At 38.3% G+C, this 52244-nt stretch overlaps 2 protein-coding genes across 4 annotated transcripts; both read left to right on the top strand.

Annotated features, from left to right (window-relative positions):
• Positions 1–1372: 1372 nt before the first annotated feature.
• parvb (parvin, beta) lies at positions 1373–20942 on the top strand. 2 transcript variants are annotated; one of them, XM_061721092.1, is made up of 13 exons: positions 1373–1611; positions 7076–7165; positions 7647–7717; positions 7833–7935; positions 9342–9482; positions 11250–11365; positions 11663–11721; positions 12053–12072; positions 12638–12699; positions 12811–12879; positions 13333–13434; positions 13539–13611; positions 20431–20942. In XM_061721092.1, the coding sequence occupies exons 1-13, from the start codon at positions 1512–1514 to the stop codon at positions 20505–20507; spliced, it is 1083 nt and encodes a 360-aa protein (XP_061577076.1). In that variant the 5' UTR covers positions 1373–1511; the 3' UTR covers positions 20508–20942. The 2 variants fall into 2 exon arrangements, with proteins under 2 accessions (XP_061577076.1, XP_061577077.1); XM_061721093.1 differs by lacking the exon at positions 1373–1611 and adding an exon at positions 5378–5528.
• Positions 20943–22478: 1536 nt separating this feature from the next.
• Positions 22479–40766, top strand: parvg (parvin, gamma). 2 transcript variants are annotated; one of them, XM_061722491.1, is made up of 14 exons: positions 22479–22585; positions 22905–23017; positions 23747–23878; positions 25657–25721; positions 27632–27734; positions 27910–28053; positions 28930–29045; positions 29150–29205; positions 29282–29316; positions 29419–29477; positions 35484–35552; positions 35663–35764; positions 37229–37301; positions 39611–40765. In XM_061722491.1, exons 3-14 carry the CDS (start codon positions 23815–23817, stop codon positions 39682–39684), a joined length of 960 nt encoding a protein of 319 aa, XP_061578475.1. In that variant the 5' UTR covers positions 22479–22585; positions 22905–23017; positions 23747–23814; the 3' UTR covers positions 39685–40765. The 2 variants fall into 2 exon arrangements, with proteins under 2 accessions (XP_061578475.1, XP_061578476.1); XM_061722492.1 differs by lacking the exon at positions 22479–22585 and having other exon boundaries at positions 22889–23017; positions 39611–40766.
• Positions 40767–52244: the final 11478 nt, after the last annotated feature.

The following is a 52244-nucleotide window of genomic DNA, read 5'->3' as shown; positions in this document are numbered from 1 at the left end:
AGACACCTTAGCTAATTAAAGACCAATTTCCAACCTTCCATTTGTATCTAAAATTTTAGAAAAGGTAGTTTCAAGCCAGTTATGTGACTATTTGTATAGAAATGATCTGTTTGAAGTCTTTCAGTCAGGGTTCAGAATGCATCATAGCACAGAGACAGCACTGGTTCGAGTCACTAATGACCTTCTTATGACAGATAAGGGATTAGTTTCCATATTGGTTTTACTGGACCTCGGTGCTGCTTTTGACACTGTAGATCAGCCTTTTACTGCACAGGTTAGAGCATGTTGTTGGGATTAAAGGGACAGCTCTACGTTGGTTTAAATCATATCTATCTGACAGGTTCCAGTTTGTTCATGTACATGAGGTCAAGGGTCTGTTATGGTGTTCCACAGGGTTCAGTGCTAGGGCCAATCTTGTTCAGTTTATACATGCAGCCATTGGGAAGTATAATCCAGAATCACGGCATACACTTTCATTGCTATGCTGATGATACGCAGCTATTTGTCTATGAAGCCGGACGAAACAGAACCGTTAGTTAAACTTCAGGCATGTCTTAGGGACATCAAGGACTGGATGTCCAGAAATGTATTGCATCTTTAACCCATCCTGATGTGAAGTAGTGGTAAGCTTCTGTACTTTTAAATGCTTTGAGAGCTTCGCCGGTGTATGGAGAAGGATTGTGGACCAGGTAGATATATATGTCCGCAAACGACATATTTGGCAGGTTTTTGGCAGACTGGAGTGGAGTCAGTAATTTATTAGACTAGATACGGATGGAAACCTAAAGTGTCAATTTTCTGTAGATACCGTTGCTGTTCTTCGGCAGTTAGGTGAGTTATCAGGTGAGACATCGCGACGCGAATGTCCCCGGTCGGTCCTCAAGATGGCGCTCACAACAAAAAACTGACTGATACCCATGAATAGACTATATTTATATGGATATTGTGTAGATATAATAATAACAATTTAAATTCATAGAGTTATAAAGGGGTAGGAACCAGGAAAAAGTGTATACTTCTTCCTACTCCTTTTTTTTGAACATATGTGAATATGAAGTTGTTACTGTTTATTTTTATTTATTTATTTTCTTAATTTTTATACATGTTCGAAATAAAAAATCATTCATTCATTCATTCATTCATTCATTCATTCATTCATTCATTCATTCATTCATTTCTTGTACTTTTCTGGGGGCGGATGCTTTGAGAGTTATTAAGGCTGATTTATGGTTCCGCGTTACACCAACGCAGTCCTTACGGCGTAGGCTCTGCGTCGATTTAACGCAGAACCATAATTCAGGCTTTAGGGCGCCTGTGGGTGTCGCTGTGGGTGATCCCGCACCAGAATCAGATGAAGCCCTCACTCACATGTTCATCACTCTTGCATGCAGACATCCAGCCTCTCTCCCGCTGGAAGGCTGTCTTATGTGTGTGTGTGTGTGTTTTGGCTGTGATTGGATCCTCCGGTGACTGACAGGGAGAAGCGAGCAGGTCCGAGCACAGACCGACACATGTCATCTGCGACCATGCAGTCCGCAAAAATGAAGAAGGACGAGTCCTTTCTCGGGAAACTAGGAGGAACCCTTTACCGGAAGAAAAGATCTAAAGAAGGTGAGACAGTTGCATGAATAATGTCATTGTTTGGGTGTGTGAAAGGCCGGTTGTTGTTCCTGCACAGGCTGTGTTTCTGTCCATGGTGCTGCAATCACAGCAGCTTCTCAAATGTTCCCTTTGTGACACCACTGTCTCATCCAGAGGCTCTTCTCGAGGTTTTTAACACTAAATATAGCTATAACTTCATACTTTTTTCCATCCCTGGTTATTGGCATGAGGATAGGGTTTTAAAATCACATTTTCCCACCATAAATAAGCAGATGTGAAGCTGTATTGTAGTTTTTTGTACAGTTAAACACCCAGAAATGCAAAGAAAGGCTTCTGATTTAATGAAGGGCGAGACAAAGACTTAATAGCAACTCCCCTGGTATTCAACATGAGGTAAGTAAATATAAATAGATCATACACTCCTCTGTGTGGCTTGTGGCAGGAATGCAAGTTTATATAATGATGAAGTTGTGAGAGGATTACTTTTAGTTTTGGAGATCCAAGCAACTTCACTTTTTCTTCTTGCTTGAACTATTTTGTCCCCTCCCACAGGTCTCTGAGCGTCTGGTCAGAGGGACAGCTGCAAGGTTCAAAGTCTTGAAGTGTGTGTGTGTGTGTGTGTGTGTGTTTTCTCTCACAGACATGTGTTTGCAATTTCCATTATTGGAGGGCCACCAGCAGGAGGTCAGAGACATTTTAATTGTTTGGGAGCTTTCTGGAATTCAATCCTTTACCTCCAAATGTTGATGGTTTCCCCTCATTTTAACAGGAATTTGAATTAAACCTGTGAAAGGACAAAAATAAGTGGTCCAAACTCTTGATGATACCTGTTGAAGATGTAAGATTGTGCATCAGACATTTGGGAAAGAAAAAATTGGATGCCTGTAAGTCTTTTGAGCTTATTTTTGTATTTATAAATCACTAACTTTTCCCACAGAGACCACAAAGCTTAGTTCCTCATGCAAGCTTTTTTCCAGTTTGCACAGACTGGAAACCCACCAGGCCTCAGAACCAGAGTTTCCACAGCCTCTGAACGTGCAGTGCCCCTGTGTGGTCAAAGGGTGCTAAAGCTTCATATTCTTAAATGAGAGTCAATTACAATAATAATAGAATTAGAATAATAAATCAGGGTAATAAAAGTGTGTATAAATATAAAGGTAATGTTGCTTAAGGACGCCAGTGAGCCGCTGCAGTTTCAGTCGTTTTGGGTGTGGTTCTTCTCTAAAAGGAACACCCAAGTATATGAGTTACCGTCGGAAACTTTGCTTCACTTTTGCTGAATATTCAGCATTAATCACAGGGAATTGTGGTTTGACTCTTGAACGGTCCTCTTCCTCTTGTTGAGTAAAAAAAAGAAAAACATGGAGGCACACAGTGCTCTTTGGTGTGACATACTCACCCTGCAGGCCCCTGCAGTTCAGTAGCTGTGCTGGTAGATGGTGTTCAGAGTTTGACTTCTTCTTCCATCCTGGTAAACTCAGAGGAAGTCTGCATTTCTCTGACAAGGCTGCAGTCCCTTCGTCAGGAACAGACAGTGTAGAAATGATAACTTGTTGGAAAAGCAATGAGAGGATAGCGGGTTGTCACATCCTGACTGTTTTAACAACTGGTAACACTCAAAATACAGCATGTAGTTGAAATACAGACTGCTGTCAGATGGATGCTGTTAATAGTAAGTAATCTGTTTTTGTAAGGGAGGCAAATAGTTTCTCCTGTTGGGTTTTTACTAATTTCATATATGTAACTATTTACATATGGCAATTGTCGGTGTGTGTTGTTTCGCTGTTCCTTTGCATCTTTTTCTCATCATTATTCTTCTGACTATAACGTATTTTTCGTGGAATTTCAGTAAATTTACTAATTTCTTCTTTGGATTTTGCTCAATAATGTGGCAGTATGTCGGCTTCAGCTATGCACAAATTTTTAAAAGAACAAATTAATGAAAATTGTATCAATTTCTTTTGCAAGAAATGACTCAGTATATAAACTTTTTTTTTTTTTTTTAAATATATTATTCTTTGATTTCTAATCATATCACTGAACTAGATTTGGGTGTGGTGGATTTTGATTTGCTGTCTCCTGGCAGGTCAACATTAATCCCGTGAAGTCTGACTTATGAAATAATGGATACAAAACTTTAACATAGATTTGAATTTTGAGTGTCTAAAAAAGTCAAAAATATGTATTTTATGTAATTTCTGCATTTTATTTTTTCCTTTATCAGGTTTTTATAGAAATTCACTCATCACAACAAAATGTTGTTTTATTTTTTTATATAAGTTCTGAACTGATTCTGACGTTTACTTTCCGATAATTGATAATGATTCTGATATGAAATGTTTGTTGATTTCAAACTGAATATTTCCAAAGCCTGTAGAAAAAAAATGAACATCCACACCATTAATACGTTAAATACAGCAATGTTTTCTCCTGAGCAGCATAACTTAAGAAGGGGTTATGCAAGATAATACACTTTGTGTTGAATTTGAACTGAATACATTTTTTTGATCTGTGCTGTAATTCTGATATCCCATCATATCCGTGCAGATGTCGGATGAGATCGGTCCCATCTTTACTATGTTTTAGTAAATGCTTTGCTTATATTAGTAGTTCAGAGATCTCTGAAATTCATACCTCAAATATGATTTATATGGCTGTAAAATACACAGTATGACATAATATCATAAAGTAAACAACACATGACCAAACAAGTAACACTGATGAAACACACAAACACTTTGTCATCTTGACAATATAATTAATGTTCAAATTGAAAACAAGGATTTTATTAAAATCAAGCGAGGGTCAAGCAAAGCTTGCAAAAAGCCAGCGGTAACAAAGATAAAGAGCAGATTCTTTTCCGTCATGTATTATAATATTGGTAAGTGTTATATTTTGGTTAAATATGTATTTCCAGATACTGTATGAGCTGAGAGCCCTGTGTGGAACACACACGCCGTCATCTCCTGGCTGCTGTTACTCAGCGAGGCCTGCGTCTGTGTAAATACCCAAAACTATATTTAAGTTCTAGTCTGTCTTCTCCATACTGCCGCATTATTTATATCCTCACCCTGTGCCACAGTAAGCCCCACCCCCCTCTTGGAAACAGCAGGACCTGCCAGGAGGAGGTCGATTTCAATCTGCTTAATGCTATATTTTATGATGTGGACTGATTATACTTCCCACATTTCCAAAGCAAATGAGTTCTCTGCATATGCCACTGCGCTCCTGAATAAACTGTGTTTTTTTTTTTTTTTAGATAATGGCTTGCAGTGCAACAGAGCAGCTTCTTGCATGAATTTTGCGCAATGGTGCAGGCAGAAGACCTCGACTGGAAGCTTTGCTCATATTGAGTTAGTGTAATTCCTTTAAAAGGAACCCGGTCACTGCCTGATTGATTATCTGCTGCAACAAAGCATATTAAGAAAGCACCAGTAACATGCTTGCTGAAACAGAGTTACTGTGAGAGTTGAATAAAAAAAAAAAAAGCAGCAACAAAAAACATGCTGATTGTAAAAAGTGACGTCAGTGGTGATTTCATTACCTGTGATCAGTCAGTGAGGTCTGCATCCAACAGATACCCGTTGTGTAGTGACGGTTTGACACATTTGCATCCAATGCAGCCCCCCCCATCTCCCCATGCACACGCGCACACACACCTCCCTCAGATTCTCTGGTAACTGGACCACAGAGGTGGAGTGGAGGGTTGTGACAGAAATAAACACGTGATGACGCCCCTACCACTGCCCCTCCAAGCTCCACGCACACACACACGCACGCACACACACACGCACAGAAACACACTCTGAACCTACATAGACTGCTGCCTTTCCTACCTTCGCTCATTGCCATCAGGGAGAATAATCCGGTGGTTCGTTGTGGGGACATGGCGGGGCTGCTATGTGGGACTAAGAGGAAGAAACAAGGTAATTTGACTTTAATTCAGAACTCTGAGCAACTTGGAAGTGGAAAAGGGGAAGCGAGACCTGTTACCTTGGTGCAACCTCGGTTAATATTCAGCAGTTTGTTTTTGCCAGTTGCGAAGATGTTATTCTGTTTACAAATCTCATTTGTCACAACCCTGCTGAGTTATATTTGATAAAGTGACCGCTGAGGCGCCAAAGTGGCGTCCAGCAGAGTCCAAAGCAGCAGCAGCAATGCAGTAAGATGACACAGGCAGGAAGCGGCACAGCTGTGATGAGATACAGCCAGCCTGCTCTCTAATTACAAAGCTAAACGGTGATTTGTAGTGTGATTAAGGGCTCAATGAGATGACTCAATCTGATAGAAAGTCTTCAGGGACCCCCTCTTCCTGGGGAATTTCTGCTTATCATTTCATGGCCTACACTTTGAAGTTAAACGTTTTTTTATGGTTGTCCCATAAACATGCTCTTCTTGTACTCTTCTTCATTTTATATTCAGTTAGACCATTAAAAACAAGTGAAAAATCTACAGGAGCTTTTCTTTTTTTTTCAATTCGAGCTTCACCTTTCCGAGACTTTATAAATAGCCAAGTAAGTGAATGAAATGACAAATTTAACGGTATTGATTGTGAACCAGCCTGTTGCAAGTTGCAAACACTGGAATGCAGGAAGATAAAAGCAATATGGCCATTAGGGGTAGAAACCCTGTAAATCCCTGGAGTTTTTCTGCTGTCAGGGGTAAAAGCATTCAGCAGAAATGCATCTGTTCAGAGATTGACTCACACTGCTCATTAGAGCTGTTTACTGAGAGTCCCTTCACCCTTAAAGCAATTTATATTGCCTAAACTTACGGTAACTATCACGGTAGCTGTGATTTTTCTGTAGAAGAAGGGGCAGTAATATTGAAGTTAGATGTGTAATTTGCTTATACAATTTTCAGTTTTATCTCCTATGTTGATGGATATTGGGGTTTAGAGAGTAATCTTTAGGGGAAAGGAAGTGGGTGAGGATAAGTGAAGAAGTGACAAACATGTGAGACCTGTAGCCACAGCTCAAGGTTAAAAAGGAAAAAAAAAGATCATTATTTTCAGGTGTACACATTTTGCAGAATGTCATGCAAAAGAGAAGAGGACACAAAATATAAATGTCACAAAGGGCAGCAAACTCTGGAAGCACAGTCTTTTTTAGATTGTGTGAATTCTAATCTAATCTTTGAATGCAACAAATGCTACTTTGCTCACTATTACAGGATTTCAGTATTGATGAAAAGTGAATGACTGAAGCAGTGTGAAAAACCATACTTTTCCTCAGGGGTTTTTGGAGTATTTGTCTTGTCACAGTACTACCAGTGACAATGACTCACTCTTTACTTTCTCACACTCTCCCATTCCCTTCTGTTACTCTCTTGTCATTCTGTGTCTTATTTTTTCATGAATGTGTTGTGAAACATTTTCAACATAAATGCCTCATATGTGGTAATGCTTTGCTCATATTAATGGTTCATAGCTCTCAGAAATTCATCCCTTTAAATCCCCTGGTTGTCTCCCTAGTGAGTGATCTACACGAAGAGGGGAAGAATGCCATCAATGCACCTCTGCTTCATCCAGGCACAGACATCTACCCAGAGGACACCCTGCTGGGTATGTAAATATTCTGCATTTTAAAGCTGAATGACACCTTCATATATTCATAAGGATGTTTTACCCAAATAGTACAAAATATACATGTTTATTTCAGACTGGAAATTACACACGTTTACCTTCTTGGAGGCTTCCTATGTATTTAATCTCTGAACGCAGTGTGCTAGATGTTGCTCAACCCACATGAGATGTGCATCATGAATTTGTTGACAGATGTCGACATGGGGAGTTTGACAGAGGAGCAGCAGGAAATGAAAGAGGGTGGAGTGGGCCACTGTGTTCAGATATCATGTGACTCTCTGTGGTCAGGGGTTTCTGTGATTCTGTGTTCCCCTCTGTGACAGGAACATTGAACATTGTTGGTAATTTGTTTGTAAAATGAGAAGTTCAAAACTAGTAACTAAACAGTTAAGTTTCACCTTCCACTCACAAGTGCGTTCTGTGCACGTGTTCCAGTCATGTTTGAAATTATTTTCCACAGAGGAAAATGCCGAAAGGATCATTTTGGACCCTACATCGAGGGAAAATCTTAAATTTAAAGATTTATTAAAGGTATTCTGTCATAATTTTTTGCATATTTTGTGCACGCTGAAGGAGATTTCTCTTCAGAAAAATACAGAAAGTTAAGGGACACCAGGGGAGTGCTTAATATCAGGTTTCATTGTAGGTTCTTATTGATTGGATCAACTCTGAATTGGAGGAGGAGAGGATCATAGTCAAAAACCTGGAGGAGGACTGCTATGATGGACAAGTGCTCCAGAAGTTATTTGGTGAGAAACGTTCACATTTTGTCATACAGTGTATCGCCTTTAATGTAGATTTTTGTTCAAAGAGACTTTGATTCTGCACTAAGCTTGTAACAGCTCAACTGTCTAATATTTGGTTCATTTGTCAAGATGAACTTAAACAAATGAACTATTAACACATCATTTTAGCATGGCTTACAAGGATGATCAGGCATGATGTTATTGATGGATTATTTCAGCCCCATTTCTTTTTTAAGGTTCCTTTTTTATTTTTGCATTACAAATAACAGAAATGCTGCATATCCAGCCAAATTAACATTGACATAAGCTGAAACCTTTCATTTTGGACGATTTTCAACTTTTTTTTTTTTTTTTTTCCTTCTAGAGTTTTCTTTCTCCTCTGCTCACCCAGTGCATATTAGACTTGTACTGGAGAACTTCAACTCTACAAGTACATGATCATAAGTTGTAGTTTAAATGACATGCATGGACATTACCTTTGAATGCACCTTTGAGATAAACTTGTGTGGGGAAACTTTAAAAGCAAGTGTACAGTAAGTGCTATGTCGAAATACTGCATTAGCAACACCGGTTTGTAGTTTTTTTATATATATATATATATATATATATATATATATATATATATATAATTTTTTTTTTTTCAGTATATTTGGCCTGTAAGGGGCTCCCCTTAGTGACTGATATTTGTAACAGCAATTCTAACACTAGAATGAAAAGATGGAAATAAAAAGAAACAAAATGTTTTGTTTTTTTTAAAAGGGATGTTTCTAGCAGTTAAATTAAATCCCCTGTACTTCTGGATATTTCATACTTAAGAGTCTTTTGACAAATAAGAACAAAATATTACAAATATATGTAATCATTTGTTCAGATGTAACACTATTTGTTCTAAGGTGAAGAACCAAAGTTAAAAACACAGGAAATACCTTTCTCTCATTATATGCATTTTGTGGCTTTCTTTTTTCTTTTAGTTCTTTTTAGTTTTAATACTCCTTCAAATATTATTTCACCTCTTACAAGTGTCGTCGCTGCGGGTTACTTTTTACTTTTTTTTCTCTGAACACACACGCTTGAACCAAGACTCTAATCCTCTTTCTTCTTAAATGCTTAAAGCAGAAATCTTGTTTGAATAAGTCATCATCTTTAATACCCATGTTTAGTCATTCTAATACAAACAGGAAAAAACGCTTTGATGTTTACTCCTTTTGCTTCGAGGCCCTTTTGTAGCTCTTATCTTTTATGCTTGGATTGTTTCTCCTTTTTTTCCCATCAAGAACCAAGCCTCCCTAACTCTAAAGAGGATGTGTTTCCTGTTTGCTTCCGTGCAATTTTCATCATACTCTTCAGTGTTGTATTTTCTCATGAATTTGACCTAAAAATAAATAACTATACCACTTCTGTCCTTCCAGAAAAGTTGTCTGGCAGGAAGCTGAACGTAGCAGAGGTGACCCAGTCAGAGATTGGCCAGAAGCAGAAACTTCACACTGTTTTGGAGTCTGTGAATGAGATGCTGAGACCTCATGGCTGGACCATTGAGTGGAATGTAGAATGTGAGTTTTACCCACACATCAGCTTTTTGCTGCTCAAAGTCGAGCTCCTTCAAACGTTTAATTGATGTTGGGGAACTCTCAGGTAACAAGAGGGGTCAACAGGGAATCAAAACGTGAGAAATAGCTTTGCTTTTTGAGAACATCAGAGAAGCAAGAATGCTGAAAGCTGCGTATACGACAAAGCAACTTTCTTTTACTGATTCTTCCTGCCTTCTACATTCCAGTTTATCCGCAGTTAAATGGGAGGCACTGAGTTAACGCAACTGAATATGTTGAAAACATTTTTGGAGATAGGTTGTGTTATGTATTTGTGAGTAGTTCCCATCTTACCTGCTGTAGACAGCAGTCACACCTCTCTGTCTGAAGAATCAGAGAAATTCTGCAGAAGACCTGAGTCAGCATTTAATTACAATGAGGATCATGGAGGAACCAGTTTTCACCATCTAAAAACACTCAAACCTCAGCAGGTTCATAACTAGGTTCATAGCAATTTTACTAGCTTGTTTGAGCTAGCGCTTTATTGTGGATTCTTTAGTATGAGGCTCTTTCAGATTTTAAGACAGATTTGCCATAAAGATCACCATCATGCTGGTGGTAAATCAAAAAGCAGTCAGCGTTTGGGAATCGAGACTAGATCATTACATGTGAACAACTCAAATGCCAAAGCATTGCTGTTGGTCAATGAATATTACACAAGCTCCCATAGTCAGGCTACAGGCAGTGGGTGAGCAAGGCATCAAATCTCTGTGAGGAAGGGAATCCCAAAGGGAAAATCTTTAAAGCAAGAAGAAACGCATAATATGTTAATACCACAGTAGGAGCAGGCAGTCATGAATCAATAATTATTTCTTACCTTCAACTCTCTCCGTTGCACAGACGTTCCAAGGAACATTTGTTTCTTTGCTCTTTGCCATGTGTGTTTTGTTGATAAGATGCAGCTTTAGAAACCAGTCAGGTGATGCATTCACTGTTAGACGATGTGGAGGGTGATGCTCCGATGCTGATCCTCTCACATAACGTGAACTTTGAAATGACCTTAAGACATCCAGCAAGTTATGTGCTCTGAGTAGACCAGCGATCAACCGACTCTGAAAAGCAAATAGTCTAAAAGAAGTCTGAAGACACAATGCTCCAAAATAAAATATCTTATATGGATTGTGTTCAAATATGGATGTTTTGCAGGCAAGAAGGTTTTGTGCAAATTACTGTGAAATGTATGGCTTTGACTTGTTTTACATGGTGAAAATTAGCATCAATTAGGTCATTTACTTTGTCAAAACATGTTATTCACAGCAGAATGGCCTTTTTGCAGTAAAAAAAAATCCCCCCAAAACAGTGTTACTTGGATCCAGTAGCTGTCTGATAAAAAGTGTTAGCTCCAACTGCTTATGAAGTGTAAGATTTCAGACAGTTATTTTTATATTTTCATTTTGACCATGTTATGAAAAAGTGTTGCGATATAAAAATTTACATTATAACATACGCTCAAAGTGCTGTGAAATCTATAAGATTTTAATTGTTTCAGATGGTGAAAACCAACTAAACTGTTAACTCTTAGCATTTAATGACTAAAATATTCATCCCTGATTCTTTGCCCTCCTTCAGCTGCAGTCTAGACACTAATTAGTCATAACTACTTCACATGATGAAACCTAAAAAAACAACAAAAAAACCCACAAAATAATAATAATAATATTCAACAATATTAACAATAACCCCGAACAGCATGAATTAACTGACCATCCTGTCTCAACAATGTCTTCACAGTGATTCATTCAAAGAACGTGGTGGCCATCGTTCACCTGCTGGTGGCTCTCGCGATGCACTTCCAGGCCCCCATCAGACTTCCCGAGCACGTCTCTGTGCAGGTGGTGGTGGTCAAGGTAAAGTGTCCTAACATGTGAAATAATGTGAGGCTGCTACTGCACAGCCATACATGGCTTCTAGCTTTAGATGTAGCTGTATATTACAAACACACAACAAAAATCAAATAGCACAAAAATGCCTCATAGTTAGACAAATCCAAATTGGTAATGCAGTGTGATTGCAGTAGTAAATGGAGTGGATAGATGTAGCATCATGTGTCATCTTTCAGTTTCTCAACTGTGCACATGTTTTTTTTTGTTTCTAATGTGCTTCAATGATATAGATTCACTAATATTTTTTTTTTGTCTGTGCAGAAACGAGAGGGCATCCTGCAGACTGCTGTCGTGACGAAAGAGCTGACGAGCACCACAGAGTAAGAGCTGTCACATTTTCTTCAAGATACATATCAAGGGTCTTCAACGCTGGTCCTCCAGAACCACTGTCCTGCAGGTTTAAGATGTTTCCTTGTATCAAAACCCCTGATTTGAACTAATGGTCATTACCAACTTATCATAAAGGGCTACACAACTGTGTCAGTGACACAGCCGTCTATCAGGGTTGTGTGGAAGCAGGGACCCATTTCAAACATGCAGGACAGCGGCTCCCGAGGACCAGAGCTGGAGACCCTTGAAATATAGTTTATGTCCAGGAAGCCAAAGATAATTTTGTTTCTCTTGTCTTCTGTTGTTGTTGTCATTTTTCAGAATGATGATGGGAAGATTTGGTGAGTATAAGCCCCATATTTGTTTCATGTCATGGATGTTCTGAAATGATTTTGCTTTGTTGCTCCTTTTTAAGGAAATAGCTTTGTGTCTTGGGATTATGTTTAACTATTGTCTGTAATATAAAACATGGTACAACACAATTTCAGCAAAGAGGTGGAAACTCCTCCTGCCAATATTGGTAACTTCATGTTTAATTTGTTAAATAGATTTTATATTTTAAAAAAGTATAAAACAAACTCACATTTCTGGCCATTGCAAAATACCAAGTAGCCCAAGTTGGGACTTGTCTCTCTGTCCAAACTACTTGGTAAGTCCGACTCAGGAGAACTTAGTTTTGGAGGACAGGAAGACATGGTTTGCTCTTTATGCTATTGGATATCAGCTAACTGGATGATGTCACGGCTCAGCTGGCAGACATCTCCAAAACATGAGGACATTTTAAAATAAGCTCCATCTTGTCAAAAAAGCCTTGTTTCAAGAAAACTACTTTAGACACTACCTATTCTGCATCTACATATACTGTGCTAAACCATCATGACCTTCACAATGTTTCTTCTACCACAGAGAGGGATGCCTTTGACACTTTGCTGGATCACGCACCTGACAAACTCAATGTGGTGAAAACGGTAAAACAGGAACCTTCTTCTCTGCACATTAATGAATAGTATGTTTTAAAATTCTGCATTTTCTGGGATTACGCTGTAAAAAATAACTTAGGTTTTTGTTCGTCTTACCAGTCACTCATCACCTTTGTGAACAAACACCTGAACAAGTTGAACTTGGAAGTTACTGAACTTGAATCGCAGGTAAGTAATGTGAATGTATATATTATGACTGTTTTAGTCATATCAAGTTACCAATGCTGGTATTTAACTATTATTTAATTAGCTTCCTTTTTTCATCAGGCTCATGTTTTAATTTTCATATAAGATCTTTTCATTAAATCAGTGTTTCTCAATTCCAGTCCTCAGGCCACCCTGGCCTGCATGTTTTAGATGTTTTCCTACATCATCACACCTGATTCTAATTAATGGTCCACATTAGCTTGTCACCAAGGTCTGCACAGCTCTGTTAATGACACCAATACGTGTATCGTGGTGTGCCGAAGCAGGGTAGCATCTAAAAAGTGCAGGACAGTGTGCACTGAGGACTAGGGTTGGGGAAACACTGCACTAGAGGATCTGCTAAATTCATGCATGCTGCCAACTTTATGCATGTTTGTATATTAGATATATTCGTGGTTGTGTTTTTGTCTCCAGTTTGCTGATGGTGTCTACTTGATTTTATTGATGGGGCTGCTGGAGGACTACTTTGTTCCCCTCTATAACTTCTTCCTCACCCCCGAGAGCTTCGAACAGAAGGTTATTTCAGCTTAACTATATACAAAGTTAGACTATGAAATCAAATTAGAAGAAACAAAAAGTAGTTTGGGAGGATATTAACGCTCCGTTTTGTTCGCCCTCAGGTTCACAACGTGGCATTTGCATTTGAACTGATGCAGGATGGAGGCCTGAAGAAACCCAAAGCCAGACCAGAGGGTATTTAACTATTTCATCACATCATTACAAAATCAAACAGATGATAAAACATGAATTTAGATTTAATGAGATTGAATGGAGGATGAAAAGAGCACGTAATATATTTTGAATTGCTCGTCTCTAGTAGTAGTCATACTAATGGTTGAACAGTAGGGGGAAACCTTGTTTTAAATTCCAACAACACATGGCCATTATAGGATTAATGCTGCTTTAAGCAGTATTTTATTGTCCAGAGACTTTGCATTTAGTTTTTTCTTTGAGGCATTTTTGAGACCTCTGTCCCATGACCATAATTTTCCACAATAACAAAAACATTTCTAAAAAAAAAATAAAAATAAAAAGACAATGAATAAAATTAGCCAATGTATTCACAGTGATACAAAAACATATTAGTTATAAAACTGTTGAAGGGCAAGTAAAAAAACACTTTTAATATGTTAATTGAATGTTTTCATTTCATGTATCAGTTATTAAGGGGGTTAAAGGCTTGGTTATGAGCCATAGCTGCATGTCAGTTTACAAAAAAGAATAAGTGTGTGTGTGTATGTATGTATGTATGTATGTATGTATGTATGTATGTATGTATGTATGTATGTATGTATGTATGTATGTATGTATGTATGTATGTATATGTATATGTATATGTATATATATATATATATATATATGTATATGTGTAAGGGATAATGCCCGATGAGAACTGGTGTGAACTGGTGGTTTGCCTTCGCGAAGTCCATATATTTCTGATAATGTACACCTCGAAGGGTATTATCCCGCTTATACCACGGTCACTTACCAAAAAACATAAATATTAATTTAATTAATTTAATCTCTCGTCTGCAGCCAGTTGTTCGTCGATCCTCGCCACTGTGTGTGTGTGTGTGTGTGTGTGTGTGTGTGTGTGTGTGTGTGTGTGTGTGTGTGTGTGTGTGTGTGTGTGTGTGTGTGTGTGTGTGTGTGTGTGTGTGTGTGTGTGTGTGTGTGTGTGTGTGTGTGTGTGTGTGTGTGTGTGTGTGTGTGTGTGTGTGTGTGTGTGTGTGTGTGTGTCCTTGTATTGATTGACCTCCTGAGTCATACATATAATTTACTGTCAGTTCAACTGTCTAATGTCACATGCTCCAAATCTCGGTATCGGTACAAATGAAAACGTAGTCAGCTGACTGAAGCCCAGTGGAGATGTGTGACATAAACCCCTTTACCACCAAACTGGTTCCAGAGCTGGTTCGGAGCCGGTTCTGGTTCACAACTCCTTCAACTTCCGAACCAGCTGAGAACCTTTTCCATAGCTCAGCGTGCTAAGGGAGCCACGTCATCACGTCGCTGCAAACGTCAGTTACATTTGCATTGGCGAGAAAGTTGAAGCAAGAGCAACGTGTTTGCTCTAATACGGACTTGGTCCGCATAGCACCCTCCGTGGAACATACCGCTAAAAGATACTGTAGGTTGTTTCCTCCACAGACCACTGCTGCTTTGCTGTATCCATATTAATTCGTAGCTTATTTGAAAATAACGCACTCTCTTGCAGTCTTTCTATTTCCCTGGGTCTTAACAACTCTGCCCCCCTCCGCTTACGTAAGCGGTTCTTTCTTCTAGCCCAGCAAAGAGTTGGTGCTACCTTGGAACTGGTTTTTCTGGCCGTGAGCCAGTTCTTTGTCCGTGGAAACAGAAAGTCCGGTTCCAAACTCTCTGTTCCAGGGCCCAGAACCAGCCCTGGAACCGGTTTGGTGGAAAAGGGGTATGAAGGAGGCCATGATGGGAAGTTGGGGCTGGTGTGAAAAGCCTTGTGTTTTCCAGCAGGGTGGACTGCTGAAAAGATGTAGACCCAGAAATAGTTGTGGTGTGGAAAAAATTACCACGAACCTGCAGCGGCTGGCCATTAACTATCTCCCCAGGTCTTCTTTTCCTTTCGTCGCTCCACTGGCTTCCAGTCTGTTTTAGAATTGATTTTAAACTTTTGATGTTTGTTTTTAAGGCCTATAACAGCCTGGCACCCACCTATCTGTCTGAGATTTTAACCAACCGGAACCACAGCAGGGCCCTAGGCCCAGACCAAATTGGGGCCCTAAGCGAAATTTTATTTGAGTTTTGAAAAGCTTCGTTCGGCAGATGCAACTGTAACAGGGCAGAGGGCAATCCAGAGATTTGGAGATTGGAGATTTGCTATGTTTTATTAGGGCCCGAGCACTGACCCTATTATTAAGTCCCTATTGTATCTGCACGAAAAATCGGTACACACCTGTATCATGTCGCAACTTAATGAAAAGTCTTTTGGGCCATGGCCGAAACCGAACAGGAAGTCAGCCATTTTGAATTAATCGTGTAATTTTGTCGCAATTTATGACATTTCTTCGGCCGTTTCTTCGCCCGAACCGTAACGGGCACCGAGGTGTGTTATACATCAAAATGTGCATCTCAATCCTGCGACGATGCGCATTACTTTTCTCAGTCAAAAGTGTTACTGTGGCGACGATAGACGCCAAAAAGCGCGCCCCCCCCTTCATCTGATGTTGAGTCCTGTCAATCATTGCGCAATCAGATTACAGGTCTCTTCTCTCTCGTCCGCTTCGCTGTGGCCCTCCTTCGAAAATGAGGCCCAGCACACAGCACGTGTTCTGCGTTTAGGTAGGGGCGGCACTGCCTACGCCTCTCAGGCCAGCTTTTACTGCATGTCCCCGGATCCAAATTTCAACAGTGGGAGACCGTTCCTTCACCGTTACGGCCCCTAGATTATGGAATAAACTGCCCCCGACATTCACACTGCCACACACTTGGAAAGCTAAAAGTCTTAGCAAATGAGTTTTGAGTGCGCCATATACATCCAGCGAACTCACGACGGGGTCAAAAAAGAAAAACATCTCACCACTAGAGGTCTCTACGGAGCCCTTGAGGTGACATGGAAATTATTATTTTTATCTCGTGCGCACGACTTTTTATGTCGTGCGCACCACTTTTTATCTCGTGCGCACCACTTTTTATGTCGTGCGCACCACTTTTTATGTCGTGCGCACCACTTTTTATGTCGTGCGCACGACTTACTGAAAAGTCGTGCGCACGAGATAAAAAGTCGTGCGCACGACTTTTTATCTCGTGCGCACCACTTTTTAGTCAGTGAGAACAGAACACTGAATTGAATAGGAAGGAAGGCCAAAAGGAAACCCCCAAAAGTGACATATCCGCTCACTTCAACATATACAGCTATTGATGCCAAGCATTTATCTAGTCGTCGAAGTCCGATCTCGGGAAACTGGCTTCACAAACGACGTTTTAAAAGTGGAACTATTTTCAGAGGCGGAGTTGTCACAAAGTGCTTCGACATTGTCACGTGAGCGTGCTGGACCAATCAGAGTGGCCGCTGGTCCAAGATCGCTGCCTACAGTGCTGATTTTATTTGTAGAAATAAGCTTTAAATTGCACTAAAATGACTACAAACAATGTTATATGTAAACGAAAATTAATCTGAATTATAAACCTAAGAGACCTGCTGAAACAGTGATAATTCTGTCATTAGACAGAACATTAGACAGTGATGATTCTGTCATTAGAAATAGGGGGTTCTCCCAAATGATGGGAATATAATACCCATGCTCAAAACCTATGTTAAACCTGCAATAATAACATGTTTTCTATTTTCTATTAAAATAGAAAATAGAAAACATGTTAATAATAACATGTTTTCTATTTTCTATTAAAATAGAAAATAGAAAACATGTTATTATTTTCTATTTTATTATTATTTTATTATATTATGATTATATATCTATTATATTATTTTATTATTTTCTATTTTAATAAAAAATAATAACATGTTTTCTATTTTCTATTTTAATAGAAAATAGAAAACATGTTATTAATAACATTTTTTCTATTTTCTATTTTATTATTATTTTATTATATTATTATTATATATCTATTATATTATTTTATTATTTTCTATTTTAATAAAAAATAATAACATGTTTTCTATTTTCTATTAAAAATAATAGATAGTAATAATAGACAGAAAATAATAAAATAATATAATAGATATATAATAATAATATAATAAAATAATAATAAAATAATAATAAAATAGAAAATAGAAAACATGTTATTAATAACATGTTTTCTATTTTCTATTAAAATAGAAAATAGAAAACATGTTATTATTGCAGGTTTAACATAGGTTTTGAGCATATGGGTATTATATTCCCATCATTAGGGAGAACCCCCTATTTCTAATGACAGAATCATCACTGTCTAATGTTCTGTCTAATGACAGAATTATCACTGTTTCGGCAGGTCTCTTAGGTTTATAATTCAGATTAATTTTCGTTTACATATAACATTGTTTGTAGTCATTTTAGTGCAATTTAAAGCTTATTTCTACAAATAAAATCAGCACTGTAGGCAGCGATCTTGGACCAGCGGCCACTCTGATTGGTCCAGCACGCTCACGTGACAATGTCGAAGCACTTTGTGACAACTCCGCCTCTGGAAATAGTTCCACTTTTAAAACGTCGTTTGTGAAGCCAGTTTCCCGAGATCGGACTTCGACGACTAGATAAATGCTTGGCATCAATAGCTGTATATGTTGAAGTGAGCGGATATGTCACTTTTGGGGGTTTCCTTTTGGCCTTCCTTCCTATTCAATCCAGTGTTCTGTTCTCACTGACTAAAAAGTGGTGCGCACGAGATAAAAAGTCGTGCGCACGACTTTTTATCTCGTGCGCACGACTTTTCAGTAAGTCGTGCGCACGACATAAAAAGTGGTGCGCACGAGATAAAAAGTGGTGCGCACGACATAAAAAGTGGTGCGCACGACATAAAAAGTCGTGCGCACGAGATAAAAATAATAATTTCCATGTCACCTCCAGGGCTCCGTAGGTCTCTTTTTCTGTGTGTTTGCTTAAACCTGATGCAGGTCCACCCATCCATCCATTTTTTTATACCCATTGTCACGATGCAGGTACATCTAAACATCTTTGATACAAGGAGATATGTGTCTTTCACTACTTTTATGGCACCCCGTTTAACCACAGCTAAGTTAGCCACATGCTAACTAACTGTGTTATAAATTCAGTAGTTACTATAGTACTAGTATACTACTCCAGGTTTGTGCACATCTGCACGTTAATCATAGTAGATATTTAGCATATATCTATTTACAGACTGACCAAAAACTCACTTTTCTGATTTTTTTAAAATGTTTTTTTTTTACATATTTCTAAAAAGTAGTACATCATATATTAATCATTTGTTTATTCTCAGGAGCTAATCTAAAAATGTCCCACCACTAGAGGTCTCTTTTTAGTGTTTGCTAAAACCTTGTGCAAGTCATTTATAATAAATCTAAAAGTCTTTGATATAAGGAGACATGTATATTGCACTATTGCCTTCATTAAGGTTCATCCAAGATGCTGCTTCTAAATTATAGAACAACAGAAAATACATGTTTATAGTGCTCTATTTATTCAGCAGGATCACTGCACAGTTTGGTCTTATGTAGAGATGACCCTCACTGTTCTAAATGTCTTCTGTTGTGATCAGAAGATTCAGAAAGAACAAGCCATTCAGTGCATCGATTCACTGAATGGTTTTTGTGAATCCATGATTATTCCCTTATGAGGCCTTTAAATTCACAGCACTACTGCATCTGTGCTTGAGGAACCTGCTGATAAAGTGTTCCATTAAGATACACCATACAGCCTTGTTTCTGAGCCTGGCTGTGGTGTTTTTTCATGTGCAAAAGTTGATAAATAACAAACATTAGGGCCATCTCCAGCAGTAATTCTCAAAGTTTGCTTCATCTGCTCCTACACAATGGCTTTTGTAAAATACAGACTAAAATGCAGAATTATATCGGTTGTTATTTTGTCTGATGTCCGTGTGACTGATTTTATGGGCATGGCAATGGCATCATGTGTTGCTTTTGAGCCTTTTTTTAAGTTATTTCTAGGCTAATTATATTGTGGGGTTTCATCTTATGACTGTTGGTCCTTTTTGTCAAACTGCAACATGCTGCTGGACTAATAGGATGTCAGTGCATGTCAATAAGGATGATTCCAGCACCATCCGGGCTGTAAATGCTTGGTTAGACGGTTGTGATGAGATCTTCAAAGTGGCTTCTTTCAAATAACAGATGTTTTTTATTTAGTGGAGTAAATAAATGCTATATTTTGATGGCTATGACATCAGTTTTGTAAATAGAAAAGAGCTGTGTAAGCTTAAGCTGTCCATGCAGAGTTAGTTTGTGTCATGACAATGAAATCGCATCCAACTTCAAGCTCAGCCGTAGGACAATTGCTAGTAGATGGTCAAGTTTAACCACAGCTGAGTTAGCCACATGCTAACAGAATGTGTCATGGGTCCAGTAGTTACTATTGTACTAGTAGTGTGGGTTTGTGCACATCTGCACGTTAATCATAAACACTTGTACTAACCCCAAGCAAAGAAAAGCAGATGTTAAGAATTGTCATGGTAAATCCGAGCGAGCAAACAAGACCTCATGTAGGACTTTCAGACTGGACAAAAATTCACTTTTCTGATTTTTAACGTATTTGTGAAAGGTAGTACATCATATGCTATCATTATAAGCTAAAATTATGTTTCAAAATAACAAATAACCACTTGAAAGACTCCAACAGAATTGTAAATATGACTTTTTTTTTCAAGAGCAGCCCATTTGTTTAATGAATTCAGTTCTTTTTAGGGATGCAATTTTCAGTTTCAGTTTATGTCCACATTACAAGATGTATTTTCTCCTTCAAAGCCATACAAATCTGGTAAACTAATCATTACTTCTGTCCTTGAGTTTGTTTTTTTGTATTTTTTTCCTTCCAGATGTTGTCAACCTCAACCTCAAGTCCACCCTCAGAGTCCTCTACAATCTGTTCACCAACTACAAAAACACTGAGTGAACCTTTCCCGGTTTTATTCCGGATATTACCCCAAACATTGTGCCTGTGCCGACATTGCTGCAGTTCGGACACTGGAGGAAACCACCTGGGACTGAAAATGCATCATGTACAACTTTAAAAAGATCCAGGCGGGTTTCGCCAGAATAAGGCTTTGAATGTTAGCATTTAAATGTCAGTATTTATTCCATTCGCTGAAGTTATCTGCATCGCTAAACGCACTTCAACCTTTAGCTCTGTATCTAAACCCTGCTGTCGCGGGAAAATGGTAAAGTTGTAAAACGCTTGTGTGTAAATTTGGCTAATTACTTTTTACCACTTAATATTTTGATTTGACAGTGTTGTTAAAATGATATAGTATTTCCACAAACTTTCTATTAATAATAAAGTAATAGCTGGAGATTTTGTGACAAATGCTTCTTTCTTGAAAAAAAAAATGAAACAGGGAAGCAGGGACAAAAGTTAAAGCTAGGGAGAAAATTCGGGTTAAAATAAACTGTAAAGCAGGTTTGTAGTTTAGATCTGTACTTAAAAGAGCCAGTTTAATTGTGTTATTGCAAAATGTTAAGTGGTTTTCCCCAAAAACTCCATGTGGATCAGACAATATTCTGCACTAAACAGCGTGGCTTTTTAATGAAAGCTCCAAGGTGCCTGCCTATAGTCCAATCCTAAACACATTTATGAAAGAACTGATACTAATGAGGACTACAGAGACCGCTGACTGTCAAGCATATGGGATTGAGCAAAAGTCTGGAAAATATTTCATTTTAAGTGCCACAGCATTGGGTTCTATTGAGTTCCCAAACAGTGTTATTAAAAGAAGAAATGATGCAACACAGTGGTAAACATGAAGGTTTCCAGGCAACTTGAAGTCAAATTCAGAAATGAAAAATGTCTTTCAAAATACAAGTTAATTTATCAGCTTCAGTTGCAGCCTTATGCCATCCGTCGTCAGCTGAGACGTGTAGACAGGTCATCATCGCAGAGACAAATCACATAAACAACCGTCCATTTGATGTTGTCTTTGAACTGTTTGCAGTTGTATACTGTTATTAACCAAACCATTGCCTTTGTAACCATATGCAGCTTATGTGTTCAATATTTTTGGAAAAAGAAGAAAACTTGTTATTTTTTTTAGTCAATATGAATTATTGAAAGTGTCTGCAGACACATTGCATTTTAGGAGACATGCCTTATTTATTCAATTTATGTAGATTGAGTACATCCTAATTTGATTGCTATAAATCAGCTTAAACTTCAAATTTGTTACATGACATAAATATATTTATTTATTCTTTTCCTTGTTATAATCCCTTCCTAACAGCTTTGAATGACTCTGGACATACATTGCATTCAAAGCTATGAAATCAGATGTTGCCCTCTAGGTAATGTGTTCTCTCTGCCCAGGAGTCTCAGACAGAGTATCCTCATATTGACCAACCTGAATCCACCTGGGGACCTGCTAAGATGTAACAGTGCACACATCTCTCTGCATTTTAAAGTTATTTAATAATTGAGTGTATGGATGAGTCGGTTTACCCTGAGATAGCCCTGAATGGTTCAGTCATGTCCATTTCTTTGTATTTGTATCGTGCCTATAAAGAAATAAATGCCTTGGATCAAACTGAATCAGAATGTCATTTGATCCCTTACGCTTGTGATTGGTTAGATTTGGTTTGGCTTTTGAGCGAGATTAGGTTTAGAACAGTCAATTTCTGCAATTTGGGATTAGCTAAAGGAATTACGGGTTCATTTTGGCCCTTTATTTTCTTCTTTCATTCCTTTGTTGCCATAGTAACCTTCCACACACCCCCCCCCCACCCAAAACCGCCCATTTGTCTGGCTGATGGGTGGCTTTTTTTCTTTTTCTCAACAAGGCAGGTGCACACATGAAGGCTGCGGCTCTGCCTTCATTTCTGCCTTTCATTCTTTTTATTTGTTCAGGTTTTTTTCCCATCTCGAATGCAGGAGCCTGGAGAGCAAATGTCAATAAAGTTGATCCAGCCAATTGTTGGAGATGTCTGAGTTGAGCCTGAGAGCCCGGGGTCTGTGAGTGTCACGTTTCTCAGAGCCCTCCTGAGGTACAATTTTTCAAACAACGCATTTCAAACATCCCCGTCGTCGTCCATGTTCTCTTCCCTTCAGCCTGCCTATTTATATGTTCAAAATCTCAAATGCATTTCGTGACACTGAACATGAAGGCCCTCATCAGAAACCTCATTTACAGCCTGGATTGTGCTGTTTCAGAAAGAGGAAGTGCTGCGTTCTTCTCCGCCACATCCTCTCTTTTGTGCTTTTCTTCCCTTTTGACTCAGAGACACTGTTTTCTTTTACAACGGTGTAAAACTGAGTGCAATTAAGCCCACTGTGGTGATAGATCTCACAAAACCCTCATTTCAGATTTGAGAGAACCCATCAACACCTCAAAACGCTGTTTCGGCAGTTTGTGGAGTCGACTTCAAGGAATTCTGTTCAGCTGAGGTCCCCCAGTTTTTACTCTCAGGGTGCTGAAGGTAAGCTTGTTCTAAAACTCTGAATTGTTTAAAGGTTACTGTCAACCTCAGGAAAGGGAAGCCACATACACATAAAACACGCAGAGATAGAAACGTTGCTCACCGAAGCGTTTGTCTTCTCCAGACCCAGGAAACAAAGCTTGACACAATCCAGATCACATCTGTTTTTGCCGGGACGTTTAACTTTATGCCTCCGCTGTGCTTTGTGCCAAACTATTAACTTGGTAATGCTCAGAGGGAAAAAGGTACAGCCCTGCAATACTGCAGGGATCTCCTATATCTGATCGGCCGCATCTGCAGCTGAAAAACGAGAAAAAGGAAGTAAGAAAACTCAATCTTTCTTTCTCAGTCTGACAAAGTTTTGACCGGATCAGTTGATTTTTTTGTGCTCCTGTGTTAAATATGATAACATCTAAGTCAGAAAAAAAGTCATTTCAAAACCTTATTCTTCTAGAAGTGTTGTGTACTTGGACTAAGAACAAAACAGTTTTTTTCCACACATGAAGAAATACAACATTTCTTTCTTCAATAAAATACCTTTCAGTGCAATCTGACCTTCCACTGATGGTGACCCTGTCAATCCCCAACAGCTGCAGAAAGTGATGGGATAAAGTCACAAACACTTTTAAAGCCACTGCTGAGAGAGGGACTCAGTGAACACACTAATGGAGAGTGTTTCTTCACCCCGCTGCAGTTTGTATTGAGTCACTTCCTCTAAATATCTTTTAGCATCAGCCTATTCTGCATGTTTTGGCGACTGTCCAGCTGAAGTGAATAAATCACCCCGCGGAGGAGAGATGGAGGCTGACATCTTTGACTATCAGAAGGAGGAAGAAACTGTGGATGCTGAACCTTTTATGGGTATGTGTTGATTTGAACAAGTGCAAGATGTCCTACTTTATCAAAGTTTCTCAGTCACATAAATTAATTAATTTCCCTTTGGGGGTTAATATAGTACTTTCAACTGAATGGAATTGAATAAATCCCATCACAGAAAAGCATTAACCCGTGCAGCCACAAGAAATGTCAAATATTTAGCCAGAAACCATTGATAATCTGGTAGTTGGATATGATATGTCTAAAATATTAGATACATTTCCTAATTTATTAAACTTTTATCTCTGCTCAGAATGCACGGAGGTACAAAGCTCACATTAACCATAAAGCAGATAATAAAATATGAAGGGAGATGAAGAGGAAACTTCATGAGAAATCATGTTTAAAAGCATTATAAATTTTATATGTATTTGACAATACTGCAGTCTTAAAGTCCATGAAGATGAATCATTTCCTCTAAAACAATTTTAGCAAAACTGGAACATGACATTCCATTTCATAAGAACCGCTTTGGGATTTTCATTATGTTGTTGCATCAAAATCTTCAAATAAAATATATATTTGTTGGGCTTGTGTCAGACCAAAGTCTATCAGATGATTCATTTATTTTATGATTACAGTTTTCTGTCTATTCGTAAACTTGGGGTGTGTATCATATTGTGACCCGATGGAAAGACCATCTATTCATAGTTTGGCTTTAGCGATCAGGGGTTTGTGCTGTTTGGATTTGGCTATATGTGGTAGATGAACTGTACATGATAGCCAACCATCTTTACTTTGGTCCCATATTTTTCTTTATTGAGTTATACATATCTCATTTTTAAGAGAGATCAGACCAAGGGCTGTTATTCTTCGTGTCTTGTTCAGTGTTAATATGCAACTTTGCAGCCCCAAAGCCATGCTTCTGTATTCTTTTTGTTCGTTTGTTTTTGTGTACCAAATGAGCCACACGTGAGCTGTCTTCTACTCTAAATAGGCTATACTGTCATGAATTTTAATATTGAACATACTAACAGCGGCCTGCAGAGTCTGAGCTGTAGCACTTGAGTTTTTTTATTTTTTGCATTTTCTCTGAGGAATTTAATGGGATGACCTTGGGATGATCTGTACGAGCCATCCATTCATGAGAAGATTGATGACTGTCAAATCTAACCTACAAAAAGTGCAAATTATGATGTTTAAAAAGTAATTTAAAAAGATTTACAAGAAGTAATAAAAGTTATTTACAGATGACTGTATTGTGTAATAACATTAATAAAACTAATATACATATTAGTATTCATAATACACTTTTTGAGTTATGGAGTGCAATAGTTTTTCCACCTATGACACAGAAGTGAACTGTTGTGCAGTGAAATGATGAAAAGTAAGAAGGATTTCCTACAACGCTTTTATTTTTAATGACAGCAGAGCTGAGTGAGTCTGAAAACGGACGCCGCTGTCTCTGCAGTGAGTCATGGAGCGGGTGGGATGGATGGATGGAGAGTAGTTTGTCAAATAATCAAGTGCATTTTATTATCAGCACTTGTCATGCATTCCCCACTTAAATCATATTGAAATCTTGAACTTGTACCTGGTTTTTCATACAGTGCTACTGCAGTTTGGTAAAGCACCAGATTCTTTTCCTGTATTTACAGGAAAGTAATGTCCTTTCTTATTCATAAATAAATAAGAAACTAACCCCAATTAATTTAGATATTCAAAGAGTAAAAAACAAGGACAGAATTGTTCTATTCTAATGAATGATGAATAGTTTATATATTATAAATAAATGATATCTCTTTGTTTTTATTTACACTCAGGAGAGAAGAGGAAACTCATTCAGCCTACATCTTTAAAGGACCCCAAACTTGAAAAGCTAAAGAAGGTAAGACATTTATTAATGATAGTTCTGTCTTACAAGTTATGTCTACTTTTCAACATTTATTTTGTGTCTTAGCAGGAAGGATCTCTATAATGTTTTTACTCACTTTATGACACTGTTTGTTCAGGAAAAAACATGAATAATACTATTGTATATCTTCTTTTAGAAAACTTGTAAAAAGAGAAAAAAGGAATAATACTGTGCCTCTCGCCTGAAAATGAGTTGGGATAGGCTCCAGCAGACCCTGCAACCGATAAAGCGGGTATAGATAATGGATGGATGGAATAATACTGTATCTTGTTTAAAAAAAAGTAGAACAAAGAAAAAAGAGAAAACGAGCCATCATACTTTATCTAATATCTGAAAAAAGGAAGGACATTATAGTTAACTTACTCCATAAGAGGTGATGAAACTATGATCAGTGTGTCACAGTGAGAATTATGCTGGATTTCATTTTTAACAGGTTAAGGTGGCGTCTCGAATGTTTGGGCAAATGGAAATCCTTAATTGTGTCAATAGGTAACTTTACATTGGAATCAACAAAAATTATAAGTGGAGTTCTCCAAGGTTCTATCCTAGGACCCTTCCTAATTAATAACTACATACTTCCACTATAGCTCAGATAATAATAAAAAAAGACAAGTTACCATAACTATGCAGATGACACGCAACTTCACATTACAATATCACCAGGTGACATGAGCCAATACGAGCGTTGAGTAGATACATAGAACAAATCAATGGGTGGATGTGCCATAATTTTCTTCAGTTGGACAAAAACAAAACTGAAGTAGTTGTCTTATAGGACCAAAAGAAGAGTGCTTAAGAGTTAGCACACAGCTTCAGGTACAGCTACAAATAACTGAAAAGGCCTTGGTGTAGTCATGGACTCAGACCTGAACCTTCAGGGACATATTAAAACAATTACAAAGTCGGCCTTTTGTCACTTGAAGAAGATCTCCAGGATCAAAGGACTAATGTCTCAGCAGCATTTTGAAAAACTCATCCATGTGTTTATCTTCAGTTGACTTGATTACTGCAACAGCGTCTTCACAGGTCTGCCAAGAAAGTAAATCAAACAGCTTCAGCTGATCCAGAATGCTGCTACCTGAGTTCTCACTAGAACTAAGAAAGTAGACCACATCACTGTAGTTCTAAGATCTTTAAACTGGCTCCCTGTATCTCAGATAATAGACGTTAAAATACTTATGTTAGTTTATAAATTACTAAATGGTAAAGGACCAAAATACATCAGAGACTTGCCATATCAACCATCCAGACCTCTCAGATCTTCTAGTTCAGGTCTGTTCTGTGTCCCAAGAATCAAAACCAAACATGGAGAAGCAGCTTTCAGCTTTTATGCTCCACAGACAAATGTAGGATGGCTGAAACCCTCAGTTCCTTTAAATCAAGGTTAAAAACCCATTTGTTTACAGCGGCCTTTGAATTATTTAGACCATTCTGAATTTAGATTTAAACAATATTAATTTCAGTACTTCACAACTCTATAGTTTCAGTCTAACTTTTTTCATTATGCCTTTAAACTGTAACTCAATAATTTTTTTCTCTTTACTTTTCATGTTTTTATTATGTAAAGCTCCTTGAACTGCCTTGTTGCTTAAATGTGCTATACAAATGAACTTGCCTTGGCTTGCCTTGCCTGAATGAAAACTGACATTTCATCTCAGACAATTCAAGCAGAAGCAGGTTAAATATGACGTATTTGTCGGGTAGTACTTTGTCACCTTTTCCATCAGATTTCCCATTACCTCGTTCCTGAGATCTAAGAAAGTGCATTTAAAAAAAAAAGGTTTCATGCTGCTTTTTTCATTTGCCACATTGACAAAGAAAAGCAGTCACAGAAAGATGAAAGTGTTTGATGTCTCTGACTGTGATTAATTATGTCCTTAAAGGTACTGCTTGATTGGATCAATAAGACTTTAAAACCAGAGCACATAGTTGTGCAGAGTCTGGAGGAGGATCTGTACGATGGATTGGTACTTCATCACCTGCTGTGTGAGAAATGCGTTTTTTTTTTAAATTCCATTGATCATAATGATGGTTCCGCTCTACCGTAATTTGAATTGGTAATTAACAACAAAAAAAATCAATTAAAAAAAAAAAACTAACCTTTCTAAGTTCTTCCAAATCTGACTCTAATCATACAAACAATAATTTTCTGGTGCTGCAGCTAGGTTGGCCGGTGTGCACTTGGCCGTGGACGAGATAGCGCTGACCGGCTCTGCTCAGATCCACAAGCTGGACGTGATCCTGGAGGAGCTGGACAAGAGGCTCGGTCTGCAGGACAGCAGTCTGATCAAATGGGACGTCAAACGTGAGTCATGCAACAACAACAAGGCAACAAGTGAACAAATGTTCCCTCTGGCACCGGTTTGAAATTACAACAGGCTTTGGTGCTAATTCGAGGAGGCCATGTAAGCCCACACCAGCTGTGAGGATTTCAGTGGAGATAAAATGTGCTCATACTATGGGACTCTGTTGTAATCACCTGAAAGAACATGTTACTGGAGTTTTATGTGCAGAAGATTTAAAAAAAAAAATCTGACTAGCAACAAGCTGTCACACATACAGCTTCTTTTTTTTCATGAATCATGTGACCAACAGTCTGTGGTATACTGAAATGTCAGATTTCAGAGTCAGTTGTTTTTTAACAGGCACATCAAAATGTTAGATGTTTCTAGAGAAATTAAATAAAATATTACTGCAAACAATATTTCATCTAAATGACTGAACATGATTTGAATCAATAGTTATCATAGAACAGTAATAAACAATACAGTTGGTTGCTGTGGATTTGTAAATGTACAAACTGTTGCCTACTTGATCCTTTTAAAAGCCATATAGTACCAGAAGTCTTATTTTTGTCATAACCACATTACCCATAATGTCCTCTTAAAGAATACTCAGCTGAAAGAGTATTACAACATTTGTGTTGATAATTTTTTCATTTAAAAATCTTTATATAACAAATTACATTTTTAACAAATTGACTAAGGGAACATTTTTCAGATATATTGTGATTAATAAAACTGAACTTAACTGTCATAAAATTAATTAATTAGCAGTCTTGATCAGTTCTCAGTAATAATAAATTCATCCAAGATGTTTCGAGGCTGAGTGGATTTCATGACGAATGCCACATCGGGGCAAGCTAATTTCTTTTCTCTCACTCCATGTTTTTGTCTGCCAGTCATCCATAACAAAGACCTTCTGGCCACTATTCATCTGCTGGTTGCCATGGTGAAATTTTTCCAGGTTGATGTGGAATTGCCATCGAATGTGAAGGTGGAAGTTATAGTTTTGGAAGTGAGTCATTGACCAGGCTGAAGAAACCCCCTCCTTCCCTAATCTTGCATAAACACATCTTGTGGGACCGCTGGCAGTTGTGGCTAACTTTAATTTCCATCTAGGTCAACCAGAATGGAATCAAATCAGATATGCAGACAGAAGTTCTGACAGAGGACAGGTGAGCAGACCTTTCTCCTGTTTGATCCTGTGAACGTGACAAAGTCTCGCTTCACATCTTTTGTCATTTACTGCAGCTGTGCAGCCTCAGACTCCTCCGGAAATCCTGAAAGTGAGTGAAAATGGTCAGAGGTTGAGCTGATGTGACCTTTTTAAGGTTTTAATGACACCATTCAAACCTGCTAACACATTTTCTGACTATTTCACCACACAGAAGACCCCATTGAGCAACTGCTGAAGCTCGAGACTCACAAGGTCGACACAGTGAAGAAGGTAACATCGTTCAAGGTGTCGCTCAGTTGAAGAGATGAAGAGTTAGTGCAGGAAATAAACCTCATTGTTACTTGTTATCTCAACCAAAACCTACAGTGCACTATAAAACATAAGTGAGTGCTTCCAGCTCAATATCAAATAAACGTATTATTAAAAACTGTAAAACCTCTCATTAATAATATTATTTCTCAGATGAACAGTTTGGTACTTGCCCTTAAAAAGATTGCACTTCAAAGTGTTAAAGTGGCCATTTTATGCACATTTTCAGGCATCTAAATCTAATCTTTTGTACCTCTGGAGAAAATTTGCACTCATTATAACTCCAAAAGATTGTAATTATTTCCAAACACCAGAGACAGAAATTTAAAATGGAGAGACTCTTCCTGAAAATGAAGAAATCTGTTCTAATCGCTTTCTGATTGGGCAAACTCCCGGAGGGTTTACGAAGGTTAAATGAGCTAATGGCTCATGAACATTAACACCACCGGCTGCCAGTCAGACACATATCAAATACTATCCACATAAGTCCATCTTTGTATCACCATCAGTGAATTCTTCTTTTTTTTTGCTTGGGATGCATTGAAGTGAATGTACTTACCACTTTTGCTGATAAATGAGCTCCTAGCATCAGCACAGCACAGCCTTCAGGTTTAGTCTTTCTACGGATCCAGCACCGTACTGAGCCTTGTTCAAACAATGGTCCTCCATGAAGTGTCAGAACAAAAAAAAAACAAACAAACAGAAATAACACATACATTTGCTTTGTTCACAGCACTGGGTAACCAAACTGATTCCTCCTCAGCCGTGGTCAAGCATCTTTCATTCACAACTGAAAAACTAATTTCTTTGGAGACATGTTACAATCAAAAGTGCTATGTCAAAAGTACTAACAGATCCAATGCTATGGAATTTTTTTTTATCCATGCAGCTGTAAATATGTGATCATGAAATGACTGCTGAAGCTCTTGTTCTTGTGGATACCCAATGTCGGGAGAAATACAGTGCAATGATTTTCTGCCATCTATGACATCACAGAGAACTGAAACTTTCCAGAAGGTAATATTCGTAGCAACCTGAAAACACAGTATTTCATTTCCAGGAATACTACACTCAGAGGAATATTTTGGACCATTTTGATGGTTTCAAGAATTAAAAAAAAACAAGAAAAAATACATTTCTTACAGCATGGATACCATATTTTTTTGACTAGATTTATGGAATATTATGCTTATTTCTAGAGGGGCTGTTTTTGCAGTTTTACAACTTGCATTTACCTGGTTCTCTTGGGTATCATAATACTGGTCATCATAATAATAACAATAATGATATATTTTATTTATAAGGCATAAAACTCAAGGTCACTGTACAACATAATCTGTTGGCTCAGGATAAAATACAAAAACATACATGGAGGAATATTTAAAAAAAAAATCAGATAAAAGAGCAGTGTCAGTGGTAAGAGGTGGGCTTTAAGTGATTTTTTTGAATTGTGGAAGAGAGTCCAGGTTCAGTATTTCAGGGGGAAGAGCATTCTAGAGCTTGGGAGCAGAGCGACTGAAAGTCCTGCTCCCCGTGGTCGTCCGACGGGCAGGAGGAACTGTCAGGTGAAGCAACGGGAACCGGGTGGGATGGTAATGAGATCAGACCAGTCTGGAGGAGCAAAGTTATGAATGGCCTTGAAGGAGTACGGCAGGATTTTGAAGTTGTTGATTCTTTTTCTTGTGTGGCCATGGGTCAGTGGAATGTCCTTCCCACAGAACTTATTCTATGTACAAATCCTCACACATTCTCATGCTTGTCAAAGCGCTGGTTACTAAGTAAGCAAGTTTGCACACATTGTTGAGTATTATGTGAGTGTGTGTATGTGTCTGGTTATGAGTGTGGTTGAGGATGAGGATGATTGTTATCTGTGTATTGTATGTGTATGTGTTTGAATGTGTGATGAGAGTGAGAGAGAGTGTATGTGCTGTTGGTCTCTATTGTGCACTTTATGATTTGGCGCTCTTGTTTCCGTGCTTTTATTTATTAGTGCATTCTGTCAAATTTTTAAATATTATGGTTATTATGTCTTATTTCAATTAATCTTAATATTGTATCTGCTTAGCACTTTTCCTGCCCAGGGACTACAGGCGGAAATTAGCAATTGTTGCTATAACCTGGCTCAAAGCATCTCTTCTTGTTTTACAAGATTAATGTTTTTTTTGTGCATTGTCCCTGTTTTAAATAAATACATTCAAATGTGGAGGTGGACCGAAAGCCAGTGGAGCTGTTGAAGAAGAGTAGTGATGTGGTTGATGGAGGGAGTTCTGGTGATGATCCAGGCAGCAGAGTTATGGACCAGTTGTAACTTATGTTACAGTTGCCGTAGATGACGAGGCTGTGAACTAAGATGGCAGTGGCGATTTATGTTAGGAAGTGAAAGTAAGCAGGCCCAGTGATGTTATTGATGTGTGATGTTATTGAAGAGGACAATTCATCATAATAACCAAGGATATAAGTCAAAACACAGAGAAGCATAAAAAACACTGTTCACAGTTTCTACCGGTTGGTAAAAGCTCAGTGCTGCTACATCAGTATGCCTTACTATTGAGACTGGTCCTCTATTTTTCAATACCTTTATTATTTTTTTCTTTTTAAAATAAAAACATGGAGGATGCCCATGCTGTGCAATTTTTTAAACACATATTTTGACATCCTTCAGATATTTGCATGCCATCTTCTCTGAACTAAAGTTGTTTTTTTTTTACATTTCTTCTTATAACATCCAAAAGGTGTTTTGCTAGATTCATGTAAGGTGACATACTTGGATAAATTTTACACTTTTTTTTCTTAAATCGTTCCTGTGAAGCTTTGGCAGTGCTCTTTAGGTTGTTGCAGGAATATCTCTCTTCTGCCAAGTTTCTTGAGGCTGGGATTCTATCTTGTTGGCAGGTGTTTAAAAACCCACCGGCATTGGCTGTGCAATCATTCAGAGCCATCTCCCTAACACCTTTTACTCTCATGCAACCTCAGCTCAACACGCTCCCTGCTTTATTGGTGGTCCTGGACCGGTACATGCTATGCCTGCTGGATCCCATCTGAGTTGTAGAAATTGCTATTATTTTATAAGAAAACCACTTCTGGCAATTATTTTCCCTGTTGGAACCATGATGCAGTTATTCAGATGGACGTAGCCAGAAGGTCTAAAACAGAAAATGTTTTGGTGTTCACAGATTATTTTATAACCATGTTCATGCAGTAGGGCACATTGGAATCAAATTAAGTGTTTTGGACATTTTCTGGTCAAAGAACAACAGAAGTAGTACAAAATCTTCCCCTTCGGTCATCTCTATGTGGCTCCTCTGTTTTCATTGCACGAACACACTTCCACACATTTCTCAGTCGTTTCTTGTTTAATGTGTGTAGGAAGAACTTTTTTATCGCTGAAAAGCAGCTTACTTTGACCGGGGAGAATAGAGCAGGCGTGTCGCCTCAAACCCGAGGTGCCGGATTTGTGTCCACTGTAAACTAGAATCTTTGCACATTTGTCACAACTAACAAAGTCCAGTTCTTCTCCATCTTTGTCACACACAATTGAGAACTTTTTCCAAATGTCCGACTTTCCTTGCTTTGTCTTTGTTTGGAAAATACCTTGTTTGAGGTTCTTTATCACGTCATTTATGTCCATCTTCTCGCCAGGCTAAGCCCGCCCCGATCCCGCAGTTTTTTTTTTAGCTGCCCGCTCCTGCCCGCAGGAAACTTCATCCCGCCCGCTCCCGCGAGATTTGCGTTTGGTCCCGCGGGACCCAATCCCAATGCAGCCCTCTACCTCATACCCCTCAATGTTAACCCCTTGACTCCATCCCCATCTTCCCATGGGTGTTCAGTTTTTAGTTACCAGACAAATGTAAATCTGGACACTTAAAGGAACCGGAGCTCATACCAGCACTCTGCTCTCTGGCGCAGTCTCGTTGTTGTAGCTCGGATAAACTACCACAAGACTCTGTAGAACCGTTATAACACATTTAGTGAATGTTGAAAAAGAAATTTTTACATGTCAGCTAGAAAAAGAGTGACAGTTGCAGCAGGTACAAAATAATCTCAAGTTATTCCCTCCTCACTGCTGAGTAATCAAATTAGATTGACGGTATATTTAATCCTGTTTTGCTTAGCTGTCATATAAATCAAGTCATCCATTAATCTAAAAAGGTAAAGCACAAGTTTAATCAAATAAGTCACTCTCACATAGTGAGAGATACCATGAATCGGCCCAGCTGATATGAATGCCGAAGCAACCTAACAGCTTGTCCTCTGCTTAAAATGTTTATAATTCCTCCATCACACATCAGCTCTGTAAATCCTTAGTGTTACTGTCACTCATCTCCTCTGTGTTTTATTTTTAGAGGCTGATGTCAAAATCTGTTCCTCATGTGGGCAACGTTTCATCAGTGATTGCGTAATGGAGTGTGGAAACTTGGATTGGATTTTCTAACTTCTAACTTTTAACAGAAAAAAAGTCAGGATGTAGAACTTGTAGCAGAGTACATTTAGAGCATAATTAGATCATTTATTCACAAGTTAAATGAACTGAATGCTGCTGATGAGAATTTCCTTTACATAGTAAAGTAAAAGGAAGAAAAACACCACTAGGGTTTCAGCGTCTGAGGTGCAGTAAAGGCAGCAGTATTTGTGGTTAAGGCTGCAGAGTGAATAATTCTGACCAGAAAACCCCCCTGAATCAAATGTTTTCAGGCCTACAATGGCCCAAACAAAGTGGCAAGGCTGTACTTTTTAAAATAGATTTTAAAGGAACATTTCAGTCTATTTACTGCCCTGCAATGGACTGGTGAACTGCTGCATATCCCAGTCCATCCTGACAGCTGGGATAGGCTCCAGCAGATCCGTGTGACCCTAAACAGGGATAAGTGATATAGATAATGGAGGGATGGAGCATGAACTAAAGAGATTTTGAGTTAGAATAAAACATGAGTTTGCCGCAAAATTGCAGTGCATGTTAGTACAGGGGACAGTTGACCGAAATAAGACCAAATAATTGCTGTCAGGCACAGAATATTGTGTTTTCACATAGAATAAACAAAGCACTGCACTCTTCTTTTACAGTCATGAGGTTGATGACTGCATTTTTGTTTATGAATACAGATTTAAAGGTAATATTATCTTAGCCATACTCCAACAAATTAAGCCTTTCCTACGGTAACAATGATTTGCATCTTCCAAAAATGTTAGATTCAGATTTTTTTTCCACCTGTCACTGCTCTTGGAGCACACAAGGATATTTAGTTTATAAAAAGGGGACCATACGATTTCTTGTTTTGTTTAAATGTTAACATTTGAAAGTATGTAGCTCTGATTTCTATCTGGCTTCTTATCTTGACTTCATGGCTTGATTGGCAGGTTGGGTGCTAGATATAATTTTTGCATGACCCAGGAGGTGAAAACTCTTTGTTGTATTCTTAGTTTTGACTAATAGGTCTTGAAAATTATTGCATACACTGCCATGAAACAAGGTATGCTTATTTGTTCATGAACTATAAAAGTATGAACTTACTTGATCCTCTGGATGTTTTTATAGTTATCAGCTAACTTTCATTTGCTTAATCTGTTGTTTTTTTATAAAGCTTTTGTGACACTTGTGGCCTTTTATTGAAAGTAGGTGGGCAGAAAATGGGTATAGAGAGAGGGGAGCCACGCAGCAAAGAATGACAGGCTGGGACTCAAACCTGCATTGCAGGCAAGAGGGTAATAGCCTCTGTAAGTGGCACCTACTCAACCACTGAGCTATCAAGGGCCCACTAATCTGTTATTTGACTAATCCCTTTTAGCACATTTTACAATGCAGTCTCACAGAGTGATGGATCAAAAGATGTAAATCCGTTAGAAGACGAGTATAATCCTCCACTCTGGCTATCTTTTCAGGTTTTCACAAAGATAACTTCAAATTGTCAACTACAGCTCAGCCAAACATGCATTTCCAACTTTCTAACCACATAATTGCTCAATTTTCAGGCCATCTTGCATTTTGTCAACCAGAATATGGCATCCATCGGTCTGCAGGTGGCTGATATGGACCAACAGGTACAAACCAATGCTGGTTTATTACCTGCCGCACAATAAAAATAGACCCACTAGGATTTTATTGCCTTCTGTAAACCCTTTCCATTGTCCTGTGTGTGTTCTGTTTGCAGTTTGCTGATGGAGTGATTCTCCTGCTGCTGATTGGTCAGTTGGAAGGCTTCTTCATCCCACTCTCTGAATTCAATCTGACCCCCACCAGTAACTCTGAGATGGTATGTTATGATTCACAGATGTGGGTTTAATTTGATGTTTCATTTATAAAAAAAATGAAAAGAGAAACTGACAACTTTTATTTTATATCGTCTTTTATTTTACTAATACTTTGATCGCTGACATACACAGAGAGTACTTTTTTCTAATTTAACACACAGATCTGTCTTCCTCTAATTCACATTAATTATCACTTCATAAATCTTTTATTTCTAATCTAATGCTACATGAGCTAAAAACAGTTCTTTTTGCAATATATGATTTAACAAGGTTAATATTTTATACAAATACCCTCATAAAAGTACATGGATAATTATCATGGCTAAGACTGCTATCTTTGATCACACTTTACTTCAGGCACTAGGATGACTTACACTCTTTTGTGTCAAAGATGTGATGAAGAGTTCATGAATAATCTGATGAGTTCAGATTTTGCGACAATTAATATCTTTTTTAATTTTCATGTCATATGAATTATGTAAATAATATCGGTCACATAGTAGGTTACTGGGACACAGACTTTGCAGCATCACCAGAAATGTGACTTTCAAAAAGAAAACGATATGAAAGCGTTTCCTTACTGCGTGTCATTCCTAAACATTATTCAGTCTCTATTATAACTCAGGCATAGCAGATATTCCACAGGTTATTTTCCCAAGGTTGAATGGCTGTGATTGTTTACTTCATCATGTGTGGGTCTGTGCTGAACCCGCTTATCAGTCTTTGCCTCCGAGTTGGTGTAGAACTTATTTGGCTTCTTTCTTATGTGGGCATATTGGGGAAAACTGAGATATAACACCACAAAAACTATCCACATTGTTTCTCTACAAACAATCTGTTAGGGAACAGTTGTTGTTGCCCACTGCATTGATAGATTATCCTCTGACTTCCAAAACCTCACAGGGCCTGACACACACCAAGTTTCCAGACTCTCATTATTGAAATGAAGACTTTGCATAATATCGTTGTTGGCCAGCTCCAAGCAGCTCATGGTGATATTTCACATATAATTGGAGATACCAGTTACACTTACATTGCAATGTTGCTGACAATGTGTGACTCATTTAGTCTCCAATTTAAAAGAAACAATTTTATCTTCAGAAGAACTGCAACACCCCTTAAGAGCACAGTCAAGTGTTTTCCAGTTTTTTACCAGATAATTACCAAACATATGACAAAAGAAATGATGAAAATGATGAAAATTATGACTTGAATAAATAAATAAACTGATTATTTTGTTATTTGCACTTTGAACATCTTTTTTCAACTGTTGTTTTTTAAATATCGCGATTTGATTGATGTGTCTCGCATATTTGTAGCCTTATATCTTGTACAAAGTTCGCCATAAAATTATCAGCTATGTGTGTGATTCTAAATGTATAAGTCCTTTTTATGTGTATAGTTTAAAACTGTATTCAAGGTGTGGCTCACTGACTTTTTTTTCTGTCTTAATGTTCAAATTTTAGCTTCAAAATGTGACTTTGGCATTTAACCTTCTGAATGACACAGACCTCCAGCTGCCCAGTATTGACCCACAAGGTAAGGGGAAAAAAACGGACCTGTGTGACTTGTTTCCCAGCAAATTAAACTACATTACATTGCAAAACAGAAAAGAAAAAAAAAGAAAAGAAAAAGTGACCCACAAACCAAAAACACAGAGACAAAAGTATCAAACTAATTTAAATGTCCTCTGTTGACAGAGGGCATTTGTCAACAGAATGAATGTGAGATGAGGAAAAGGGATCGAATCTGCTGCACTGTTGAGTCAAGGCTTTTACAGTCTTTTGAGGGGAAAGACCGAATTGCTTGTTGAATTATATATGAATGTGACTCTTGTCCTGATAAGTATCAGTGCGGATGATAGCTTCAGTCATTTAGTTGGGGAGACGTCTCAAGGGTACGATGTCACCCTGGAGTCTGCTGATAGACACAGGCAAATAACCTCTGCCGTCAGGGTGTTTCTATGAAAAATAATAAAATTATCTGTATAAATGGCCACTGCTACTCTATTTAAGTATATGTGATTGTGTTAAAAGCGCTGTATCAGTGTAATTTAAAACTAAATATTAATCAATCAATGAACAAATCCAAACTTTATTTATGAAGCGCTTTAACATACCATAAGGAAACCAACGTGCTGTACAGACGTGTAGGTCAATTCCTATATAGAACTGTTAGTTATCAGACTTCAATCAATGAAATAGCAAGTTATTTATTTGTGACAAAAACTTCTGCCTGTGAACATTAATCTAAAAGTCACGCTGTAGGACAGGTTAGAATATTTTGGATATTTGTCATCATATACACATTTGAAAATTCCTGTTTTATTTTGTTGTTGGTATGTTTAAGCAAAGGTTTACACTTCTATAATGAAAACTTTGTTTGGTCCAAAACCTCTTCACTTATTGCCACATAATTTGACATGGCTGAATTAAGAGCAGCAAAAGAAACAAACATAGCAAGAGTAATCAGAAAAACGATATGGGAAATGGTCAGCAGACTTTGCTCATGTTAATCGGGATTCAGAGAACTATCACATTAAAGGCACTGTAAGGGATTTTTGGATGGCATTGTGTTGATATTTGACCAAATCTTTCCTCCCCCTTCCTCCATTACTCCCTGAGAAACACAGCCACATTCTTAACTCTCAATGTTTGTTATAGTTTGGAAGAGGTACTGTACCACCCTTTTATCCACTTTCACACAGGGATCATGTGACATAAGATGCAATGGCGCTACTTCCACTCTCCAGCTGTACATTCACAATAATCTCAGGAAGGCACAATATTTCCTTCCCAATGTATTTTTTCCCTTTCCTCTACTTTGTGGTCCAGTCAGTGACAAGTCTCGCATGTCCCGAGTCACTGACACCAAGTGCACCAAGTTGAGTCTCTAAAGGCGTTAACTGCTATAATCGCTGGATGATGAGCACGTGTTTAACGTGCAGTGGGTAATATAAACATAAGGCGTGTTATTTGCCACCCATGCCTGAAGACGAGTGTAGGGGAGGGAAGGCAAGTTGGAAAGCGTTATCCACGTAACATAACGTAACCTATTTGGGCGTGTAGAACGACAAATTATCACTGCATCAGCAAAATGTATACGCTGTCAGACAGGTGTAATTTCAAAACGCCAACAGGAGCTCGATGGGACAACGTGGAACAAGAACGATCCCCCAACCATATCGAGATGGCACTGAAATGTAATGGAAAACGACCGAGGCGAGGCGAGTCAAACACTATATAATGGAAAAGGGGCATTAGTGTGTGAGTCAATCAATATCTAATGGCTCAACTACTCTTCCCTGCAGATCCATTACTGACAAGATGCTCTCTCATCTTTTCAGTCTTGAAATCTTCAAGACTTTCCCACAATTCTACTCACCAGCCCTGCAGAGTAGTCTGTAATATTGAAATAAATCTTCAGCAAGATAACTATCAATGTGAGGGGTACCATTTAATTGAAGCCAGGAGCAAGTGGTTAATTTAATTCCTTTTTTTGTGTCTTTTAATCAACGTTATAATTGCTGTGATGGAAGGAGGAATCCCAGAACTCAGGACCTCAAATAGAAACATGCTGCGTGCATTAATTAGGTTAGGCGGTGGTGCTGTAGATCGTTATGTCACTTTCATTCACTTAGGGCATCTCACAGCAGCGAGCAGTTTTGTTGGGATCTCGCCTCACCAAAGGCATATTGATTAACTTTCTATCTAATTTTTTTTCCCCGTCCGATCTTTTGACCTTGTAAAAGTAGCTATTAGCTAATGTTGGTGATAGCGCTGTCACATCTTTACTGCCTTGGCTTGGATGCTGACTTTGCATTATGTCTCCTCTGGAAATTGTGACAGATATCGTCTCTCAGGACGTTGCTGCCACCTTGAAGGTCCTTTACGCCATATTCAAAAAGCACAAAGGGAAATGAGAGAAGACACCATGTGAAGAGGAAGTGAACAACAGGAAACACAAACATGGATGGGTGGAGTGATTGCGGACCTAACCAAGGAATGGTGTTTGCTGTTTTTCATTAGAATCTGATTGTTTGGCTGTTATTTCCATATGGATTTATATATTTCTTTTCTTTTCACAGTTTTAGTCATTATTCATACTCATTGAACCAATTCTCAGTTGAAGATGCCCTTGCCTTTGTGAGACTAAGGTCAATCATCCTCTAGGGTTGGGTATACAATGAATGATGCATGGTTGTTGTAGACAAAGGTGAATCTTTTGACGTAACTCCAAATCAGCAGTTCAATGTCGTACAGCGTGAATGATTCCATCTCAAAGGTCGACCAAAGACTGCTTGAGAAAATGTTTTCAGACAGTGTCAAAAATGGTACTTCATCTACTGATAAGTCAATTGAATGCAACATGAAATGATGCCACATAACCTACAAAATATACATATATTTGCACATGTTAAAGTTACGATTAAAGTATGGTTTATTATATTGATTTGTATATTGTTGTTGATTGTTTACCACCAGTGTCCGCTGATTCTACATCCATTCTAGCCAATGATTCAGGAAAGTCTCATCATGACTCGCATTTCCATTGCAAAACTCTGAATTTGATAGTCTTTATGAGCATACCTCTCCTAGTTCCCTCTCAATATCCCCAAAACTCTCTGTGTCTCATGCTGCAAAACATCACTTCAGAACAATGGGAAAAGAAGATCTTGACTTTGAAGAAGATGGACAAAAACGTCTTTAGTCTTTGACAAATGATTGTGATTGCCACTTTCACTATCGCAAAAATATTCAACAGAGGATGAAGGCAGCAGATGATCATTCAATAAAACGCTTAGTGGCAAAGCTCTTATGTAATGCAGTTATGCCTAATGATTTTAAATAATGTTATAGCACAACCATATCTTATTTATGAGGCCATAAACAGCTGCAAACTAGATTCTGATGGCTTCAGATTGACCGTCTATGTCACATAGTGGGGAAGGTGGCTCAGTTGGTAGAACGTTCGCCCATGAACCTGAAGGTCAGTGGTCCGAACCCTAGTTGTGTCCACCAAAGTGTCCTTGGGCAAGACACTGAATCCCCCGGTTGCTCCTGGTTGTCAGGCCACCACCGTTGTATGGCAGCTCCGTCGACAACTGGTGTGTGAATGTGTGCGTGTGTGCGTGTGTGGGTGAATGTCTACAGTGTAAAGCACTTTGGGGCTGTAGGAGTACAGCTGGAAATATATATATATATATATATATATATATATATATATATATATATATATATATATATATATATATATATATATATAAAAGCCATTTACCATCCAGTGCTGCCGGAGACGTGAAAATGCGCAAAAAGTGTTTCCGTTCCACTTTTGTGTGAAGCTGGATTATTAACATGTCTTTAAAACTGACTTTGTAAGATTAAGCAGATGATAGTTGTACAGTGTGAGATCTTGTATGACTGTAGAACTATGTCAAACCTGTTAGACAGGGTCACACTATTCCATCGTCCTGCTGCCACCTCCATAGGTCCTGCAAAATGGTATATGAGCCAGTTTCACTTTCCTGCACAGTCCCTTGTGAAAGTACCTCTGTGAGTACCTGCATGTCATCCTGCCATTGGAGGATTCTTGGAAATAAAGTGTTTTTCTGTTGGCTTACCAAGTAACAAGTAAGAAAGAATTCATATTTTCAGAAACCAGAAGCTAAATTTGTTCAAAAAAATGTTGCATCAATCCTGTCTTCTCAGCCCTGGATCTTGTGTGGGTGGCTTTGAAATGGTTGCAATCTACAACTTAACTAATAGGTGTCAGTAATTGTAACGCACCATTCTTTAAATGCAAATACAGCTCCACTGAAATGTTGTACTGACATAGCTGCTACAATCTGAAAAAAAGAAAAAAATGCCATCAGTGAAAAACAAAAACCCCAACTACCAATCAGAAAGTAAATGTATCCTACTGTGTATTTATCAGTTTTCCTGTGCCAAAGTTTTTTATGACAGTGTCCAAAATTCAAATAATGTAGATTTACCCTTGTGGTTCAACCATTTGCTGCTTCACAGTGTCTCTGGGTAGCTAAACAATTGTATGTAACAGAAATGATTTCTAAAACTCTGAAATAAAAGCCAGTGTTAATCCCCCTTAGTTAATAACCTTTAAAATGATGCAAGAAAAGAAGCTTTGACAACTGCACCTCCATGACCAATAATACCTGTACAGTCTATCATATTTGCAATAATTGTATTATTTTTTCTCTCAGATCTCAAAGCTGTTACAGTACTAAAACGTTACGTACTAAAACATGACATTTTCTATTCCTGCCACTCATACCACTCTAATATCTTTGTCACTTCTCAATAAACCGTATATATTTTTCCTAGCTTCCTTCTTTGCTCCTTGATTAGATTTGTCCTCCTCTTTCCAATTACTTTTTCACTGTCACTCAATTATAGCGAAGGTGCAGTTTGCAGAGACAAGAAGACAACATATATACAGTTTTAACATAGCACATTTGAGACTTGATTTTCAATTTTTTTGCACTTTTTTTGTGGAAGTTGGATGCATTTAGTGCTTATTTAGTTTTAAATAATAATCTACTGCCCTTTTCATTTAGTTTAGTTCATGTAGTGTGAAGTTGCAAAGAGTGTGAGGTTAAAATAGGAAATTTTGGAGCTTAAACAGTACAAAACAATTGCTTTCACCCTGCTTAGCTTTAGTTGACATTCAAAAAGCCGATTTATTTGCGTCCACCAAGGGGATGGATAATAATAGACCACTCCTGATTCACATTTGATTTCCCCTGACAATTCAAAAGGTTTGCATAAAATTTGCTTGGCAGCCAGATATAAACATGGCTGCTTTATAGCAAAAGACATGATAGATGGAGACACTGTGGAGAGTTGTTTCCCCATTTTAGAGGACAGTTTATAAATTATAAGATCAAAATTACTCAGATGCTCTTTTTAGATTTACAGCCCTGAACCTCCTCATCTACTGTGAGTGGAGATTTGCTCATTGAAAATAAAATTGCATTTCACGAAAGATTGAAAAATAAAGAAAAACAATAAATCCTTTTTTATAAACAAAAGAACCCAGTTTCAATAAAATGCTATTCAGGTCTATACAAAAAAAAACCTTTTAATTGTTTGACAAGGTGTGGAGGTGTGAGGCACTGCTACAGACGCAGTACATCATAAATACTGTATGAATTTTGTCTTTTTTTGTAGCTTATACTGCTGAGCTTTTGACCTTTCTTCTTTAGCTCTGCCAGCTCTGAGCAGCTGAATTTCCTTCTCAACCCCGACTGGTATTTCTGTTAATTGTGTATCCGAAATATGTATAGAATATCTTCTTCTTTTGACTTTTCCCTTTAGGGCGATCGCAAGAAAAGATCACCTGTTTCCATCTGACCCTGTTTTACATTATGCACAAATCAGATTAATATTGCCATTCCTTCTCACAACACTTGAGAGGCAGTTTAGCACTTAGTATAATAAACCATGAACAGCTTCAATTATGATCTTGTGAAAAAGTATGAGATCATCGTTGTTTTAATCCACAATTGTCCATCCAGTCTCCACTGGGGATAGGTCGGGACTTCAGGTGGGCAGATATAGCAAAAGTATTCTATTCTTTCTTGGAAGTGCCTTTTTAGTGTGTGCAGAATTATATTTTGGATTGTCTTGTAGAAGAATGGATGGATGCTCAGGGAAAAATAGTTTTTCATTCATATTGCCATCACAGACGTTTAATGTAAATGACATTTTCAAAAAGTACTGATACTTAGCATTAACCCCTTACCACTGCAGAATAGTGAGATGATTATTTTCATCTTTAGTCCAGAACACATGGATCCAAACTCATCCAAAGATGATCTGGGGCCTCATTTATAAAAGAGTGCGTAGGATTCATACAAAAAGTGTACGTGCGCTCAAAAGTCAAAAATGGCGTGCGCACAAAAAAAATCCTTATTTATAAAACCGTGTGCACGCACATCTGCACGGAATCTTCTGTTTATAAATCACAGTCCACCGGGAAGGTTGCGCACGTGCACCTCATATCCCGCCCTCTACACGCCCACTTTATACCATGAATGGTGAATGCAAAGTACTCGATGACTGTATTTGCATATGAATGAGCCTGCTGAGCATGCGCAGCGCCTGCCTGCAGCCTGTTTCTGCTGTGCGTCAGGATGAATGAGACATGTGTCGAGCCAGGCAACCGTGCCACTAAATTTCACGGAGACCGAGATCAAGATGCTTGTGAGGTGAAGGCCAGGAAAACAACATTATTTGGTGGTCACGGTAGTGGCATCACTAACAAAAATAAAGCGAGTGAGTGCAGCATGTCGTTGCTGCTGTAAACGCCGTGAGTGCCACGGACAGATCTGTGGCAGAAATAATAAAGTGGTGTGATCTGAAGGTGGAGGCCAAGAGTTATGTCCTCAGTCACTCTCCAGTTGGAAGCGGTGGGTGACGAGGAGGTTCCCGGCACGGCGTGTCCTGACACTGCGGCTGCAGCAGCAGCACCAGAACGTCCCAAGTGCATGGCGCACCAGGAAGTGGCCGACTGACTGACGCTGTGCTTCAAACACAGAGGGACACGATCAGCGCTATTATATTATAAGTCTGATATGTGATGACATTAAAAGTATGACATGAATCTGGCTTCATTTCACCACCTCACCGTCTGCGTCGCCAGTTCCCCATATCTTCAAAATGTTCGTGCACTAGGATCAAAGTCTGCGTAAAGATACCCACATTTTCCCGTTAAGGTTTTTTTTTTAAATCCCAACCTTTGCGTAAAAGGTGGCGTGCGCATCTTTCAAGCCCTGTTTTGTGCGCAAGCAAGCTTTATAAATGAGGCCCCTGGGACACTGATTCCTCTGATGACGACAAAAAACGTGTCAAATAAATAAACAAATTCATAAATATGAACATGAGTTCACCCTGTTAGCAAATTCATTTGTTTAACTTAACTTTAACTAAATACCTCCCACTGTGACTCCATATTCCACATGTGAGACATATTTTATTGTTGCCTAATTCATACGACTGCAGTAAACCATGTTATTTTGCATTGAAACCAAAATAAGAAGACAGTCAACATCAATGCGCATAATTGTCAGGATTTGTGGGAGACCCAACAATGTGTATTCAAGTTAGGAAGGATTAATGTCTTTTAGATGTATGAACATCAAAAACAGGAGGATAAAAAGATCAGAATTAGTCTGACACCAGTTTCTAATCCTTCTGAACAAACGAGGATGAATCCTTGGTAAAACATTTCTGAGATTAAAGCTTTTCTGCTCCATCAGCAACACTTTTCTTGTTCTTCCTCCTACATTTGGACAGTTTATACTGTACCCCCCCCCCAAAAAAAAAAAACAAACAAACAATCACGTAAGATAATCAAGGAAATAAATGTGATCTTCCTGTCTACAGCAGGACCTCTCTGGACTAATTGTTGTGTCAATAAACATGAGTGATATCTGCCACTTATGTCAGACTAAGCAAATGCATGAAGTGGAAAAAGGGCCTACAGAACAGGTTCATTTTCAGTTTCAAAAAGCAACAACACCCACAGTTATAACCACGATCAAAATCTTGCTGCTTATGAGAAGTGAAAATGTTTTTCACCCACATGAGAATGAGTTTCTGATGTGTTTTTGGTTGGAGACAGGGTGCACCCAGGACAGGTTGCCAGTTAATCAGTCGTACACACCCACTCTGATATGGTCAATGACAAATCAACCTAAGATTCATGTTTTAGGTTAGGACTATCAAGAGGAAAATCACGCAGGCCTTGGGAGAACACCCAAACTCCAGAAAGAAAAGCCCCAATTGTGATCCAAACCAAGACGCTTGCTGCTTAAAGGAGCATGAGGCTCCTTTTAAGAAATGAGACTCTCTAGCGCCACCCTTCACCACGACGGCCGTCGGGGGTACTGCAGCCAACAGCGAAGCCGGCACCGGAAAACGGGGAGAACGCGCATGCAGCGTCATGTGACGTCACATCCGCAGGACAGCGCGGGAAATTCGGCCCCCGAATTGCAGCACATTTTGCAGCACACAGCCTGTTCAAGGCAACGGAGAGATACACTAGAGGGCTCATTCTTTTTGGTTTGGAACGCTTCATCTGACATTATTACTAGAAAACTTAAAATGTATACACATTTTTTCATAAATCCTGCCTCAATCCTGCCTCATGCTCCTTTAAGGTGCTAACCACCAATGAGGAAATACTCTATCACTGGTATTTCTGATGTGAGCTTATTAACCCCTCTAGGAGCCACCATTGTAGACTAGTTTCACATGTAAAGCCAAAGCAGGCTCACTCCAACATGAAGTAATGCCATTTCACAATGAAAGCTCAATAAGCTGGAAAATTACTTAATTTTTAAAATGACAATAATGTAACATTACTTATGTAATTACTTATATTTTTTCTTGGAAACTGTAACATGCTTACACTTTGCATCTCATAAAACTAAAATAAAAATGGCAGGAAGAGGAGGGAAGTGGCATCACACCCCAGACTGTCACATCAGACACCCATATTTAGATCTAATTTGATGTATTATTGCAGTACAAAACTACAAATTTGCTGTTAGCTGTGACTGGCTAGAGTTAAACATAAAAACAATACATGCATGTGATTACATATGATTAAATAGCATGCATTATTATGTTGGTGATAAAAGGGTTGTGCATCCATGTGCAAAATCTGATACTCTGCACATCCTTGCACAGTTGTATTCAGAGGACCTTTATGGTCTGCTTGGCCAAAGCTTACCATGCATGTGTTACACATGTAAAAGGATGACAGAAGATGTCCCGGTGCTGCTGTCTTTATTGCACAGAACACTGCAAATATAACAAAAACAGTTTGTGATCAGTATAGGCTCTGTGTCTTTCTCCTGACCGTACCACGTTCTATATTGGAGTTTCACTCTTGTACGCCAGGATTAATGCAGTAAAACTATTACTGACAGGAAATCAAATGAATACTAAATGCAAAACATAACATAACAGACTCCATATATCAGCTGCTTTTATCCTTTATAAACCTCTGCAAACTTATGCAACAAGAACAATAAAGAGTATAGTAATGTCACTGATATTACAGTGTGACGTCATTTATATGTGTTCCCACCCACACAATGCTCTCAAGCCTGCGGCTAGCCTCGGGACGTGGCTAAATTAGCAGCTAAGGCTAACAACAGATATCTGCCTCGAATAAGAATAAAACGAAACGAAACGAATAAGAAATGACCTGTATGATAAATAAACTAAACATAAATATATATAGGGCGCTTATGCACTTTTCCTCACCTGCAAATATAACAAAAACAGTTTGTGATCAGTATAGGCTCTGTGTCTTTCTCCTGACCGTACCACGTTCTATATTGGAGTTTCACTCTTGTACGCCAGGATTACAGCGTCGTCATTCCCATCCCCAAGCCTACACTGACACCTACTGGCGACGTGGGTATTACCCTACGTTTATCACAGGTGAAGCAGGTTATTTTCCCTGTTCTTACAAGTAACTGTATTAAATAAGAAAAATAATGGTTGGGGGGGCAAGTTAATTAAAAGAACTAATAAAATAATAATAATGGCCATTTCCAGGGTGCCACACATGGACATGGACATGAGTCTCCAGCACAAAGTAGAGGTGGATAACAGGTGATTTTTCTCAGAATGATCTCCTCAAAATAACTAGGACATGTTCACTTGTTCTTTGTCTTACTTTGTCTTACTTACCAGTTAACTTTGTCTGTCTTTTATTTAGTCATCAATTTTTATTTTGGCATTTGTGAGATTGATCCAGCTGTATGAGCAGCCTATGTGAGTACATGCGCTTTCAAAATTCTAAGCAGCCCATGAGCTGCAGCAGAACTGCAGCAGCGCTGCAGCAGCACTGCAGCAGCGCTGCAGCAGAGCCCAGTGGGCTGAGGCTGATGACAATATTTACTACGTAACACACAGGCCTCAAACACCCTTAAAGGCTTTAATAAATACACAATAAGGGTTAGGATGAAACACATGGTTTGCACTAAGTAATAATAAGTTCAAGGCTATGTAAGGTAGTGTGGTACTGTGGTTGTTAGCCCTGCAGCCTCCCAACCAGAAGGCCACTAAAATCTATCCATCTAACTGACTCATTTAACTCTTTTACATTTTTTATGCTCACCCCTATTTTTATTGGATCTTACTACTCTGTTTTACTGTATATTAATCTTTAGTTTATCCTGTTTTATCCTGTTTTATTTCTCATTGTTCTATCTTAATGTTATATTTAAATGTTTTAGTCGTTATTTATGGTCTATTTTATACATTATATTGTCTTATTCTCTTAGTTTTTAATGTCTTGATTTCTAGACATACTTTTTAAACTCTTTTAGTGTATCTTCTCCTGCTTTCTTGTAGCTTTTAGCTCCAGTGTTTCCTCATGGGGAGCCTCCATGCTGGGAGTGACTCTGGCCTGCAGGGGGTCGTCCTGTGGGTGGTTCTGGCCTGGATGGTTGTGGAGCTCTGCACCACAGCTTTACCGCTGTGGTGTGGACTCCTCTATCCGTCCGGGCCGGGATGGTCTCTGTGGAGGAAACCCTTGTAGCTGCGGGCTATGAGACCTCCTGGCGTGGACGGCTCCTTGTTACCGTTTCCTCACCTGGATCCTCAGTGCACAGCCATGTCTACACCGTGTGTCTGCGTGTGTGTCTATGTGTGTAACTTGGGTGAATTGTGGTGTGCTTGTGTCTGTCTCTGTGTGTGTGTGTGCAGGGAGGGGAGGGGAGGCAGGGCATTAATACGTTTTATGTTTGTATTTGTTTTATGTAAAGCACTTTGTGTTGCATTTTATGTATGAAAGGTGCTTCATAAATAAAGTTTGATTTGATTATATTTTCATCACTGCCTTTATATGGCTGTTTGTTAGGCACACAGCTTGATGCCTGGAAAGAGGAATTCTCAGAGATCCTTAAATATATATGCATATATATGCATATATATATATATATATATATATATATATATATATATATATATATATATATATATATATATATATATATATAGATATAGATATAGATATATATATATATTTATATATATGCATATAATATAATATGCATATATATATATATATATATATATATATATATATATATATATATATATATATATATATATATATATATATATATATATATATATATATATATGCATACACATATATACATATATGCATATACATATAATATAATATATAATATATGCATGCACATATATACATATGCATATATATGCATTATGTTTTAAAAGACACATTAGTTGTCAACCACTGGATATCTAAGGAAGTTACAGTGCAATATATAAAACTAAGCTATCAGGAGTGGGGGCATTTACAAGCATTTCAGACTGGGAGATGAAAAATAAAAGAAAAAGCTTGCTGCTGCCTTGTTTTTCTTTCTACATGTAATTTTTTGCAATGTTGTTTTAGGAAGGGCATCCTACTCTAAACAATTGCCCTAATCCTGTTAATATTTATGCACCACAAAATCATGTTATATTTTGCAAACACTTCTTCACACCTATTTACAGGATTTCTCTGCTTGCTCTGAGCATCAGACATAACCTTCATCATGCCACATCAGCTTTCTCGCAAATGAGGTTTCAGAGATTAGCATGTGTTTCATGTGTGCAACTGCACTTAAGCATCATCAAGGAGGCTATGATTATGTCTCAAATGCAATCACAGTGGAGCTGGAGGAAGGGGAGGAGGAAGCACTGCGTGAAGGAAATTAATGTTCAGTGGTTTATAATAAATAAGGTACCCCTTGTGGTTTTTATAGATGTATGTACATGTCTCCCTTAAAGCAAACAAGCCAGATCGCGTTTTATTTACTTTGTTAAATGCACAACGTCTTAAATTGAATATCCTTCTTGATAACTATGCAATATACACAGCACTTGCTCTGTTTATATCCTAAACAATAAGAACAGTTGTGGCATTTGAAATTTCATGCCAAAAGAAATTAGAAAAAAAATAAGGCTTTATAACTGTTATTATAACTTTGTATAACTATGTATAACTGTTGACAAAAATGTTCTCGTTCTTGTCATCACCAAAGCAGATGTGGACAAAAGCTATTCCAGCCGTCACTCTTACTTTACTTTGTTTTCCCTCATTGTTATGCTATAAACTACAGAGTCTTCTGGCGGAAGCTTGTCCCCTGAATATGACCTGTCATCTGTGTTAATGAGGAGCTGAGGCTTCACCAGCTGATGCCAGACAGGCAAAGGATCGCTGCAGCTGAGACGTCACTGATGGAAGAACAATCACCAGAGTCTAAGAAAAAAAAATCCTCACAGAAAAGAGCAAGTTCGAGTCAAACCTGTCTTCTTTTAAAAATGCCACTCAAAGTTCACTTTCCCATAATTACTTATGGAATCATTTGAACAAGATAAGACTCTGCAAGAAAATGAACTCCATATAGAGTACACCAGTGCAGACTATCAACCATCCAGGTGATTGAGTGTTATTACATGAAAAGCTTAAAAAGACAATTCAAACAACATGAGTAGACTTTAAAAGGTTAGTTCTATCTAAACCCTCCATCAGACAACAAGTGAAAGCTGCTGGAAGGTTTAAATCCCAGCTATATTTTGAACAAACTGTGATTTCGGGCAGTTTTACCAAAGACACACATCGACCCAAACAATGGACTGACGCAACACTTGAGGTGCTGCAGCAATCGCTGTCATCATCTGTGTTTCTGTGTGCAGAGGAAGAGATCATTTAAGGCAGATTTTAAGAGCAGTTTTAATTTCGGTACAAACCCAAACACAAAAGACAAAATTAATGGTGATTATTTCAAAAATGTCTTCATTTACTTTTGTAAATGATCACATTAGTACTTTGAAAAAAATTGTGATAGTATTGTTTTTAAGACCTCCCGGTTTCACAGACAAGGCTTAAGCCTAGTCTCAGACTAAAATGCTGTTTGAGCTGGCTTAACTTTAAGTCACTTGCACAGACATATCTTAAAATAGTCATAGATTTAGTCTGTTCTGGATTAAACAAAGCCAATTGCAAGATGGTGGATTAGAGCTACTCTAGGACTAAATTGAAGTCTACATTAATCCTGCAAAGAGGCAGGTTTAACTTCAGCTTAGTACTGTTTGTGAAAGGGAGCACAGATCGTTTGGGAGCATGGAGTATTTGGAATATCTAAATGAAGACCAATATTTGCTACAGAGGCCAGCCAGACAAATACTTGTGGATAGGAGTAATCCATTGAATCAGTTTGATGAAGTAACTTTCCGAGACCGCTTTCGTATGTACAAAGAAGATGTACTGGAGATAATTACTTTGCTTGAGCCTAGACTTTCCTCCATGTCTCAAAGAGGAAGGCCTGTACCCAGTTCTCTCCAAGTTCTGATCACTTTGAGATTCTTGGCATCTGGAACCTTTCATCGTGAAACTGGTGATTTGTGTGGTGTCAGTGAAGCAACAGCGTGTAGAATAGTTCACAATGTCTGCAGTGCCATTTGTGAACTGAGAAATCTGTACATGAAGTTCCCTGATGCTGCTGAGCAAGCCAACTACAAAGTAAGATTCTACGAATATGGGAACTTCCCAGGAGTGATTGGCTGTATCGATGGATGTCATGTTGAAATCAAGTGTCCATCAACTCCTGATGCTGAGGAGTACAGGAACCGTAAGAACTGGTTTTCCATCAATGTTCAGGCTGTATGCACTCCCAATTTAGAGTTTTCAAACATTGTTGCCCGTTGGAAAGGAGCAACACATGACTCAAGGATTTTTCACAACTCTTCATTGTGTGCTCAGTTTGAGAGAGGGCAACATAGTGGAATACTACTTGGTGACAGTGGATATGCTCAGAGTTCCTATTTATTCACTCCTTGGCCACATCCCACAACTACTGAGCAGCAAAGATACAACAGAGCTCATATTCGCACTAGAGGGATGGTCGAGCGTATGTTTGGAGTGTGGAAAAATCGATTCCAGTGTTTACGCAATACACTTCGTTTTGAGCCAAGAAGATGCTGCAAGGTGATCATTGCTACAACCGTGCTGCACAACTACCTGAAGCAGCATAATTGTCCTGACCCTCCAATGGAAGACCAGAATGATCCAGATGTGCCCATGCCGGTGGCAGAAAATAACCAACGAGGACTTGCACTCAGAGCTGCTTTCACATTGCAGCACTTCAGTTAGAAAAGAGATACATTTAACCATGGAATGTATTGATTATGGCTTGTTCTTGCCTTAATAGTGTTTGTTGTGTACAACATATATAAATAGTGTGCTGAAAAATTAAATGAGAAACTCAACCAAGGCTCTTGTCAAGTGAGAAAACCTTTATTTTCATAACATATTTCATCACATAGCTGTCTCATGCAGCTTTCTTTGAACAGCCCTCTCTTCTAATTTAACATCCAATTCGACCTGTAGAATTCTCATTTTCATGTCATGCTCTTCTTTCAGATATTT

Source organism: Cololabis saira, chromosome 5 (genome assembly GCF_033807715.1).
Source record: "Cololabis saira isolate AMF1-May2022 chromosome 5, fColSai1.1, whole genome shotgun sequence".
Lineage (NCBI taxonomy): Eukaryota > Metazoa > Chordata > Actinopteri > Beloniformes > Belonidae > Cololabis > Cololabis saira.
Note: the sequence above shows the minus strand (reverse complement) of the source record. Positions and strands in the feature narration are given on the sequence as shown.

Excerpts from the sequence above, each read along its gene's own strand:
- parvb (XM_061721092.1), top strand. The coding sequence starts at position 1,512 with ATGTCATCTGCGACCATGCAGTCCGCAAAAATGAAGAAGGACGAGTCC. Across the intron at positions 11,722-12,052 it reads GAGCTGACGAGCACCACAGA|AATGATGATGGGAAGATTTG; the intron begins GTAAGAGCTGTC and ends GTCATTTTTCAG. Across the intron at positions 12,880-13,332 it reads TTACTGAACTTGAATCGCAG|TTTGCTGATGGTGTCTACTT; the intron begins GTAAGTAATGTG and ends TTTTGTCTCCAG.
- parvg (XM_061722492.1), top strand. The coding sequence starts at position 23,815 with ATGGAGGCTGACATCTTTGACTATCAGAAGGAGGAAGAAACTGTGGAT. Across the intron at positions 28,054-28,929 it reads GATCAAATGGGACGTCAAAC|TCATCCATAACAAAGACCTT; the intron begins GTGAGTCATGCA and ends TTTGTCTGCCAG. Across the intron at positions 37,302-39,610 it reads GCCCAGTATTGACCCACAAG|ATATCGTCTCTCAGGACGTT; the intron begins GTAAGGGGAAAA and ends AAATTGTGACAG.